The sequence below is a fragment of the Phoenix dactylifera genome, chromosome 11 (genome assembly GCF_051530095.1).
Source record: "Phoenix dactylifera cultivar Ajwa chromosome 11, Ajwa_hap1_PhDact_Kaust_v1.1, whole genome shotgun sequence".
Taxonomy (NCBI): Eukaryota; Viridiplantae; Streptophyta; class Magnoliopsida; order Arecales; family Arecaceae; genus Phoenix; species Phoenix dactylifera.
Genome location: NC_143200.1, coordinates 24,904,023 through 24,974,983, shown reverse-complemented (window position 1 = coordinate 24,974,983; position 70,961 = coordinate 24,904,023). Strand labels below are relative to the sequence as shown.

At 38.9% G+C, this 70,961-nt stretch overlaps 5 protein-coding genes and 1 pseudogene across 9 annotated transcripts; 4 read left to right on the top strand and 2 right to left on the bottom strand.

Moving 5' to 3' along the window:
• Positions 1–9,806: 9,806 nt before the first annotated feature.
• Positions 9,807–22,095, top strand: LOC103707066 (putative protein phosphatase 2C 59). 2 transcript variants are annotated; one of them, XM_008791420.6, is made up of 9 exons: positions 9,807–9,926; positions 10,027–10,346; positions 10,738–10,865; positions 11,136–11,234; positions 11,643–11,801; positions 20,992–21,078; positions 21,165–21,256; positions 21,479–21,553; positions 21,646–22,095. In XM_008791420.6, exons 2-9 carry the CDS (start codon positions 10,267–10,269, stop codon positions 21,802–21,804), a joined length of 879 nt encoding a protein of 292 aa, XP_008789642.1. In that variant the 5' UTR covers positions 9,807–9,926; positions 10,027–10,266; the 3' UTR covers positions 21,805–22,095. The 2 variants fall into 2 exon arrangements, with proteins under 2 accessions (XP_008789642.1, XP_008789643.1); XM_008791421.6 differs by having other exon boundaries at positions 9,839–10,026; positions 10,237–10,346.
• Positions 22,096–25,509: 3,414 nt separating this feature from the next.
• Positions 25,510–27,149, bottom strand: LOC103707067 (putative UDP-rhamnose:rhamnosyltransferase 1 pseudogene; annotated as a pseudogene). Its single transcript, XR_015971404.2, has one exon. The product of XR_015971404.2 is annotated as a putative UDP-rhamnose:rhamnosyltransferase 1 pseudogene (transcript).
• A 4,350-nt stretch (positions 27,150–31,499) lies between these two features.
• LOC103707125 (homeobox-leucine zipper protein HAT14-like) lies at positions 31,500–33,436 on the top strand. The gene is made up of 3 exons (XM_026804621.4): positions 31,500–32,042; positions 32,144–32,223; positions 32,409–33,436. The coding sequence occupies exons 1-3, from the start codon at positions 31,698–31,700 to the stop codon at positions 32,689–32,691; spliced, it is 708 nt and encodes a 235-aa protein (XP_026660422.3). The 5' UTR covers positions 31,500–31,697; the 3' UTR covers positions 32,692–33,436.
• An 8,659-nt stretch (positions 33,437–42,095) lies between these two features.
• LOC103707068 (villin-3-like) lies at positions 42,096–56,358 on the top strand. Its single transcript, XM_088707395.2, has 23 exons — positions 42,096–42,442; positions 43,486–43,599; positions 44,718–44,817; positions 45,660–45,728; positions 45,820–46,062; positions 46,154–46,331; positions 46,414–46,546; positions 46,693–46,855; positions 47,227–47,374; positions 47,529–47,632; positions 47,821–47,976; positions 50,338–50,406; positions 50,513–50,581; positions 50,708–50,845; positions 50,970–51,098; positions 53,191–53,338; positions 53,477–53,487; positions 53,584–53,724; positions 53,862–53,987; positions 54,211–54,276; positions 55,050–55,368; positions 55,451–55,659; positions 55,750–56,358. Exons 2-23 carry the CDS (start codon positions 43,544–43,546, stop codon positions 55,861–55,863), a joined length of 2,889 nt encoding a protein of 962 aa, XP_088563521.2. The 5' UTR covers positions 42,096–42,442; positions 43,486–43,543; the 3' UTR covers positions 55,864–56,358.
• Positions 56,359–56,669: 311 nt separating this feature from the next.
• On the bottom strand, positions 56,670–61,185 carry LOC103707069 (uncharacterized). 3 transcript variants are annotated; one of them, XM_089926183.1, is made up of 5 exons: positions 60,904–61,173; positions 59,503–59,759; positions 59,355–59,405; positions 58,061–58,512; positions 56,670–57,176 (listed from the first exon to the last, which is right to left on the bottom strand). In XM_089926183.1, exons 1-5 carry the CDS (start codon positions 61,017–61,019, stop codon positions 56,910–56,912), a joined length of 1,143 nt encoding a protein of 380 aa, XP_089782309.1. In that variant the 5' UTR covers positions 61,020–61,173; the 3' UTR covers positions 56,670–56,909. The 3 variants fall into 3 exon arrangements, with proteins under 3 accessions (XP_089782309.1, XP_089782310.1, XP_008789646.3); XM_089926184.1 differs by having other exon boundaries at positions 59,355–59,402; XM_008791424.6 differs by lacking the exon at positions 59,355–59,405 and having other exon boundaries at positions 60,904–61,185.
• Positions 61,186–65,738: 4,553 nt separating this feature from the next.
• Positions 65,739–67,662, top strand: LOC103707126 (uncharacterized). Its single transcript, XM_088707393.2, has one exon. It carries the CDS (start codon positions 65,937–65,939, stop codon positions 67,353–67,355), a length of 1,419 nt encoding a protein of 472 aa, XP_088563519.2. The 5' UTR covers positions 65,739–65,936; the 3' UTR covers positions 67,356–67,662.
• Positions 67,663–70,961: the final 3,299 nt, after the last annotated feature.

Genomic DNA, 70,961 nt, shown 5'->3' with positions numbered 1-70,961 from the left:
TGTGACATGAATAACTTTCCTAAATCTAATATAACTTTCCATTTTAGAGTACACCGAAATAACATAAATTTAGCTTGGTATTTTACCTGACCGTCCCCTCTATCTATTAATTCTATCAAATCCAAACAGTTTGTGACGCCCGTATCAACCACGACTCGTTTAAAATCCTCTATACAACAACTTGAGGTGAACCCACTATATAAACATTGATGATTATATACTCGTATAAAAATGAGTAGAGCTCAACCATAATAGAACCAAAGTTTCAATTTTTGAATTTTTAATAGAAATCGAATGAGGCAGCTTACCAAGTTGGTAAAAACATTGATAGGTGTCCGTTTAAAAAAAAAAGTTAAATCAAACTTTAATGGTATATAATTATAATGAGGATCAGTAGCCTCATCAACCATTTAATAGCGGTAGCAAAGCAACAACAATCCATAGTCCGATCCACTAACAAGATCCAAAAGGTGGGCCCATGGATGATAAATGGCAAAGGCCAGGACTCATGATCCCGTACCTGCTTAGATATTTCCAACCGCAATAAATGCCTGCACATGCGGTTGCGGCCCAAAATGCAGGTAACGCCGCAGCGACCCTCCCCACGCCGTTCCCTCTCACCTTCCATTCCTTCCATCCGCCTCCCATCACGCTGATGGATATGCCCAAAAACTCGGAAGAAATTCCCGCTGACCGGAGAGAAAGGCGAAGGACAAAATCCTCCGGAGTCTGGAACTTCCGGACGCAAATCATGTCACATCTTGAACCTTTTCCTTTTCCTATGACTGCTCGTCCGACGCATGGAACTCTCGCTCTCTCTCTCTCTCTCTCTCTCTCTCTCTCTCTCTACTCACATGTGTCATGCATGGGACCATCAAGAGGGAGGTGGCTTGGGATTTAAAGAGATTTTGATGGATGGTTTTAACATTTCACCCTTACCCTCAAAGCATATATATTTATACATGCAAATTATAGTGTGTTGGTCGTTCAATTTGTTTTCTTTTTCTTTTTGTTTTTATTATTTTAATAATCAGGCCTGCATGCAAGTTAGACAATATTGTATAAAGCTCGAAAGAAAAAAAAGACAGATGAGAGAAGGACGGCAAAACTGACTTGCAACCGAAACTATATTTGATTTGGATTAGGAAATTATTAGTTAGTTTATATATGAGTCAAATTTTCTGATCAAAATTTAAAAATAGATACGATAGGGATCGAATCTTTGACTGGACTTGATTTAGGTAGATTTTTACTTAGGTTGAAAATATTTAAATTGAGTTGTTATGATCTCGAATAATTTTTTAGATAGTTCGTCTTTTTCTTATTGTCAGTCGTTTAAATCATTTTGAAATTTGTCGGTGAGAATTGTAAAGATTGGACTTGATAAGTGAGCAAATTAGGTCTATTAGGAATTGAATATTATTATATATATATATTAGATTAAAATAGGTTTTCTTAAAAGAAATGACCTGCGAAGAGGTATGGATCATGAGATCTTGATAGGATGCTAGTTCATATCAGATATATGTTGCTATTTTACCAAAACAATCACCAACAGTAAGGTAAGAACACCATCACTCTAGCTATGGCATAGAGTAAATTAGTATAGATCATGTGATCTTAACACGATGTTAGATCATGTCACATATGGGTCAAGATTTTGTATGTTGCTACTTTCCAAACCAATTAATAGTTTGTTTTTTTGTTGATTTTGCATTTTCAATCTTCAACATCTCTTCATCGTGCATCTGGACTCACTGTTGGGCCTATCTTTGGCCCATAACTGCTCCATTGAGTACTATAACATTCAAAACTTTCGGCTACACGTAAAGGAATTTCAATTTCATATGCCTCCCTGATTCAAGAGTATAGCAGAACTTTACGCTATGCCTGATGCACTATATTGCTCCCGATGAGGATTTATGTACATCTATTCCTCTATTTCTTTCTATAATCTTCTTACAGACATAGAATAAAAAGAGAACTTTGCACGAGAAACAAGAGTTATTGACAAACATTTGCCCAATGGCCTTCATGGCTTTCTTCAGTCATCCAGCTTAGATACAGGATCCAAATATATTTGGGATACACTCATGCACAGTATCCAAGATTCAAACGCATGACCTGCCTTGAAAATTGTGGAGCATGACAATTGAAGCAAGCCTAGTTCATTGATACTAGATTTTAAAAATGTTAAACCCATTTATCTAAAAAGAAGTCCATCATAGCAACCCTTTTACGAAGAAATGAGCTTTCTTTTTTTTTTTTCATCGTCACCTTCTTCTCTTTCTCTCTCTCTCTCTCTCTCTCTCTCGACGAGGGGAGGCTCCCATCACTCGGCCCAAATACCGACCTGCCTTGTCCCTCTTCGGTACGGGAAGCAGGCTCTTATGAAACACGGCGAGCCCAAACTTTATTCCATGACAAATAACAAGAGGCCGAATTATGGATGACCGACGCGGCTCAAAAGCCAGCCCACATGCTCTCGTGCGGCCTGGATAGCACGCGTGGAAGGATAACTAAATTAAGACAAACCATAATCGAAAGGATTTAAACTAGCGACCGCCAATTAATATGAGCTTTGATGCCAAGGGAAACTTTAATAATTGAAAAAAGCGCTTAATATATATTTGCACTACCATATCTTTTAATATATACAGATAAAAATTCCCAATTTGCAGGAATTCTATGGCAATAGAGATTATTTTTTCACAGTAGCTTCCCACAAGCTACAGCAATTCGATATTCTTTTGCAGCTGAGAGAGCCCACTTAATAAAGAGGCGAGATAATACTATCCTCGCCAGCGCTCTGATCGTTGTGGGATTGCTCATTATCCACAAAGCAGTGCATATTGAAGAATCGTCAAGCATACGAGAACTGGATCTTATTGCGACTGCACCACTGATCAAGCTATTGTCCTGGCTCCTTCTATCAAGTTCGTAAGCTAAGAGGAGAGGATTACTGCTGTTGTTGGAAATTGGACCCGAAGGTGACTGTAGACTAAGGAGGAGGAGCTTCGGCTGTTGATACGGTGGCGGACGGCTATCTCCGGCAGACCTGCAAGAAGCCTGTGGCCGAGGATTTCGGCGTAGGCCCTCCGATGCTTAAGTTAAAGAGAGACTTTTAAGGGAGAGAAGTAATGGAGAAGAATAACATAGGGATGTATTTTTTGGTCTGGGGCAGAAGAAGAAGTACCCTGCCTAGAGCTCCCCCCTTTTTATAAGAGAGGATGTAGCAGTTACCTGTGATCGGGCGTGATTGTGCGAATCAATGAATTATCGTAAACGGCCCGAGATTTCGAGCTAGTTGGCGATCCGTTGAGATCGTGTGTATTCAAATGTTGACAGCCGTTGAGGCGGAGATCGCTTTTCCCTCGATCCCGGATATGGAGGAGAAGGACTTGATTTTCGGTGGAGTGGGGAGGTCTGCTTCTCCCTTTGACTGAGTCTTTCTTGGCTTTGAGGTCGATCGGGCTTAACTTAGCCGAGATCGAGGTTGGGAGCTCTGGGGTTGTCGGTGCCGAGATAGAGCGCTCTGAGGTCGGACGCTCTGAGAGTATGTTTGCTGTCATCGCGTTCGTCATTAAGTGCCGGCAATTTAACCACGTGCTTTGAGTGATCCATTTTTCCCCCAACAGCTGCATTTAGGGCTCACAAGCTCATGTCGATGTTCAACTCCATCCACATTAGGACCAAATTATAGCTACGCGATGATCATAAATTTAGAAGAAATCATTGGTCGGGCAAGATACAACAGCTTCGTTAGTAAACCGGTCTAATCACAAACCAATATGCGCAAAAAAAAAAGAAAAAAGAGAAGAACAAATGGATCAATGATGTGTGTTTGCGCATATTGGTCTGTGGTTGGATTGGTTCACTATCGAGCTTATAGATTTGACCCAACCAATACTTTTTCTAAATTTAGACATTGTGCACCGCAGCAAGATCAAAACATAGGCGGCGGGTTGAAGCATTGTCTCCACGCTAGCCCAAATGTCAAAATTTGGAGGTCACGTCTTCCAAATACGTCTCATCCAAACATAAACTCATCCAATCTCCATGCCGGGGACGGAGCCATTAATACGTCTCCTAATACTCCCGAATCTCACGCACCCAGAACCCGCACCCTCTCACCACTGCAAATGAGTGAGGCCCACATATATCAAAGGAAGGATCTAGATCTGGATTCTGGAGGAGCCGATGTCATGCCCAGCCAGTCAAAACTTGCACGTCCCAAGTCAGCGTGAACCTCTGCTCGTGGGGCCCATTTCTCTCAAGAAGAGATTATTGGGCAGGGCCGTAGAAGCTTATCTGAGACCAAACGGCAGATCCGAAACCCGATGAGATACACGTGGGCCCCGCGTGCCAGTCCCCCGATTCGGTGCGTTTTGCCTAATTTAAACGAGCAGATCTCCCGACCCTCGTTTCTCTGTTTCATTCTGACGCGATCCGCGACACCAAGCTTGTACGTCTCTGTTCCAGGTTCAAAACTGGTGCGAAAACGACGACAGAAGAAAACGAGAAAAAGTGAAGGCGCCGCTTGTTCAGCTTCTTCCTTCTCGGTTCTCGTCTTCTCTCGAAGCACTCGGCCACCTCCCATGGCGTATGCAGAAAATATAAAATTTCCAAAGATGAGATATTGATGTGATGTACTATCAGTCATTACGCTTGTTTTCAGCAATAACAATATATATATATATATATATATATATATATATATATATCAAAAGGAAGATCACAAAAATTATGCAATTAGTTTAAATACCTATTTAGTGTGTTGCGATGGGATTGTGGCTACAAACTGATTACTTTGAGTTGGGCATTTGTTTGATCTGACAGGGTGTGCATTTAGTGGGTGGGAGTAAGGTTTTAGCCAGATTATCAGCTAACAGCCCCTGCATGCAAAGTTTGGAGTTTACCGGATTCATCAGGACTGGTGTAACAATTACTAGTTTACGAATTGCTAAAAAACAAATGCAGAATCTCCTAGGTTAGAGTCCTCAATGGTTCTCGACGCAGAGGGAAAATTGAATTATACCTTTTGATTGATTTTTTTTTTTGCAAACATTAGATCATGCTTTATACAGATCTCAAAGCATTTCAAACTTTCTTTCATCTGCCTGCACAAATCTTGTGGTGACTACTGTGCAATCCAGCGGTGCATGTTGTATGAAAAAGGCAAATCATTCTTTCACGAAAAATACAACCAGAACCCAAGACCGATGGCCCCATGATTTTTACTTCTTCATGCTAATGGTTCAGTTAGATTGCATTTTCACTGCTGGAGTTTATGCTTCCTTTGAGGTCTATCTGGACCAAAGTGATAGATGGTGTCAGCTAGAGTTTCTGCCATTCTACATCGTTCGCCGATAGGTGTTAATATTGCTGTTGGTTCCCCTGTTATTCGGTCATGGAAGGTGCTTTCTGGGATGTGAAATATGTAATTCTGATCTGTTTATATCTGCAGTTCTTTGGATTAGAATGAATTAATAGTCACAGTTATAAACTTGTTCGGCAATTCCTGTATCGAAGTTTTTTCTTGGGCTGGTAGCTTGCGCTGGTATTATTTTCACCATATCATATAAACATGTTGAACTAACAAAATTTCACTTCCATAAGAAGAACAACTTGCTCTTTGCTTTCTTGAGTGAAAAAAAGAATTTCTGCTTCTCAATGCTTGGTCCAGGGCCATTCTTCTTCCATCACCTACTGAAATTTGCTGCCAAGCATGTTAATCCTAAGAGAGCATCAGTGCACATAGAGATCGGCATGTACTAGGGCGGACTGTGTTCAAGATGGCCCATGAATGGGATGGGCCTGGATTCTGTAGAGGGGTCTGGAGATTGATGTGGATGGTGGTGATGATGATAGACATAGGGTTTGGTGGTGGTGGAGGTGCAGTTGGAGATGCTGATCGGAGAAACGAGGGTGGCGGAGATGGAGATGGGATCGGCGAAACCATCTCGAAGAATGGGTTGAGAGGGGCTTGATGAAGCTCCATCACCACCTGATGCCAGCCGCGCCGGTAGAAGAGAAGCTACATATAAGCATGAATTCGCAAAGTCCTCCCTAAAAGTGTGCACACCAAGTTCTCTAACATTCCTTCATCACCATTAAATGCTTATAGAATGCAATGTTGGATTTAACACATTTGTCATATGGCTGTCAAACAACGAACTACCTTTCTTTGCACATATCCACCGTTGGATCACCCGCTGCATGCTCTCAAAGCGCTCGAAACTTTATCATCTATCTTTCTGCACATATCTCAAAAGCGAAAGCGACCCATGGGTAATCCAATGGCAGAAACATAATGACACGGGGAATTACCATACTTTGTCTTAGTTTCAATTCCATATGTTAACAATCAAATATGATTAAGAAACAAGTAATGGTCAATTCTCATGTTAATCAGTGAATTATAACCCATGAAGTGGCAATGTGGCATGCGATGTTATATGGCAGATTTAGGACTCGATGCATCACACCCATGTTGAAAAAAAAAATAAAAATCAATCATTTCTTTATGCTTATTGACAGCAGTGATGATGGGGAGAGAAAGATCATGGTTGATGTTTGCCGTCATGTGAAAAGTCGATTTTACACTATGGGCCTGCTCACGGTACTCAGCGGCAATGAAATTTTGTTCAAGTCTATTAAAATGAAGAAACTTTAGCTTTTATCTCAAACTCATTTGATGTGGACTTTGCGATCCACATCCCAATTAATTTGCCATTTTTCATGTATTTCAATGGATCAAGTGGAAATTTAGGACGTCTTTGTTGTTATTTAAAAATATCAAAAAGGTAAAAATCTATAATTCATTTGAACAATGATTTACAAAAAGTTGGAAGCTAAAAAATGGGCTCTGAGAAGCAGCTACAAAATACTCTTTTCTATTTGCGGCTGTTTATTTGCATGTCTTTCATATATAGAAATTTTATTCCTAACAAATAGTCATAGATGTATAATTAAGGTGGCAACATTTGGCCCAAACCCATATAAAATAGATGGATTTAGATGAGAGTTTTCATGATTTGGGTGGGTATAGCCATATAGGCCGAAACCAACCCAAATAGGTTGGGTATGGGTTGACCCCTTCCAACCCGATGAATCACCAGGCACAGAACGCACCTTTATACTAGTCCATCCTAAATCCCTTGGATCACAAAATTTCAACCCCAGCAAGTCTTCTTTTTTTTTTATAAATACCCGAAACATTTTGGCTTTGTCCATTGAAACTTCTTCACTGGTTGGAGAAGCCAGATGGATTGCAATATCCATGAATTAGTAAATCCTATAAATATTCATTTTTTTTTTTTTTACGGGACATGGTGGAAGAAAATGATAATGATAACCGCACCGGAAGTTCCAGAAGAAAAACAAATTCTGTATGGATTTCCTCAAGTAAAAAGGGAATGCGTCGGCATACTTGTAGAGATGTTGAGCAGGGAGGAGCTATATATCTTTGCTTGTTCTGCAGATGAATTATTAACTATCAGTGGATGATTTTGCATGAATGCAATCTACGCGTGTTTGTTGATTAATTGGATCAGTAGCTCGGACAGTATCATCACAAAGTTTGATGGTTTTTTTCCCAGTAATACATGGCTGCGCTCATCCTGCACTTGATTGGAAGTACTGCTTTCATCTTAAATCATTAATCAAGAAAGTGGTATTTTGGCAAGTGTGCGCTTACTAGAAAAATACTGCTTACTATGAACCTTAGATATTGATGTAGTTCGACTGCTAGTTGAGACACAAATCAAGACATCTAGTGGGTGCAAGACAGGAGCGGCCCAATACATTTGGGGGCCTAAAGCGAACTCATTAATAGGAGTTTTTTTTTCTTTGTATTTTGTTTTTGAGATTTTTCCTGCAGTGGGCCGGCCTAAGGTGAACTCACTAAAGATGGTCTTTTTTTCTTTTTATTTTGTTTTTGAGGTCTTTTCTGCGGTAGGCCTTCTTTGGGTCGGAGCCTTAGGTGATCGTCTCAGTTGCTTAAGGATTGGGCCAGCTCAGGGTGCAACTTGCTCGGCAAATAATGCTTTTATGGCTGGGTTTGGCCACGCATGAAGGGCACGAACAGCTTAAGAAAGAAGTTGGCGAGTGGAGTCTTCAGCAGTACCGCTCGTGGGCAAACGATCCAAGAAAGGTTGGCTCAACTGCTGAATGGCAGCGTGTCAGCATTCCAATATCCTGCAACCTCTTGAACACTTCTGCTGGGGGCCACCACTTGTTGAGGCCCATGCAGTCTGGTACTCTGGTGCATGCACGTAACTGCGGAGGCATGGAACTCTGTACCAATTTGCAGCCTGAAAGCTGGTCGACCATTACATAGAAGAGTCGATAAATCTCAAGCCAGGCATGGTAAAATCTGGGTTCGATCGGCACTTTTGACTTGTTAGCTAATTGGGCTCATTTTCTGGATCTAACCATGCGAACTTGTTATATTTCAGATCCGGTTTGGGTCATTCCCCTTCATTGATAGCCCTACTTGCAAGGAAAGGACGTAGCTTGCTGTAGACATTCCTAACCCTCTGAATCCCGGCAAAGGTAGGTTTTGAACTCAAATCTCTTGAGCGCTGCATCTAGAAGTGGAATAAAATAAAAAAAAATCTAATCTAGCTATTCTACTCTTTTTCAGCCTAGTATTTGTTAAAGTGCTTAATCAAATTATATTTTTAGAAGGGCATGATGGATATTCTAAAAGGTAATATGCAACTTTTTACCTTCGAAATTTATTTACTTCGTCTAGTCCAGGAATAAATTACTCTATAATATATGGGGGAGTAATATATCCTAGTTAACTTCCTCCAAATGGAGTTTTGATGCAACTAATATGAAAAAAAATAATGCAAAATTTTAATTTTTTGAAAAAAAATAAAGTATTCTTGGATGCAAAGGAGAGTGTCATAATGGTTTGGAAAAGTTTTTGATGGGCTAGAAAACACTTTTTGACTCTCCAAAAATACTTTTGAATGGAATAAAGGTATTTGATAAAAAAATTTGGAAAGTTACAAAACTAAAACAACTTCTAAGGAGAAGCTCCAAAATAGAACATTTTCGAAAAAACACTTTTAGCATGCGCTGCAAAGTTGTTTTGATTTATATTTTTTTTCTTTTTAGACCAAAATACCTATGATAAAATATTATAATTACAGAAAATATTTCTTTATATTCTGCAGTAGTCCCAACAAAAAAAAACAAGGACCTAAAAATTAGTTCCTAAAAATATTATATTAATAAAATGTTAATATATAATGACAATAATTATAATATTTTATATTTTTACTATTGTATTATACTATAAATATAATATAATATAATATCATATCATAATATATTTATATGTTATATTATATAATATTAAATTATGTTATATTATTATGTCATAGAATACAATATTATATTACTATAATATTATACTATAATATATATTTATGTATTAATACATATTATATTTTATTGTATAATATTATGCAATATTTTTTATAGTCATTTTGTTATACCAAAAGCACTATATCATCTTTTTTATCAAATACATATATTAAAGTTTCATAGCACTTTAGGAATGTAATTACCAAACAACAAATATTTTTTTATAAAAAATTTATTTCAAAAAATTTTATTTCTGAAAGTTCTGCTACCAACCGCAGCTTTTTTTTTTTTTAAGTAAAATAGTTTTTATTTGCAAATATATGGTAGGTGCATGATGAGCCAAATTCACAAAATAACTACAGCTACCCCACCCCCACAAATAAAAAATATATATATAAAAATAAAAATTTCTTTTTGCAAAAATTGCCTTAAAATATCCTAATCATTATTTTGTTTCAAGAAGCAAGGGCAGAAATAGTTAAACGTCGAGATCTCTTGCTTGCCCTCTCGTTTCGCAGCCACAAACCAAACCCTTGAAACCCGGTGTTCGTTTACCCTTTCTCGCCCCCCTCCTCTCTGCTCCTCCTACTTTTTTTCTCCCCTCCTTTTCTCCTAACTTCTTGTTGTTGCGGATTGCATTTTCAGGTTTTCTTGCTCTCAGAATAAAATTTGTAATTGTTGTTGACCGGGAATCAGTACCTGGGTCTTCTTCTTCGTCGTCGTCGTGGTCCTTGTCATGTGTCGTTGTTGGATTAGATGCAGAGATTACCAGAATTCTTAAGCTTTATTCATCGTTAATCTGTGAAGGGTTTCGGATCCCTCATTTACCCTAATTTTTTTCCCTATTTTAATAAGGATTCGAGAAAGTTCGGGCTCGCACAGAAAATGGGATACTTGAACTCTGTTCATCCGAGTACCAGCGGAGCTCAGGCCGGTGGCTCTCTTGTCAGCGGTGGAGGCATCAGGTTCTTCTTCTTTTTCCTTCTCTTCTTCTCCTTTTTTAGAAAAAGAGGAACGTCTGTAATCTTGCTTTTTATGTGATCAACTCGTTCTTATAAATTATCTTTTTCTCTTGTTTAGTTCTGAAATAAAAAATTCAGGATAACAATTTGTTATTTTTTTTAATTTCCACGTATCCTTGAAATTATGTATATATTTTTGTACTAGTATTCCATTCTTTTTCAGATTTTTTTTTGGGGGGAGAATATTTAAAGGAAAAATCAAATATTCCTCCGCCCATGCGATTTGCTGGATGGTTTGAAGTTGAGTCAGATTGACGTTGAGATGCATCTTTATCAAATTCTCATACTCATTTAGGGCTCTCTTACTTGACGTTTACTGTGTTATTAATTGCAGCCAGAATGGGCAGTTCAGCTATGGATATGCAAGCTCTCCAGGGAAAAGATCATCAATGGAGGATTTCTACGAAACCAGAATTGATGGTGTCGATGGAGAGACTGTTGGTTTATTCGGAGTTTTTGATGGTACGAAGTTGTTTTGCCTAATTAACAGGACGCTCTGTGCTCCAATTTGGTCACTTTGTTTTTAAACCCCGTGAACTTTGGCCAAATTTTTCCATTGATTGACATGATATGCACTGCTTTCCCCTGTTCTTTAACAAATAAATTTCCATGCAATAAAGTTTGTAATTTTTCTGTTGCTTGTTTAACTATACCTTCTCTTGAATGTTGTGAACATATTTTTGTTGTGCTTATCCTTTTCATAGCCTCACATGTTTGTGATTGTAATTTTAGGTCATGGTGGGGCTCGAGCAGCTGAGTATGTTAAACAGCACCTCTTCAGCAATTTGATCAATCACCCCAAGTTCATAAGCGATACAAAGTCAGCAATAGGTGCTCATCTTTTCCACATTTTTTTCAAAATAAATAAATAAATAAATAGGGCAGTTCTCTATAAATATTTCAACACCATTTATTGCAAGGTTGGAATTTTGGTTCGGACCATGCTTAGGTTGAAGTATTTCAATATTTTATTTCTAACATTTACAATCAAAATATACCAAAATTGAATTCTAAAATTGCTCGTGTAAAAACAGTAAGAATGTATACTGTAATCAATATTGCTGGTAAACTCATCATTGTAATTATCCATACTTGGAGTCTGTCTTTGTATGTTTGGGACAATATGTGAGCAGTTTCTTTAGAGTCTACACCTTTTATAAGCTAAAACTATTTGTATGAAGCATTATTCTTTTTTATTTTTCCTCTGACAAAGTTACTGATACCTTTCTATTTTTGCAGCTGATGCATACAACCATACAGACTCAGAGTTGTTGAAATCTGAGAAAAATGAGAATCGTGATGCTGGGTCAACTGCTTCAACTGCTATTCTTGTTGGTGATCGTTTGCTAGTTGCCAATGTTGGCGACTCTAGGGCTGTTATTTGTCGGGGCGGAAATGGTGAGTACTGATTACACTCCAATTTCAACCATTTGAGAGGATTCCGTAATTAATTTGCATGAAATAACTAATGAATGATTATAGTATGTTATGGAAAAACCCACATGCACAAAGTGGTTGTTCCAGAACTCGAACCTGCAAAAGTGTGCTTGTCAGCCTTACACAATGCTACCAATGTTCAAAAATTGCTTCAATCTTTTGACAATGTGCTTTCTGAATTATATATCTGCATCTGCAAGCGGGTGCCCGTGTGCGTGCGTTTCTGCATGGATGTCTCTGTGCATGTGCATGGGTGTGCACACGTATGCATATGCCGGGGTGCATATTGTTAGCAATATATCTCCTAACTAAATAAATAAATCTATAAATTCAATTAAAAAAAAATCTTAAAGAAAATAATATACATGCATATCATTCGGCATTCAAATAATTCTATTTTAATACAAAATAAATCTATTCTAGCACAAAGTAAATCTATGCATTTAATAAGTTTATATCATAGAATTTCAAATCCTACCAATCTACTAATATTAAATTAAAAATAAAGGTAGAAGAAAGTAGCCTGATTGAAAGCAGGTCGAAGCGCGTAGACGCTGTCCCAAAGAAGTATTTGCCCCCACGTACGGGTCACCCGGCAATCCTTCTCGGAGATACGACGACCCTACAACCTCTTCTTCTGCACGTCTCGGAAGAAGTCAAAGCGAACCCGATCGGACTTGCAGATCCAGCAAAGAACGGAATGAAAAGAACTAAATAAACTGAATAAAAAATGTAAAATAAAATTTGGAAGTGGCTAAGAGGGAGAAGAATTTTTCCAGAATTTTTCCACTATTTTTCTGAAATTTTTCGTGTATCAAAAGAGATGAAATAGGGGGTATATATAGGGGTTTTACGCAGGGGCAAAATGGTCTTTTTGGCGGACGCGTCCGCGCTCTTCACGCGAACGTGGGCAACGTGCGCCTGTCCGCTGGCATGTTCCCATTTAAACCAAAAACGCCCGTTGGGCGTTTCCAATTCAAACGGGCATGCCCGTTTTATTTCTCAAACGCGCACGCGGCCCGACACCGGCCACGTGCGCATTTAATTCCTTCTTTGAAAATCCCCGGTTGTTTCCGAAACCAAACGCGTAACGCCCGCTGGGCGTTACCTTTTTGTTTTCCCTCTTAAACGCGCACGCGGCCAAATTTCGGGCCGCGTGCGCATTTAAATTTTTCCTAACAATCCCCCACAAAAATTTTAAATAATTTTAAAATCAAAATAAATTGCTGGATATCTTATATTATGTAATAGGTGTAGATACCTTTTGGTTTGAACCTTCACTTAGTGACAATTGATTACATCTGTGGAGCCAAGGTGGTCTTAACCTTGAACCTCGGTCCATGGCTCAGATTAAATCAACAGCACACATAATATAGCCCGATCTGGGTTCTAAGCGGGTTGCGCTATTATGGCCATGCGCAGGTATCTATCATGTGCTTTTTAGGGAATCGCCCATTTTCCATAATCGCGGCCTCACGATTGCACATATAGGTGAGTCCTAATAAGGAAGCTAGCAAGGAAGCTCCTGCCTCTTGGGTCTCGGACTCATTAAGAGTTATACAAACGAACTCATCCTACCGCTTGCTTTTATGAGCACTAGCGCCATAGGGATGAGGAAAACATGAAATAGTGCTCCTCTTAGTCACACTCCGGTTTGTTTCTACCCATTGAACCTTTTAAGGTTGGGTTCCCACCGTGGTGATCTATCTTTATGGGCTAAGCCCCATCCCCCTCGACGACTCTAGAACCACTGTTCTAGATAAACCTTTTGTAAGCTGATCAGCCAAATTATTTTCTGATTTTACAAAATTCAAGGCAATAACATTATTTTTCAATTTATATCTCAATGATTTATGACGTACTTTTAAGTGCCTGTTCATTTTTACATTGGCATTTTCTTGGTTGCACTTATCTATTGCAGATTTACAGTCACAATGTAAGGAGACAGGTGGTAAAGGTGACTCATCTACAGGAAGGTCTATAAGTAGATCTCTGAGCCACTCAGCCTCAGTGCTAGTAGTGTCTAAAGCTATCAGTTCAGACTCCATGGTACTCCTAGATATTAAGGTTTGTTTGGTGGATTTCCAAGACACAGCAGCACCTCCTAGGAGAAAGACGTATCCTGTGGTGGATTTAACATCTAAGGTATCGCTGATCCAGTTGGCATCACTATAGCCTTCTAGAACAGCAGGAAACCCACTAAAGTGCAAACTATAGGACTTGGTACCCTTAAGATACCTAAGAATTCTCTCTAATGCTGTCCAATGATCTCTATTTGGATTAACAGTATATCTACTAAGTCTATTTACAGCATATGCTATGTCTGGCCTAGTGTAGTTTGTTAGGAATCCTAGTGAGCCTATGATTTGAGAATATAGGCTTTGAAGGACAGGAGTTCCTAAGTTCTTCTTAAGATGAGTAGAGGGATCAAATGGAGTAGAGACAGGCTGACAATCCGAATAATTAAATTTATTGAGTATCTTGTCAACATAATGACTTTGGGATAACTCAATTCCATTTGCACTTCTAATTATTTTGGTATTTAAAATTAAGTCAGCTTGTCCCAAGTCTTTCATATCAAACTTATGACTTAAAAATTGTTTTACTTCATCAATTATCTGAAGATCTGTCCCAAAGATCAGTATATCTACATAAAGGCACAAGATCACAAATTTGTGTCCAACTCTCTTATGATATACACATTCGTCTGTGCTATTGATTTCAAATCCAAATGTCATTATGGTTTCATCAAATTTCAAGTGCCATTGCTTGGGTGCTTGTTTAAGACCATAAAGAGATCTGACTAGTCTGCAAACTTTATTTTCTTGGCCTGGGGTTTTAAATTCCTCTGGTTGGTCCATATAAATTTCTTCATTTAAGTCTCCATTTAGAAAAGCTGTCTTAACATCCATCTGATGAATCACTAATCTATGAATGGAGGCTAATGCTATAAGGACCCTAATAGTAGTTATCCTAGCTACAGGTGCATAAACATCAAAGAAATCTACCCCAGGTCTCTGAGTAAAGCCCTTGGCAACTAATCTAGCCTTAAATTTATCTACAGAGCCATCAGGCCTAAGTTTCTTCTTAAAGATCCATTTGCATCCTATTGTTTTACAACCAGGAGGAAGATCAGTCAATTCCCAAGTATGGTTTTGGATAATTGATTGCATCTCATTGTCCACAGCTTCTCTCCAAAAAGGTGAATCCAAAGATTTCATTGCGTCCTCAAAGGTAGTTGGAGAGTCTTCTATTAGGAAGGTATAAAAATCATCTCCAAATGTTTTCTCTACCCTGGATCTTTTACTCCTCCTAGGTTCTGCTTCTACTTCTATTGTTCTTGTCCTTATTCTACTAGAGCTACTAGCTATACCGCTATCTACTCTAGTCTTAAGTGGAAAGGTGTCTTCAAAATATGTTGCATCTCTGGCTTCTATGATAGTGTTGTTACTAATATCATTTATTTCTGAACTTATTACCAGAAATCTATTGGCATTACTATTGGCTGCATAACCTATGAATATGGCATCCACTGTTTTAGGGCCTATTTTCTTTCTCTTAAAATCAGGTATTTTTACTTTTGCCAAACACCCCCACACTTTTAAATAGCTAAGATTAGGTTTTCTATGTTTCCAAACTTCATATGGGGTTAGATCATTATTTTTAGAGGGAATCCTATTAAGGATATAACAGGCTGAAACAAGAGCTTCCCCCCACAAATTTTCTGGCACTCCTGAGCTTATAAGCATGGAGTTCACCATATCCATTAAAGTCCTATTCTTCCTTTCTGCTACTCCATTTGATTGGGGAGAATAGGGTGCAGTCACTTCATGAATGATTCCATGATCTTCACAGAATTGAGTTATGTCATTTGATGTATATTCACCTCCCCGATCTGATCTAAGAATTTTAATTTTCTTTTCCTGTTGGTTCTCAGCTTCAATCTTAAAAATTTTAAATTTGCTGAGCACCTCATCCTTGGTTTTAATTAGGTAGATGTAACAGAACTTCGATAGATCATCTATAAATGTTACAAAGTATCTGTTACCTCCCCTAGAAGTTCTACCAGAGTCACAAACATCACTATGAATCAACTCTAATAGATCAGAATCCCTATTAACAGATTTAAAAGGCTTCCTAGGGAGTTTGGCTTCTACACAAGTTTGACATTTCTCATGGTTCTTGAGATCACTTTTTGGTATTAGATTTAGGTTCATAAGTTGCTTAATTGAATTATAATTTACATGACCTAATCTACCATGCCAAATAGAAGGAGGCTCTATATTCATAATCAAAGGATTTTCATTTATTGAAGGAGCTATTACATTCAATTTGAACAATCCTTCACTAAGGAATCCTTTTCCAATAAACATAACACCATGAGAAATTACAACCTTATTGGACTCAAAAACAAGACGAAAGCCTTGCTGGACAAGCAAAGAACCACTAATGAGGTTTCTCCTAACAACTGGAACATGTTGGACGCCGTGCAGTGACAGGACTTTTCCAGAGGTAAGCTTTAAGTCCACACGTCCTACTCCTAACACACGTGCCTCCGAGCTGTTTGCCATGATCACAGCTCCTCCACTTGAGATCTGGTAAGAAGAAAACCAGGAACGATCCGAACAAATATGAATACCAGCTCCGGTATCAATCCACCAATCTAGTGCTTGTAAAGTCATGTTAACTTCAGGAGTGAAGGAAACAGACCTAAAAGCTGTCTCAGAGGAGCCAGCGCCGGAAGTCACCATGTTGACTTGAGCACTGGATGTGTGTGGACCCTTCTTCTTAGATTGAAGAGGTACAGTCTTCTTATAGAAGCACTGTGGAGACAAATGGTTGGTCCGACCACACACATAACAGAAACGAGCACCACCTTCCTCTTTCTTCTTCTTCTGCTTCTGGGATTGAATAGGCTTCCCATTGTAGTGGTGGTTAGGGTTTCTAGGGTTGTAGGGTTTCTTCTTGAAATTCTTACGGAAGGGTCGGTTCTGATTTTTCTTAGGAGGAGCTTCTACATTATATGCATTATTTTTAGATCCAGTAGAGGTATTATTTCTGAGCCTATGCTGCTCTTCAATCCTAATGGAGTTTAAGACTTGGGTTAGGGTGAGAATTCCTTGGGTATGGCTCAGGGTCTTAGCAAAATCAGACCAGGAAGTAGGTAGTTTATCTATCAAACAGGCTACCTGGAATGATTCATCCAAATTGGTTCCATTAGCCCTAAGCTGGTGGATCAGGGTTTCAAATTCATGAATTTGGTCATTCATAGGCTTTGAGTCCACCATCCTAAACTTATTGAAATCGGAGGCCTTGAACCTCTTTACCCCAGCATCATCAAGACCATATTTGCTATCTAGGGTGTCCCAGAGTTCTTTGGCACTCTTGGCTGTGTAATAGATATCATACAGCCTCTCAGAAAGAGCACCTAGAATTCTATGGATACAATGATAATCTATCTCATCAGGTGTCCTAGAGGGTGTGCTAGTGGAGGCAGAATGTTCAGTGTTGGAAGAGGTAGTTGGGTTGGACCCGTTATCAACTTCGATCGTACTTTCACCTATGGCTGAGATTAACCCTAATGTGGTGAGCCAGAACCGCATTTGGTTCTGCCACCTCCTAAAGTTATGGCCATCAAATTTTTCAGGTTTGGCACTAAGATGGTCACTAGTGTTTGAGGCCATAGGATCAGGGTTACAGAATAGTGACAGAAACCTGATTGAAATCAAAAAAATCTATGTCAAAAGATTGCAGTAATATTTATATTGAACTTTGGATGTCTAATTGATATATCCAAAAAACTAATAGCCAGATCAGTTCCAGATCGGTGGTGGAGCACTAGGCTCACTTAAGTACCAGCCTTTCTTAGGCACGTATGCCTTTTTGACAAGCTTTTCTTAGACACTATTAGTTAGTGGATATAATCACTAGAAATCACACAAATTCAATATTTAAAATAACCTAAATGCAAATTTAAATTAGATATTGTGGATTAACTAATTTCAAAATTTTTCGTTTGAATTTTCCGAATTAGCAATGATTGATTACTAATTTAGTAGTAGCAAATCAATTATTTTAATTGAGATCTAAAATATCAATTTAATGAATTATATGTTAGATTTGAATTATTGCCTTATTGAAATAATTGATTACTAATTTTATGGCAAATCAATTATTGTAATTAAGATCTAAAATGTCAATTCAGCGAATTAAAATATTTATTCCTTTATTAGAATAATTTATTGAGATCTAATAAGTCAATTCAATAGATTAACTATTATGTATCAACCAATTTCCGAATTTCCCGTTTGAATGGGATCTGGAAATTACTCCTTGAGAAGTCCAAATGGAGGTATAATAAACCTCTTGGAGGTTAACCAAATTATTAACTCTTTAGAATAATTTATTATTGATGATGTGCTAGCAAAAACAATTATTGCAATTAAAATCTAATATGCCACAATTGTAATAAAGAATTTAATTAATTATATATTACTAACAAAAATAAATACTTCTTTGGATTGTTAGCAATATATCTCCTAACTAAATAAATAAATCTATAAATTCAATTAAAAAAAAAATCTTAAAGGAAATAATATACATGCATATCATTCGGCATTCAAATAATTCTATTTTAATACAAAATAAATCTATTCTAGCACAAAGTAAATCTATGCATTTAATAAGTTTATATCATAGAATTTCAAATCCTACCAATCTACTAATATTAAATTAAAAATAAAGGTAGAAGAAAGTAGCCTGATTGAAAGCAGGTCGAAGCGCGTAGACGCTGTCCCAAAGAAGTATTTGCCCCCACGTACGGGTCACCCGGCAATCCTTCTCGGAGATACGACGACCCTACAACCTCTTCTTCGGCACGTCTCGGAAGAAGTCAAAGCGAACCCGATCGGACTTGCAGATCCAGCAAAGAACGGAATGAAAAGAACTAAATAAACTGAATAAAAAATGTAAAATAAAATTTGGAAGTGGCTAAGAGGGAGAAGAATTTTTTCAGAATTTTTCCACTATTTTTCTGAAATTTTTCGTGTATCAAAAGAGATGAAATAGGGGGTATATATAGGGGTTTTACGCAGGGGCAAAATGGTCTTTTTGGCGGACGCGTCCGCGCCTTCCGCGGACGCGTCCGCGCTCTTCACGCGAACGTGGGCAACGTGCGCCTGTCCGCTGGCATGTTCCCATTTAAACCAAAAACGCCCGTTGGGCGTTTCCAATTCAAACGGGCATGCCCGTTTTATTTCTCAAACGCGCACGCGGCCCGACACCGGCCGCGTGCGCATTTAATTCCTTCTTTGAAAATCCCCGGTTGTTTCCGAAACCAAACGCGTAACGCCCGCTGGGCGTTACCTTTTTGTTTTCCCTCTTAAACGCGCATGCGGCCAAATTTCGGGCCGCGTGCGCATTTAAATTTTTCCTAACACATATTTGTTCTTGCACATGTATCTATGTCTATTTATCTATGAAAGGGAGAGATTGTTCCTGATGCATGCCTTGGGGTTTGGGCCCATGATTTTGTTTTTGAAGAAGATATCTGCGATTTCGAAGTTGTGGATTCAAATCTGCAGATGTTCATGCCTATGTTTCCAAATAGAAAGTTTAGAAATTATGAAAATGAAAATTGTGATTAATGATACTACAGTATGTTTGTAGCATATGAGTAACTGACTGTTGTTTATAATCAAAGTCTCTGTTTCATGAATTATTAATTCTTAAATGCATACCAGTAGTTATTTAGAGACATCAAGGGCTGAAATCAGTGAGTATATAATCAATTACTGTTTATTCTTGTTCATCTCTTCTCTGTGACATACGTTGCTAGTTGGGAGAAGTAATATGACATGTCGCTGTTCTCAGATGTTGCTTATGGCCTAGCTTTGCTGTTGATGTTGACAGTAAAATATCTGGAAATGTTTTATATAGTTCTATTAATTATTACTTGGTGAATTATTTCTACCTTACCTCATCAGAATAAGTGAAATGAATATATTGCCTCAGGTAATCTTATATTTTGTTCTAGAATAGTTTAATGAGCATTAATGGCTAAAAGCTGAACATGGGCATTGAATGGAAAATCTGTTGTTTTATAACACTTATGAGAACAGTTCTTGCCTGCGACCCTTTTCACAGCTAGAGAATATTCTAAATATCTTGTTACACCAATGCCTCTAGAAAATGTGTTCATATTTTGTTTTATTGATGGTGAGTGAATATTCATTAAATTATGTAGCATATCATGTTATGATTTATGTACCCAAAGGCTGCAAATTACTCAATTGTGAATCCTCGAATTTTTCCTTGCCCTTGCTATCTTTCTGAATTGGACAAGGCCTGGGTCCACCTTGTGGAAATCTATATTGAGGGCCTGGGTCCGCGATGATTGATATTAATGAATGCAAGTAGCAGTACCATTTGGTGCCATGTCAGGAATATTGATACCTAACATTGTTCATGGGGCCTAATGTATGTTGCTAGGAAACTTATGTTTGTCCGTTTAAAGCTCAAAACTACTGAATTTACAATGCTGTACCAAGGCTGTCACATGATTAAATGTCAGCCATTGTAGAGCATGAGCTATTTGTGCTCATCTAGTTAGTATTTCAACTAGTATCCATGTCATGCGCATCTGAAGCTGTGAATATCATAAATGAATTACTGCTTGAAGCTGCTGATTGGCTTTAATGACATTGCTATTTGAATGCTTCTGTGCGAAGTGACCCTGGTGTTGGTTTCATGGGAAAGCAATACATAATAGAAAATGAATCACCACTTCAGGATTGCATTTGTGTCTATGGCAAGTAAGCTTCATCACTGCATTTGAGCTTGCTTTTTATTTACTAATGGAAGTAGCTGCTGCATTATATAATACACAGATTGTGTTGCTCAACCTTATGCTCAACTACTTCCATCTTGCTATAGAATGTAATTGTCTGTTGTATGATTACCATTTGTTCACATAGAAATGTCTTATCAACTTATTTGATTGGATAGATGGTTTATGAGATCCTCATAACATGTAGATAATTCTTGTTCACACAGATTATTTCATCATCGAAGTTTCTTAGCGGACTTATTAGAAGTTTGCACTTTTGTTGTCAGACCTTCCTTATTGTGATGACCTACTTGATATTTGCAGCCATAGCTGTTTCACGAGATCACAAGCCTGACCAGACGGATGAACGGCAACGAATTGAGGATGCTGGAGGATTCGTGATGTGGGCTGGTAATTTGCTGGCATCTTTAATGGGCACTTTTCCCCTGGATTGAGCTGTTTTATATGTGAGTTATTAACATGTTATTAATCTGCAGGAACATGGCGGGTTGGTGGTGTTCTCGCTGTTTCTCGTGCATTTGGTGATAGACTTTTAAAACAGTTTGTTGTCGCTGATCCAGAAATTCAGGTACCTTTTTGACACTGTAGTCGGTGAGAAGATCTTCTATTCCGGTTTCTCAAGAGCGAGACAGCTTACTCTTTTAAGAGCATTCTGCATGCATATTTTTCTCAAGATGATTTTTACTCTTTTAAGTGCATTGGTGGAGTTGATTTGTGTAGAGTTTTAAGAGCTATCTTAAATTTGGGAACTCTGATGTTGGCTGATAACCCAAGTACTGTGGAAATGCAGGAAGAGGTGGTTGATGGCTCTCTAGAATTCCTTATCCTTGCAAGTGATGGGCTGTGGGATGTCGTCTCAAACGAGGTATTCTGATATATTCTGATCTTGGTTGATGTTGCCCATGAACTTGTCGCTTTCTTAAGGCTTAATTGACCGTTGATGCATAATCATTTTAGGAGGCTGTCGAGATGATTAAACCCATTGAAGACCCAGAACAGGCAGCAAGGGGACTGATGCAGGAAGCTTATCGAAGAGGAAGTGCAGACAATATTACATGCGTTGTAGTACGTTTCCTAGCCAGCCAGAGCGGCAATACCCAGGAAGAAAAGCAATAGAAAGGTCACTTTTTGCTTTCTTCTGTAGAACCCTGCTGCCTGCAACTAATATGAGATTGAAGTGCAATTAAATCACTGCTCAAACAACCTGCAGAGAATCCAATTTGAAGACAGAAATCAGCTCGTTGGCAAATGTGTAGTATCGTTTTTTCAGAAGTTTGTATTTGTTTATTCTATTGCTTTATCATGTCTAGCCTACTCAGTTATGCGGAAAACATGATTCTGTTCCATGTATTTGTAAGAATAAGGTCAGTTATTTATCGAAGCTAAAAATTGATGTTTGGATACTCATTTGCAGTGAATCCATTGAGTCATTTTCAGAAAGGTTCCAGTCATGAGTTATGACCAGTAATAATTTCATGCCTTATTATCAATCCCTGTTGAAAATAATTGTCCTTGGTCCAGAAAGGGGAAAGAAAATAAAAACCGTCCGTAGGCTTGTCTGCCTAAACAATTTCTTCTGTCTTTCGTCAGGAAACTAGTAAGAAAATAAAGAAGTCTCGGACAGCCCTGAAAGAAAGCTCTAACTCCTGTTTACGGGCGAAGTTCCAGGTAAAAGGCAAGGTAGGTAGCTGGGAGGCCGCCCTGATGCCCCTCCTATATATTGGAGAGCTGGCGAATTGGGTCTCAGTGCAAAGCAGAACAAGGGTATCGCAGAATGGTGACTGCCACGTGAAAGATAATTGAAATTTCTAACAACTTTTTTTGGTAGATAAATTTCTAACATCTTTAATTCCCCACATCGGTATTTTTGTACTATATTGAGGTATACGAAATCAATAGCCGAGGAAGCCTGAATACTAGGTAGAGCTACTTGCATTTGTTAAACAACAATTTATTTTTTCAATTGCTATTTCCTAACAATTTTCTGAGGTGGCTCAAAATATCAACTTCCTTTGGTTTTTTATATGCAACAGAGCTTTACTTGATTACCAAGTTAATTAGTAAAACATTTGGTAGTTGTACCATATAACAGAGGATCAAAATCCACTTTTACTAGGATCTGGTGGATAGATATATCTGGAGCAGATAATGATAAGGGTCCATGACCCAGTCAGATAAGGATGCTGCTGCATTCAGCAAGCATTAGACCAAGTCGTATGAGATTCTTTTGTTGTATATAAGCTGTAATGCCTGTCTGTTGTAAAGATATATTTTAAATATCAATGCACACCAAGGCCTTTCTGTATGCGTCGGCTTCTTCTTTCTACAGGATATATCATTATGGCGTGCGACTTGATGGCCCCAATTATCTGGTCTGAAAGATGTGTTTCTTGTTGATGGTTCATATACGACGCCACCTTCGACCGTGCTTATTTCAGAGGGGAAGGATTCCCCCTGCCAAACCCGCTCCTAACCCGAGCATCGCCATTGGGTGATCAGCTGACTTAAGCTTCGTTGGGTCCTTATCACTTTTGCCAGTTATGTCGTTGGACGAACAGTGGGAATCCAGTCCGCACATAAGGCATGGGTCCTCAAAGCTCCAACCACTTTGTCGTGGCACTCCATCGGCCTCGGTTACTTGCAAGAAGCAAAATCTATAATTGATGCACTTGCTGCCGCCAGCAGACAAACCAGCATCCGAGGTGACTAATATTAGTTTGTCATCACAGGACTTCGACCTTGATTTTGATCAACTCATCACCGCAAACGGCCCATAACTATTTATTTATTTATTTATTTTTTGTTTTTGGTAGATCAGCAGTTTACACTAGTCTTGCATAATCACTGCCATTTGAGTCAAAAGACAAAGTACTACACAAAGATGGAGGAACAGAAACAGCGTTAATCCATAAAATATCTCCAGAATGATGAGCAACAAAAAAGGCGACCTAATCAGCAGCTCTATTTGCCTCTCTGCGGAGGGACTTGGATAAACATTAACTGGGAAAGCCTCTTCCTTACACTCCAAATAGAACACGTGCACAACCTGGGAGACATCACACTCCCTTAGTAGCCGTCGAATGTTCTCAAGAAGAGGGTGGTCGAGCATCCTCGGTCCCTCGTGTAGAATCCACTCAATCACCTTCGTAAAATCCTCCTCCAGAATAATGCTTCGGGCCTCCAGTACTCGTCTTGCATAGGAGACCCCTTCTCAGGCAGCCTTGAGCTCCACTCTGGGAATTGATTGACTCAAAGGTACGACGCCCTCCTGACGCAATCAGATTGGACTCATGATCTTTGATCACAAAGGCAACATTCGTACATCTACCGCCATCTGACAGACTACCATCAAAGTTTACTTTAAGGTGGTTGGGGAGTGGGGGCTTCCAGGATGTGAGGACATATTCAGATTTTATAGCAGCAGAGAGGCGACTCAAATATCCTCAGCCAACCCAGATAAAATAGTCATAGTTGCATTTCAATCAGTTATTGCATGCATATTTTAGTACTTCCCGACTCGATGCGGATCCGACTCAACCTGAACCCGAATTTTTTTAGATCAAGTTTGAATTGTACATGGACCCGACCCGATCCGATCCGATCCGTATGATCCATTGGGTCAAAAATTGTAGGTCTGAATCCGATCTGATCTGATCTGGATTGAATTTGGGTCCAAAATTAGAATCCGAACAAAGAATTGGATCAAATAGTGGTTACTCAGAATCCGATCCGACCCATTTGCATCCGTACATAAAACAATAATGAAAATCATGTCAGTTGACGCTAGTGGCCATTCTGCGCCAGCTGCCATTTCAATCGACCTAAGGTAATGAGCTCGTCTCTCAAGGTCCAAAAAAGCCAGCTTGCTTCCTTCAAATAATTGCCGGAGGAAGCGTCTAGTTGCCACCAAGGTGATAGCTTGGTGGTAAGGGGGTGATAATTCCATCCAAATTGTCCAGGTTCGAAACGCGCAGGCTTCGATTAAATTCAGGGACCGAATACCCCACGCTCGGATGGCTTGTTGACGGTTATGCTTTCGTCTACCTGCATTGAACATTCTTCTGATGTGTACCCAAAAAAAAAAAAAAAAAAAAGCATACAGTTCGCGCCCGGCCGCTCCATTTGCATCACCCATCATATGACGGCCAACATGACAAATCTTCTCTCCAATTCACATATGGTGTACCTAATCAGGTGACAATTGGTGATCGCACAGGTCTGTCCATTTTCCGTATCGTTTTCCCGCTCTCTTTCCTTTTTCGAATCGGATCTTTTATTGACATGACATTTTGTGTGCCGTCTACTTCAAAAAAAAAAAAAAAAAAAAATCTAATTTTTATCTCTAAATTTACCCATGACGATAATTGTTTCTTTGGGTTCCATCCTACTCATTTTCTTATAAAGGGCCTCTCCTCCAGCCAGACTCGACTCTACCGCGCACTTGGAAGCCTCCTCCATCGCACCGGCAGCTCTCACCGCCTCCTCCTCCTTTTCGCTGGGGCACCAATCATGCAATGATGTCTCAAAATTACGACATCATTGCATATATAATTGGTATCTCAAAAATATCTCTGTGGCACCAATTAGTATCTCAAAATATCAACCTCCTTTTTTTCATATACAGCAGAATATTAGTTAATTACCAAGTTAATTAGTAAAAATCTTTGCTAGTTGTACCATACAATAGGATTTGGAAGGATAGGAATATCTGGGAGAAAAAGAAGGGACTACCTCTTACCATGTAGCTCGTCTCCGTTTACATATTAGTCCACTGTGTAATAAATCAAAAACCAAACTCAACAGAACAAGTGCTCCTGAAAATTCTCAAGTAACAGGCCTTTTTTTATTTATTTTATTTTTAGTACAACGGCGGTTTACACTCTGCGAGTGTGTATGAGCTGATAAAATCAGAAAATAAGATAGCAGATAAAGAACTCGATGCTTTATCACGCTCGGAGACGGGTCGATGGACTGCACCACCTGTGGGGACAATGGCAATTAATTCTTTTCTTTGTGATCTCTAAGGTACCGAACAAATTCATCGATGCACCTTTCTTGTAACTCCTTATTACCGAAAATCAGCTTCATCTTATTAGCTTCGTTTCTAATCTTCTTTCCCTCTTCTTCCACCATGACCAACCTCAGCGCCTGAGCCACTGCATCTCTCTTAAAGGAACCATCCTCCTCGTCGCTCCGCACTTCCACGCCAATTTCCTTCTCCACCATCACCCGCGCATTGATCGGCTGATCGCCGAACACCGGCAGGAAGACGAGAGGGTGCCCGAATCCCAGTCCTTCGACGAGCGAGCCCCAGCCGCCGTGCGTCAAGAAGCCCCCCACCGACTCGTGTGCGAGAATCTCAGTTTGAGGAGCCCAATCCATGGTAACCATCCCATTGCCGGCGATCCGGTCCTCGAACCCCTCCGGCAGAAGCTCCACCTCTTTCGGCATCCCGGCCGGCCTCCGGAGAGCCCAGAGGAAGGGCTGGCCAGAGAGCTCGAGCCCGAAGGCCAGCTCGTGCACAAGCTCGGAGCTCAGCGTCGCCTCACTCCCCAGAGAAACATAAACAACAGACCGGGGAGTCTGTTTGTCCAGCCACCGGAAAATGTTCATGCTGCTAGTGCTAGCAATCTTCTCTCCTCCCTCGTCGACTGAAGGAGGAAGCAGGCCGACCGGGACGACCGGCATGTTGAAAAGCTCCGACATGGTGCTTAACACCTGTCGATCCAATTCCATGCAGCTTCGTAGAGCCATGAGCTTGCACCGCCGGACGACCATCTCGAAACGGTCGGCGGCCGACACCCCCGAAGCATCAACTTGCAGCATGTAATCGAACTGCCGGGCCTCGAACAGGCGGAGAACAGCTGTCGTCGGGAAGGGGATCCACTCGGGCACCACGGTGAGCCGCTCGGGCGGCCCCCGCATCCGCGCGCCGTCCTCTCCCCACACGAAGGCGCTGAAGTAAGCCGGGAACGTGTTGAACATGGCGCATGGGATGTGCAGCTTGGCGGCGATCGGCGGCAACCAGTATGGAGTGAAGTCTTGGATGATCCAATCGGGTTTTGGAGACGCTTGCTCGAGAAACTTGGCTATCGGTTGGTCGAGGCCATCGAAGGCCTTCTTGAGGTATTGGACATCATCGGGCAGGAGGTCGGTGGTGGCCTCGGCGTTGTTGGGTAGGTGGTCGGATGGTGGCAGGCGGATGGGAATGAACTCTATGAGTGGAGCTAGAGAGGGAGGGAGTTTCGGGAGCCTGAGGATGTTTCTTGGGGTGGAGAGGAAGGAGATGTGGTGACCCCTCTTGGCTAAAGATTTGGAGAGGCCGAGGAATGGCAGCAAGTGGCCAAAGGCCAACCATGGGAACACAACGATGTGGAGAGAGCCTTCTTCCATGGGATCTGCCAGCTGTAACGAATACCAGAGGAGATGAATTGGTGCAATTTATAGTTTGGGAGACGGTGGGGTGGGAGATCAGGAAACGAAGGATAAGAACAAAGTTCCAGAACGGGTCCCATGGGCGGAATTGTTTCGGGTCCAACTCCCATGTATGCACCTAGCTCCAATGGACACATAAAATTGATAATGCGCTCCACTGACGTGTTTGTGTCTCCTACGTACTCTATTCTTTTGTAAATCTCTTACTTCTGAATCCTCGATTTTTAAAGTACTTTTGATCAATAAACTGAGAGAAGTATCTCACCTCCTCCATTATTTCTCAAACATATATATATATATATATATATATATATATATATATATATATATATATATATATATATATATATATATATATATATGTAATTTGTATTTTTTAATAAAGTATCTTTCTTTGGCTAGAGAATTAGTGATAAAATATTTTTTAGCAATACAAGTAAGGTAGATTTCTTCTTGGATGTGACCTATTAGTTATTATAGGTGACGAATCCTTGATCAATTCAAAGTCTATTAGAACCAAATAGAAAAGAATGTTGCCGCCTTTGACTAGTTCCCCTCCTTGGCCAATAGACGTAGTATTGCTCTATTTTACTGTAGTATCGGCACTACGTTTTGCAGAAGTTTCAACTGCGTCCTAAACGGTGGGTTCTTCTTTCCTTTTTCTATATCTATATAATTTTGTCGGCATGCTTTTTAAAGGGCACGTTGCATCCACCTCTGATGCAGGCGATGATGCATGCAATCTTGTTTCTAACTTGCCCTTCGAGTCTTGTTTGAATTTGCAATCTTGTCCTTATAAAATAATAGCAAAAATGTCATGCGCCCACCTATTACTAACAATATGAATTATAAAAACTGATGCACTATCTTGAATATTGAAGAAATAATTTGGCGTCTTATTATATATACGCACACATGTGCGCACATGTGGGCACATGCATACATGTGTATATACGCACATGTGCGCACGTGCCCACATACACCCACACACATACACACATACATATATATGTGCCAGAGCTGATCAAAATTCGGGCTGGATTCTACAACAGAAATTAGGCCCGATGGCTATGCCTAGGCCCTGCCCGGCCCGACTGTTGGGCTTAAATTTTTATCCAGGCCCGATCCGACTTTATTTTTCTGGTTCTATGCCGACCCGACAGATCCGATTTTTTCTTTGTTTGGAACCTGAAAATGGGCCAGAATGGCCCAACAGTTTAATGGGCTCTCTAAAACTGGATATATTTTTTTTACTTTTATTTGGTTTCTCCAATAATTAATTGGGTTCAACACATGACTTGTGATGCAAATATACACGGGCCGGGCCATTTTTAAAATTTCTGCCCAGGCCCGACCCATGGGCCTTTTTTTTAATGCCCAAACCCGAAAAATTCCAGGCCAAGCTGGGTGGGCCAGAAGGCCTGTGATCAGCTCTAATATGTGCTCATGCATGTATGCACATGCACATGCACGCACACACATGCGTATGCACATGCGCATACATATAGGGGCGTTTGGTATGGGGTGATCGTCCCAAGATCAAGGATGATATGGATGGAGGTGATGAGATCACTACGTTTGGTTGCACCACGGTGATGCTACATGGCGGTGTTTCTAAATCACCTCCACTCCTCAAATTATCGCCCAACCCGGTGATGGGATACCCGTCCTTGAGGTCAGAAATCCAAGATCACCCTAGGGCAGTGATCCTGGATTGAAAATTAAAGACAAAAATATTCCTTAATTTAGCAGAAAAATTGATATATCAATATACCATCAATATATTATATCAATGTTATATATATATAATATTATGTTGATATTATATATTATATTAATGATATATATTATATTATAATATATTACTAATCATATTATTATTGAAGGATAATATATTATTATATTTTATATTTATATAATGAAATATTTAATATATTACTCCTATTTACCTTATTTTTCTAATCAAAATAATTATTAATATTAAAAAATCTATTATAAGTATAAATAAAAATATTAATTCTATAATGAAAAATAACATATTTTTATAAGATTAATAATTTACAGGAGTAATAAATATATTTTTATAGAATATATTAATAATTAATATATCGATAAATATATTAATATTTTATTATAATATATTTTATATGATTAATAAATATATGATAAGGGCTACTAAAAGTAGAATATATGGCAAAATTATGGGGCTATTATAGGAATTAGCATATTGACTTATATTTTTGATTCATGAGAATAAAAAATACATAAAAAGTCCATCTAAGATATATCAGGGGTATTTGTGATATTATGTGGTCGGTGATCTTGGATTTTCGTACCATACCAAATAAGTTACTCATGGATACCCGGAAATTTTTAATTACTGGACCATGGCCTACCAAACACATTGATCTTAGATTACTGTGGATCAAATCATCCCAGCATTTGAATCATCAAAGATCTTAGATCACCGTGGTGATCCTGTTGGGGTTACCAAACGCCCCCATAGGGTTCTTAATGTAGATTTGATGTAATAAGGTGCGGTTTTAATGTTGTGACCATGAAAACCTAATATGATGGGATACCGGGTCAACAGGGTTTTTAATTAAGAGGCCCTCTCCCCGATGCATTGAAAAGAATAGAAGAGCAATGGAATCCTTGATACCATAGATGGAAGCTATGGGAGAAAAGAAAGTTCTAGCTAATTAAGAGGTTGGAACTTCCCGATGCTTCCATAGTTCTTCTTACAAGGTCTTTTAAGATGGGGTCCTCGATCGAACATGAACAAAATGATTTCCATCCAGTCTTTGAGATCATTTATACGCGATATCATGATCACTGTACTGAACGGGATAGCATAAATGGCTCATCCTTGAAGAAAGTTGAGGACATGATGGGATCATCCACCTGAATCCTTCCTTTCTAAGAGTCAACAAGCTCGCTGACTAAGATTAGGTGTTGAAAACCTTAGTCAACTTTCAACGGTCAGACCTGCGTCAGCTCTCATTTTCCAAAACCTCATTCTCTTTTATTCCACATTCCACGCAGCATTAGCTACCTGCTGGATCGATTTTTTCCTCCGATTATATCAAGTAATAACACAAGCATTAAAATAAGAAAGAAGTTCTTAATTAAGAGGATACTTAGGAGCCAATTATTCTCGACTAGGCCATTTGAATGGGAACTTTTGTATTCTAGCTAGGAGAAATGTCACCTCGGCGTGGATGGGGCTTACTAATGGCGGCACGTGCATTGACCACTGGGCAGTTCACACGTGTGGTGGTGCATGAGTGGCCTTGCTTGTGGGTTGGGCTTGCATGAGGTGGCCCCAATTAGGATGCCCTTGTCAACGGCTGGGGTGCACGCATTGGCCTGCGTTTCCACCATCAAGACCGGGCTTTAGTAGCTGGTAATCATGAGATCACAAGTGCACAGGAGTCGCTCGAATGCTTCCAATTTTTCCTTTGGATCAGAAGGTGGAGGCGAGAAACTTGAATGTAGATGAATGCCATGCAAATGGTGCACAGGGTTAAGTTAGGTCAGATTCGGCTTGGATCATTATGGAAGTTAAACACCTGTTAAACCTATTCTTGCCTCGGTTCAAAAATCAGGTCGAATTTAGGTTGCTTGTATCTAGAAATTGCAGTTAATATTTTTAATCTTTCAAATTAGACCTAGTTTGGGCTGGACGTATTTTCCCCTAGATTGCACCGGGCATGAGTTGAGTTTTTTTTGTGAAATCTACAGTACAAATGATGCAACCCAAGAATCCGATTAGTGCATCTCTAATATGCATAAATTAGGTCAGGTCCATGTTAGAATTGCCATTGGTGTATATAGTGCTACGAATGGGCTGGATTGAGTTTCGGATTTGCTTGGCTTGGATCCAAGAGTAAAAGAACCAAACTGAATAGGTAAAATGGATCGATCAGCCGGGTTCAAATTTTCAAAACTTGCAGGTGCGCTAAGATTTTGAAGATTTTAAGACAATCGGCAAAGCTTTACGAACCGACGATATCGATCTAATTGAATTACGTTTTGGATCTACATATGAATGCCATTTGATTTGATTCATTAATTAGAAATAGACTCGAGTCATCAAGTTAGAATTTTGGATGTGACGTGGAGAGACCCAGTCCACCGGACGCAATCATTCAAAGGTTAGGTGTTTGTTATCGTTCCTTATCATCCCCCCAAAAAAAAAGCAAAATAAAAGGGTTGGATGTGAAAGGGCCGACACCCTACTTATTCTCATCTTGCGGATAGTAATTGTGTGGCAAAGGTGTGTCCCGAAAGGTCCCTGGAAACTGCCACGAAGAATTATATGGTGGCTTAAATGAGGTATAGACGGTTGTTTCCATGTCCAACAAATGTTGCAAATGAGCTCCTCTTTCCCTGCGTTACGACACATTCCAACGCACGCCCCTGCTCCCTCTATTAAATCACTAGAGAAACTCCCATCCTCTTCATTTCCTTCCCTCTATATAAAGCTCTCTCCTCCTCTTTCCGTCTCCCTATCACACCCTCTTTACCCACAAAAGTCCTCTGCGCCTTCAACTTTTCCTTCATAGCTTGGCATGGAAGAAGATGAATGCAATATCGGCCTTGGCCTTGCAATAGGTGCTGGTCGACATTTCACCTCTAACCAAAGTGGCAACGGGGAACGGAAGCCTCCCGTTCAGTTCCACATCCTATTTCCGCCTCGACCGAAGGAAGGAGAGGAGGAGGAAGAAGAAGAGCCGACAAGAGATAAAGAGCGACACAAGTCGAAGCACATCAATGAAGAGGAGGATAGCAGTACCAAGGACATCATCAGTGATGGCGGTAGCAACCGAGTTGGCATGAGGAAGAAGCTCCGGCTGACTAGAGAACAGCTAACGTTTCTCGAAAACAGCTTTCGAGAGCACAACACCCTCAATCAGGTAGCTGAGTTCGGTATCGGCCGGCCATCTTTATTCTTGCATGCAAAATTTTTCAGAACCCTAGCTTAGTTTTTGTGCTGACCGATAGATCCCTTTGGCAGACCCAGAAACAACAACTGGCTTACCAATTAAACCTCCGGCCTCGTCAAGTCGAAGTCTGGTTCCAAAATAGAAGAGCTAGGTACTCATATATCCATCATTACTTTTATGTTTTCCTTTTTTTACCAATCTTAACATCCCTCTTACATGGCCAAGAATGTAACGTTCATACTTGCACATGAAATACATGCAAGCTATAACGTTTTTTGATTAAATTTATGATTTTTAAAGGGAAGATATCGATGGATTTGGATTGCATGCATGCAGGACTAAATTGAAGCAGACTGAGGTGGACTGTGCGTTCCTTAAGAAGTACTGCGAAAACCTAAGAAACGAGAATCGGAGGCTAAAGAGAGAGCTGGAGGAGCTGAGGGCAATGGAGCCTGGGTACCCCTTCCATACCAGGGTCCCAAAGGCCGCGACACCGACCATGTGCCCATCCTGCAAGCGGATCATGGCGTCCGGCAGTGAAAAAGGAAATGGTGTCTTGGACGGCAGGAAGGGCCGCGACCAACTGAAACCTGTAAACAATGGACTGGTAAGCCTTTAGATCTAAGAAATAATGGAAGGTTGAAGGCATACTGTTAGCAGATAGGAATGGATGATAGAACGACGAAGGAAATAGAGATTGAGAAGGGTCTATTTGGTGTAACTTTTGTATTGTAACAGAGGGTTTCCGTAATTTAATACAGGTACAAGCTTCCCAAGCAGGAACCCTCTCATTTAGCATCTCGATCATTGTAAATAATTAGCCTCCCTTTTCATTAAAAAAAAATCTTAAATACTTGCTAATACCATCTGCCATGTATATGCTGAACCTCGTCGTATAACTTTTTTTCAGAAAGCTTAACGTGCATTCATTTTTCTGACAGCCATTAGATGACTAGTTCTGAGGCAATTGGTTATTTCACAGGGTAATTTGCATATCACTAGGTTTCTTTTTTTAGAGAGGGGCTGGTTTTGTGCATAAAATGAATGCATGGAAAGTATGGGCAATGAAAAAATAAAGAAATACTTAATGTTTGTTTGGAGTTTTCAAAACATAAAGATGAAAAAGTAGCTTTCGGGAATAAGATTGCTACATTTCATGGGAAAGAAAAATCCATTTAGAACATAAAAAAGTGTAATTTTCACTAGCTAAAAATTAAGATAATTTTTTTTTCTTAAGTTTTCTTAACTTTTAGATAGAATTGGGTAACGTGTTTTCTTTTATTAAAGGTATAGCAGATATTTCACATAATTTTTCTTAAAAAAAAAATATTCAACCAAACATAAATCACTCTGAAATATGTCACTTTTTCATGGTTGGCTAAATATACAGAAACCACTTTCCCAAACATTATATACCGAGACATAAGCTTTCTAGAAAATGACAATCAATTCAAAGATGAACACGAATTCTCCTTCGATTTTTTCCACAATCATTTTAGGCAAACATATACTTGATCCTATGGTGTTGAAAATACTTGTCATGGCACTTTCTTGTTGTTTGGTGCATTGTCATGGCATGTTTTAGTATGTTGGTTGGGGCAAAATCAAATCGATTTCATGCTTGGGGCAAATCATACTGCTGAGTTGTGGATAGTGATATTTTCTAGAGCAAATTTTGAGGCAATATCAAGATCAATTATACTCACTATGAACATTAGTCGTTCTCAAAGATGCAACTAAAATGCCATAATGGAACCCCCCAACCCCCACAAAAAAAAAAAAGAAAAAAAAAAACAAAACCCATGTACCAAAGCCTCTAGAAAACTTGGATGTGATCACATATCTTTAGCTGTTAAATGTGTGCGCAAAATTTTCAATAATGCTCTTTGGCGTAGGCATGCGGGCCAGGATATTAGCTGATCTAATGGAAATAATTGCCCAATTAATACTTCTTAAAAACCTTAAAACATGATAAACTTATATTGGAGAGAGAAAATGGAGGAGTTTGCAAAGTATGACTAATAATTACAAGAACAATTTAGGGATGATGCACAGGATGACATGAAGCATATGTAATTTCTTTTAGAATAGCAATATATGATTGCTGAATTCTTCCTATAGCTACCTTAAGCTCAAGCAACAATGACAAGAGAACCCATAAAAGCTCATGGAAGATTAGTTGGGGTCGAAGTATATCTTGATATTAATTGCATAACTTAAGCAGGTGTTTTCTCAGGACAATTATAGAAGCACACCAATCTTATCACAGAAATGCCGAAAAATTTACCACCATCAATTACTGGGCCTGAACAACGTAAGTTCTACTACACTCTCCTATAGTGAAGATAGTAGAGATCAAGAACGGGGTTATGTTAATAATATCGATAAATACAATTCATCTCTAAAGCATAAAGCATTCAGACTTTAAAGGCTATCTACTAAATTATGGGGTGGACGAAATCCACCAATTACCAATCATGTGAGTTTACCTAGGATCATTGGTCTCCTTGGTGGTCCCTTGCGTCGTTTTCTTTGAGGCGGCTAAGAGGCCTGGCCCCCAAGCACTCGCAGAAGGCGAGGCGAGAAGAACTTGTCGTACTTCCGAGGATTTCGAAGAATTCCTCATAATTATAGAGAGCGCTTTTCTTTCTTCTCAAGTTTCATCGCAGCAGCATTTTTCATAGCAGCAATATCAAAGTCTGATTTAGCTTGTCGTTTTTGTATCCAATTTAGATTGCTTGCTAAAAGGAAGTGGTCCACGTCGTCAGCCTTGACCACAGCAACCCTCCCATGGATTGACAGCCCTGGGGTGGATATTTGATCCAACATCCGAAACAGTGTGATAAAAGGGAAGGGAAAATGTTTTAGCCGCCGGAGTAGTGGTAGGTTGCAGGTCTCTTCCGTGGTAATAAGAAAATAAAAAGTTCGATTTTCATAGCTAATAGCGTGACAGGCTTTGATACCACAATGTTGAATCATATTGGATAATATAATTATTTACATTAAGATGAAGTCATTGATTTCTCGATCTCCGATGCTAGTCCTACTACAACATGGGAAGAAGATTTGAATGTGCACCTCACCATCCATGATTAATTCGATAGGAAATATCTTACAAACACTTTCGGGTAAGTTGAGAATCAAGTCCTTGACGTATACTTTCATAACATGCCTTACCTAATTAAGATGGGTGTTATCTTCAATAAGGTCACATAAAAATAATTTCTATTGTAACCATCACAAAATATATTCCGTAACCGCATCAAACCAGATAATTAGATTAAATGAATAAAACAAATTTTGGTATGCGTTAGTGTAAGCAATGTACGGATGAGAGTGCAACAGAAATATCAAAATTATGAGTTACAAGGGTTTATTATTATTATTATTATTTTGTACCTTTAAGCTAAGTTGCTATCCAGAAAAGGAAGGAACAAAAGTTTTGGGAAGGAAAACACCCTCGCCTGCAAACACCCTCTTCACGCCCATGAGGATTTCTTTCTGCATATCCATACGAGATCCGAGCAGACGGTTCAAGGGACAATATTCCGCTCTTTGTTCCCTTGTCTTGTCCGTCTCGCGATTCTCGGTAGAATCAAATGGTAAAATCATCTGGTTCGAATCCATATCTGTACGTTTATGTGAAGTACTGAATAATGATGGAGAAAGAAGGACTAATGGTGAGAATTGTTCGTCTTCAAAAATTTTCAGTTTGTCGAGCTACGTCAATTCCAAGATTTGGTGTGGAAAAAGGTTTTTACGCAAGCGACGTGCCTCGAAGCCAGCACACGTACGCTTACGAGACAGTTGATGGGACATTGAGAATAACCTAGTAAACCCAATGATGTCAGGCCGTGTGTGAAAAGAAACCAAAACAAAGAACACTGGAATGAAACAACAGGGACAGACGGGACCAGGGAACTCGAGACGATCCAAAAATGGGTTCATATATAAGCGTCAGAATCCTTGTTAAGAGGATTTTCTTTGTCTTGATCGCACCAAAATTTTTTAGGAGTGTTTTAAGAGGATTTCAGCTTTAGCTTTATATATTTTAAATTTATTTAAAACTTTATTTTGAAACTTGATTAGATATATGTAACAATACCGAAAGAAATCATCAATAAATGCTATAAATTAATAATTTTTTTCAACTTGGAATTTTGGTAGGATCACACACAACACTATAAATTAAGTCAAGAAGGCTAAAACTTCTATTAATATATTTGAATAGTTTTTGGGTACCTTTAACTAGAACACAAATTTCACATTTGATCTTTTTATCTAGATAGATGTTTTGGATTACATTCAAATTAGTTATATGATGGATTCGATCAAAATTCATATGACCCAGCCTACCATGCCAAGCATTAAAGGATTCAAGATTTAGAACAAAAAAATAATGTTTATTAGAATCTTTAGGAATTACACTCAATTTGAATAGGTTTTTAGATACAAAGCTTTTCAAACAACCTCGTTATTACGGATGATTAGCAGCTTATTAGATTTTAATACAGTCTTATAACCTCTAGATACAAGGAGAGATCCCCTCATGAGAATTCTCCTAACATTGGGGATGATTAGCACTTCATGAAGGATTAAAGTTTTCCTAGATGTCATCTTCAGGTCCACTAATCCTTTTTCTAACACTTTTGCTGAGGAGTCGTTCCCAAGCGTTACACCTCCTCCACTTGATTTCTAAAAGGTGAAGAACCAAGAGCGATTAAAACAAATATGTACATTAGTTCTGGAATCAAGTCACCAATCACAAGAAGAATGGACTAGAAATACCAAAGGTTTTTGATATTTTGACAGAAGAAAAATCCAAAACCATCTTCAACCATATTCACTTGAGCTTTAGGTAATCCTTTCTTCCAGGTTCTAGACTTCCTATGGTAGCAATCCTTCGCCATATGAATTGACAGCCCACGCACGAAGTAGAAGGTCTCCTTCCTTTTTGGCTTCTGAAATGGATGGTTATGGCTTATAGGATGTTTGGAGGAAGCGATAAGGTTTGAAGAATTCTAAGATTTTTTCTTTTTAAGGAATTTTTCATGGCATTTGAAATAGGTTGGACTTGATTTGGTCAAATTGATCTTAGGTCCAAATTCAGGTTTAAGCTTATATTTTAGTTGATGCTCTTCTTCGATCCTGATAGAGTTTATAATCTCTGAAAGGCTTAAGTCACCTTGCTTATAACTTAACTCATGAGAAAAACTCGACCTAGATGGAAGGAGAAAATCGACCAAGGCTTGGAATTTATAATTTTTAGAGAATTTGCAATCTGTTAGTTCGGCCTTTCTAAGAAGATCTTAAAATTCATGAATTTGGACAATGATAGATTTGGAATCCATCATAACATATTTACGGAATTCGGATACGGTGAACCGATCGAGACCGGCATCATCCAATCCATATTCCACTTCAAGGGCATCCCAAAGCTCTTTAGGCGATTTGGTGGAAAGGTATATATCATATAAAGAATCAACAAGGGTACTAAGGATCCTATGGCGGCAACATAAATCAGTTTCTTTGGGGATTTTAGAGTGAGGCCAGAGAATCCAAAATTTTGAGGACTAGAAGAGGGTTGAGAGGTTGATCTAGAAGATGGTGTAAGATCACGATATTTTATGATAGAGATCAATCCTAATATGGTAAGCTAATATCTTACTGGGCTTTGCCACTCTCTAAAAAAGGAACTACTAAATTTTTCGGGCTTGATTGATCTATGATGATCAAAAGAAGTCATTTAAGAAGTTTTGGTTGCTTAATTAGTTCTGCAAATACAAGTTCCAAGTGGTTTAGCCCTATATGTCTGAATAGTTAATTAATATCTTTTCAAATATATAATTCTAGATTTTGAAATAAATGCAATAGGAAACTATAATAAAAATTAAATAACAAAAATAAAAAGTATAACAAGTAAAGTAATTTTATAATCTTTGCACGATTTTCCAAGCATAAGTAATGGGTTTTTTAAAAATAACTAATAAAAGACTTTTGTCAACATAGAAGGCAGCCTTTTGATGAGGATTTTCGCCATAGCGAAGTGTAGATTTGAGTGACAGTGGCACTATAAAGCTGGGAGGAAATTTATTCCCTGACAAAAAAATGCAATAGCAGGTAATTACATGCAGAGCTTTCAAAAAAATGTACTAAGTACACTTTTTATATGCATTCATATACCTCCTTTTGATTGCTTCCATAACGACTCAGAAATATTCAAATTTCTAAAGATGCAAGAGTTTTCTACACATATTTTAAAGATGCAGAAAAATATGCACAGAAATTAAGGATTGCAGCAAATAGTTTGCACAGAATTGAAAGCCATAGAAAATCTACATAGATTTTAGGGCTGCGGTAATTTTCTACATAGATTTGTAATCTGCAGAAAATTTTTCCACTATTTTTAAAGATGTAGAAAATTCGACAAATATTTTAAATATGCAAAAAAAAAAATTGTACAGTTTTTAAAGTTGCAAAAATCTATTTATACAATTTTCAGAGCAATATGACTTTCTTAAAAGACTGATTTTTGTGAAAAAACAACCTTCTGAATGAAGTTAAAGATTTCAAATTTCTATACAATTAGACTAAATCTATCTATGCTATCAAATTAAATTTTAATAAATTAATACATGTATATATATATATAGCAATTTCTAGTACAAGATCACATTCTTAGATTGTTGAAAATATTTTGCCTAAAAATTACTATATCTTTATTTTATAAAAGTATTATAAATAAATAGTCTATTAGAATAAAATTAGAAGAGTAAAAAGAGCTTGTCTAAATCAAGGCGTGTGATATATACTGCTCTAAAAATGTGATTCATCTCCTACGTGTAGGTCTGCGGCGATATCATCTTTAAGGTACAACAATCTAGCTCAGCCCGATCTTCCTCTAACAAGCACGATAGTTAGGAAAGATTGACCAGACTAACTCCTTCAAATGCCTAAAAAAAAATATAAAATAAAGAATAGAGAAAAATCGAAAGAAAAAAAAGTATTGTATTCTCTGTCTCTCTTGGAAAGTAGGGAATCAGATGTGTGAGTAGAATGGATTGAGTGATCCGATACACTGGACCCAGAGCTTATTTATAAACTCTGCCTGGTGATCGATACGGTGCGGTGTTGTTGAGGTACATGATGTTTCGGAAACCCTTTTTAGGAAAAGGATTAAATTCGGTTTTAGGTTTTTCATAATCTTAGATTGTATGAAAATCCTCCATGAGAGAGAAAAATCGGTTGATAAAAGTGTGATTCTTGCATAGAGTAGGGATGTGCCTGTCATACATGAATCTAAATGTTGACACTAGGGGTAACAATGAACTGTGTTGAGTTCAGCCACACTTCAGGCAATTAGGATCATTAGTAATCTTCGTTACAATCACATGCTTCTTTGTATTGATACAAGAGATGATACAAGAGACCTAGATTTCATCTAGTGTTCCCTCTAATTTTTAGCCCAGCTTCCACTTATCTTGTTTTTTTTCCTCTTTCCTTTGCTTTTTCAAGAAAACAACATGTTAGCCTCGTTTGGGGCTGGGCTAGGTCAAGTTAACTAGGCCCAGTCGCATCACCAGTCTCTCACTGATTTGTATGTTAAGATGGACTGTGCACATGGAGGCATAGCTGGTGTTGTATATCTACTGGCATTCATGATTGCTGACTTATTGTTACGAGTTCAAATTGTGCCTTTTACGTAAAAGAATGATTTACTCTTTTTTTAATAATATTGTAAGAGAATGATTCACTTTCTTTCATGACATCAACTATTGCGTTGCACAATGGTTGCTTTGAAATTTATGCAGAGGGAAGCAAGCAAAAATTGAAAAGCATGCGATCCAACAGCTTCGTCAAAAGTTTACAATCCGAAACCGGTGAAATTGGGCATCCCTAACCAGAAAAGCAGCCCATGCCATCATGCCACTGAAAAAAAAAAAAAAAAGAAGATAAAAGAAGCCCGGCATGTTTCACCCCTCCGGCACCCTTTCCTCGCACAAGCCTTTCTTTCGTCCCTGCTACAAAGAAGGGTGGCAAAACGGCGTGGTCTTATTTTGCGCGTCAGCGTATTACCATCGCTCCGAATAAATTCCTGTCCTTGCACGAATTCCGGCGCGACCCACTGCCGAGGCTTTCCGGACCCGGTCGTGGTCCCCACGCCCTTCGTGGCTTTCGGTGCACCGCACCCGACCGCCGCCTGTCGGGCTCCTCGTCAAACAGAATGACGCAAATACAGGGCAAATCGTGCCCGAGAGAGACAGAAGAAGGCCGCCAGATACCGTACATTTATAATACTATTACGACCCGGAACACGAGCCTCCAAAACGGGCTCACGGAGAACAAGGTGCGGGTCCCAGAAGTGGCGTCCAGATTCACACTGGGACAGGCGCTCGCTGCGACTCGGGCCCTTTTACGTTCCTTACCAAAACCGCTAGATCCTTCGCTGGCCACGTGCGCCTGCCCCGCGGTGCCTTCGCCGTCGTATCCCACAACAGGAGATGACGTGTCACGCATTACCGCCTTCTTTCTCTTCTGGGCCCCATGTTCTTTTCCGGCTGGGGTCATCCACGTTATCAGACAGCGCCGATGATGCATGAGAGGAAACAGCGGAGGCGCCCCGCAAAGATTCCAAAGGATCTCCCGCCTCGATTACCAAAATAAAATAATGGTTAATCGGAAAATAAGTCTTAATTAGTCTTAATTATCCAATTTATTTCACTTTACTCTTGAGAAAAGTCCAACCCATTCCCACGACCTACCCGTTTCATCTTTCCAAACCGGCAGTTGCTCACCGTCAATTGATCCACTCTACACCATCGAACTCCAAACTCCATTGCAACAAACCGAGATACCAGCTACATGGACACGCGTCGAGGAACAGTTTCTATTTTAGTGTCTTTCACGTCTCGGGGCCGCCATCGTGCCATCGGTTACCGCAGCTTTTGCCTCCAGCGCCAAGAGAGCAGTCTTCGGATCCTCGGAAAGCGCGCAACATCAAACAGCAATTTCGCAGTTCCAGCACCCGAACACGCCTAAATTTCGCGGTTACAGCTCCAGCGGAATCCAGCCATCCTACGATCCTTGTGCCCCTTTTTGCCATCATGGCAGCCGCTGCGGCTGGCCTCCACACCCCTCTGAAAGCTAAAGCTGGGCTAGTTTTTCTTTTTATTATTATTTTATTATTTTTAATAAATATTTTTTAAAATATCAAATTTTATATAAAATTTTTAAAATTAATATATATATCTTTGTAAAATATTTATTTTATTATTCTATTTTGTTATTCTTATTTTTACATATATATATATATATATATATATATACCTATGCCGTTACAAAATTAACGATTTCAAAGCAAAATGATTAAAATATTTTTAATAGATAGGTGTGCAAAAAAAAAAAATATTTATAAGCCGATCATGATAGAAAATACAAAATAATTTAAAAATTTTATTTTATTTTTAATTAAAATAAATATAATTTTTATTAATAGTATTAAAAAAAATGTTATATTAAAAAAAATATTTTATGAGAATAAAAAATAAATATAAATTTGAAAAAGGTGCTTACGTAAATTTAAATTTTTAAAAGAATATTCCAGCAAAATAAACTTTTTCTTTTTATACCTCTGCTTAGTTAATCCATTAAGATTCGCTAAAGAAATTATTTTAGATATGTTATTTGTTCTGTTTTAATTTAATCATCAATATATCCTTTAATCTTTACAGACCATCTCCGGGTCCTTTGCTTCCAACGGCGACAAGCACGCCCTGCACTTATCATTCGCCACTCTCTCCCTCTCTCTCTCTCTCTCTCTCTCTCTCTCTTTATTATTTTCTTTTTTTGGGATATTTTTCCTTCTTCCTTTGGCTTCGAGATCGATCATGATCTAGGGTTTGCGCCCTGGTTCTTGCGCCATCATCGCCCCCTTCGCTGCAAGGTTGGAACTTTGAACGCCGAGGTGAGGTCCAACTCCGGGATTTTCCTTCGTTTTTCTCTCGATTTCTTTTTTAATGGCATTGGCAATTGTAGTTTTCGGTTCTTCAATTCTCGACAAAACGACCGAATTCTAGTTTTTAAGTGCGTCGTAAATTTGCTGCGGTTCCCGGGGTCCGATCTGGTTTCTGAGGTGGTGTCCTGTTCTTGGTTTCGTTCTGATCGCCGTTTCTTTGCTGAATCGGGATGGAGAGGGCGGCGCCCCTCGTTAAGATACGGTGGTCGATCTGAGACTTGAATCTTTGTTGTTGGTTTTGGTATTTTCCCTTCTCGTGGAGTTTGGATGGTCGGCATGCCCTGGCCCTCTTGGAGACTGGGTTTGAGCTTTCTGGAGTAGGAATTTGATCGGTTCTCGGGATTAAAGCTGTCTGGTTAGTAAAATAACTAATCTTTATACATCGTTACTTGGTAGTAGACGGTTTTTGCTTGTGATTGTCTATTGTCAGAAGTTTTCGGATTTAATCAAGGATTCATACTCATGTTTTGGTCCCTGGATGATTGGTATTCTCCATAGAGTCGCTCCTGTAGTCATCGAATCTGGGTCATTTCCATATCTGAGTCATTTGATTGAGTAAAAATCTCGTCTTTCTGCATCAGCTATATAAGATTTAAACTCGTTGCATGATCTGGAAATCTTCTAGGTTGAGTTAAAAATGGTTTTCATTTCTGTCAAGACATCTATTTGGATCAGTATTTGGCACCTACATATATGGTGTATATGGTATCTTTTCCCTTATTACCTTGGTCGAGATAAATGAAATATCCTCAGATATGAGACTGTTATGGTATTATATCAGCCAATTTTTTCCAATAATATTTTCTATTAAATGGATTATCAAATTAATAAATCAATGCCTTCACAGCAGTTCATCTTGGTATAATGCCGGCCAAGATTTCCATATCTTGGTTCTTTTCGTAGTTTCTCAAGCTTCCATCTTGGCCAAGATAAACTGAGATCTTGATTCATCCAAATACTGATCACCCACTTTGATGACTCATATCTATTTTTTTTTTCTCATTTTTTTTTAAAAAAAATTGCCTCCAAACTTTCTGAGTCAAGTGTTATTGTTTCCGATTTCATTTAATTTGTTCTCAGCCATCACACGTAGGATTCCTTTATATAAGGCTGTCCTCGTCACTTACTGCATTCTTTTCTGAATTAACCTATTGCACTGTTCCATATTTTTTGTTTTTAAAAAATGTGAAGCCTTAACATACATTAGTCTTTCATAAACGGCTGGAACTGGCAATCATCTGCCTATTAGAAATTTAAATTCCAAGGATTTAATATAAATTTATAGAAAACTTGCAGTTATCTTTCTGTTCTATTGTCTTCTTTGTGAAATTAGTAATGTAATTCTGATTGTGGTTGCTTTGGCTAATCATCTCGTCACCTATGAATATCCATTTGCAGAAATTTTCTGTATCCAGTTTGAAGCTAGAGTCAAGATTCCAGAAGGCCTAAGGACAATATGGCAGTTTCTATGAGGGATTTGGATTCTGCTTTCCAGGGGGCTGGACAAAAGGAGTATCCTTATTATAATTTTTTTAATCTGAGGCTGTTGGAATATATTTTGCACAGAAGCTATGCAATTGCTGACAGCACCTATGAGCTTTTCGTTAGAGCATCTAGTATATACAATGGGAAAGCTATTGTGTCCAGCATGCCTGTTAGACTCTGAGGCTTCTCAAAACTTTTTTAACTCCCATAATAAGAGTTGACAGGACCCGCGAGAACCATGTGTCATAAGAATTAGAAAAAGGAAAAGTTACATGGGTGAGTGGCCTCGCTCAAAGCTGTGATTTCACCCCTTCATGGCTCTTCTTTTTCTTTTTTTTCCTATGGGGAGCACGTCTTGGTTTCTAGTTGTTTATGATGACAATTGGTGGTGATCAGTTCTTTGAAAACAGACATAAGTAATTAATAAATTCAAAATTGTGCTGCATCTTGTAATGGTAAAACTACTAAGAATATTGAATGTATAATAAAGCTCAAGCTATCAGAGGTGGTTCATGTTACATTCCTTACAAATAACGTAAACCATCACATTTGTTTGATTCAACATTCATGTTGTGAAGAGGATGCCTTTCCAAAACTGATTAGTGGCATCATTAGGATCCTGAAAAGTTGTATTAGATTCTTAGAGTCAGATTAAATTGTCTTAACTGGTTTGACATGACACTCGTAGATACATATGTTAACTCAAAATCCAAATGACTTAGTTTTCAAATCTAGGTTTTTAGGGGATGGAGAAATAGCTTGTAGTGGCCTTCAGAAGATGGATAACATAATTGCTTGGTTCAAAGGATTCTTAAAGAATGAATTGTTTACCATCTTATTGGGTAAGCAGTTATTTCATATGGGTAGAAGAGAGTATAAATTGTGCAAAAACCAAACTATGAGCTAGAAAGAGTCCTACTATTCTCATAAGAGGATGATTATGTGGAAAAGAATTTATAAAGCCAACTGCTTGTGAGTTTGATAAGGCATGTTGGTCATAATAACTGTGGGCAAGATGATCATAATAACTGTTGATAAATTAGTGAGTACTGTTGCCTCGCTGTTTTAATTATTATTTTTTATCTTCTTTGGAAGCAGTTCTTATTCTGATATATACAGATTTTGTATTCCTTAATGACAATCAGTGGATTGGAGATATGGCGAATTGAAAACTTTGTCCCAATCCCTGTGCCAAAGTCATCCTATGGAAAATTTTTTACAGGAGATGCTTATGTGATTTTGAAGGTACTTTGTTATGCTTTACAACATACGTATGTGCCATATCTACCTATGTATGCTACTAGTCTGGCCTTACTAAATTATTTGGTGATTTAGGAGGATCATCTGACCTATCATGGACCAATCTGGCTATTTAAGTAGGTCTGGACAAGCTTCAAGAGAACAATCCACCACATCTAGGACTTAGTCGAGTATCCACACTTTGGAAAGCCATAATTTGTAATCTAAGCAGAATTTGGTGATGTGGCTAAAGATGAAGTTGATAGAGGAGTCAAGATCTAGATTTTATCCAAATTTGAAAATTTTTAAATATTTTTATTATTTTGTATTTTGTTTCTTTTTAAATTATGAGAGGACTCTGGCCCAATTTGGGTTGGATTTCACTAGCATAAAAAGAGGAAAGTTTTCATCTTCTTCTAACTAAAGAGGAATTCAACACAAACAAAGAGTCAACCTCTATAGAATATTAGGAAATTTGCAACTTCTCCTTATTTAGCTAGAAGAAGAATCTAACTCAAATAAAGGGAATCTCACTAGTATAAACAAAGGGCATATACCATGGTTTTGGAGAATGGACATAGAGGGAGTGAAAGCAAAGAGCATAGACTCTTTCGCACTTTTAATGTTCGGACTTGGAAGAGTGAATGCTACACATGCTTCACATCAATTTGTCTTGTTCTTTATTTTTGCTGTAATATTAGCTATAAACATATGTAGATCAAATGTTGTCTACCATGCTGTTTTTCTCTGGACTTGGGATTTTCTTCATGATATTATGTGTATTCCATGCATTCCATCAATTCAAATTTCCTTATATACTAACAAACAAAATCTTGATTTTTGAACAGACAACTGCCTTAAAAAATGGTTCTCTTCATCATGATATCCATTATTGGCTTGGTAAAGATACTAGTCAGGTCAGACCCTTTCCACTTGACTTTATCTTTGGAGACTATTTGTGCCAGGTCTTTTAGCTTGATGATAATTCTTAATCATTAATTGATATAGGATGAAGCTGGGACTGCTGCAATCAAAACTGTTGAACTGGATGCAGCCCTTGGAGGACGAGCTGTTCAATACCGAGAGGTACAGGCTCATGAGACCGAGAAATTCCTCTCCTATTTCAAACCATGTATCATACCACAAGAAGGTGGGGTGGCATCTGGTTTCAGACATACTGAAGTTAATGAACGTGAGCATATCATACGCTTATTTGTCTGCAGAGGAAAGCATGTTGTCCATGTAAAAGAGGCAAGTCATATATATCACTGTGTATCAGATAAAGAGATCACATTTTTCTTCTATCTTGAGTTTCTTGGATGAGCCTTTTCTTTCCTATCAGGTTCCTTTTGCTAGAGCGTCTCTCAACCATGATGACATATTCATTCTGGATACCAAGTCCAAGATTTTTCAGTTTAATGGAGCGAACTCATCTATTCAAGAAAGGGCTAAAGCTCTTGAAGTTGTGCAATATATTAAAGATACTTATCATGACGGAAAGTGTGAGGTGGCAGTTGTTGGTAAGTTGATTTTGTTCAGGAGATCTTATTAGTGGTTGGCTTGACAGTGATTAGATCTGATTGTTTGAAATGTTGTCAATAGAGGATGGGAAGTTGATGGCTGATGCTGAGGCTGGAGAATTTTGGGGTTCTTTTGGTGGCTTTGCTCCTCTTCCTAGAAAGGTGACCTCTGAAGATGATAGAAATGGGGAGGCCTTTTCTACAAAGCTATTATGGTAATTGTTCTCATGATGCCATTTCTGGAATTTTTTCATTATGTGAAGCATCACCCCTCATGTTTTCTCCATATTAGAATCTAGTCATCAGAGCAAAGATTATTCTGATGTATGTCATTTCTGATAGAAACTGTTTACCTTTGTAGTGTTGCTAAAGGACAAACAGTGCCTATTGAAGCAGATTCTTTGGTACGAGAATTATTAGATACAAATAAGTGCTACTTGTTAGATTGCGGTGCTGAAATTTACATGTGGATGGGCAGAAATACATCACTAGGAGAGAGGAAAAGTGCAAGTGCTGCTGCTGAAGTAATTCCCTGCTTTCTTGTCTAGGGTCTCTTTGAATGTCCTTCTAGATTATCCATGTGAGAAGGGTTGAGGAAAGAAGGCAGGAAGATGGAGAGGTGAGAGGGAGAGGGGAAGGCTTTTGAACTTTCAAGCCCAAGATTTTTGGGATTTCTGAAATCCCTCTGTTAGCTAGATTATGGTATCCTGAAAACCTTATAGCTGTGAAAGCAATGGCCTCCCTCAGTTGTGTTATATACTTGGTCAACTACTGCATGAGAAAATATCACATGGCTACTATGGTTGGGCATCCAACAGACCCTTAATATTTTTTAAAGCCTGGTTCATTCAATTCTGTTTTCCTATGATATGTTTATGTGTATATTGTCATACAGGAATTACTTCTTGACTCTAGCCGACGAAAAGCTTATGTTATTCGCATTATTGAAGGATTTGAGACCGTAAAGTTCCGTTCAAAATTTGATAAATGGCCACAAATGACCGAAGTGGCTGTATCTGAGGATGGTAGGAGCAAAGTTGCAGGTAAGTGAGAATATCAAACCCCCCAACCCCTCTTTCTTACATCCACATCCGTATCATTAATCTCTTTTTTATCCATATCAGTAATTTCTTTTCTTGCAAAGTAAGGTTGTGCAGTTAATAAGGTTGTTCATGACTTTTTTCCCTTCCCATGTAGCACTTCTTAGACGCCAAGGATTAAATGTTAAAGGTCTTATGAAAGCTGCTCCTGTGAAAGAAGAAGAACCTCAACCATATATTGACTGCACAGGCAATTTACAGGTGCTATTGTAACCCCTTTTCCTTCTACATTTTGCTCTGATGTCATAACTGTGGCTACCATTACAACTAAAACCATGCAGGTTTATATGCATTTATGTTCATGATGACGAGGCTGCTAGCCTGACCGCACGTTGCACTTCAAATTAGAGGCTCAAATGATAAATGTAATGTTGGATTTCAATGCACAGGTTTGGCATGTAAATGGCAAGGAAAAGATTCTTATTCCATCCTACGACCAGTCTAAGTTTTATAGTGGGGATTGCTACATATTTCAATATACGTATGCCGGTGAAGATAAAGAGGAATATCTTATTGGCAGTTGGTTTGGGGAAAAAAGCATTGAGGTAAATGTTTTTAGTAACTTAATGAGCATGTTTTCTTGCAAATATGACCTAGAAACATTCGTTTTAATATGCTATGTGGTTCCTAAGATTCAATTTTAGAAAAATTTCTACTAACAAAGTTATGGATTCCTCAAGTGTAAGTTGTATTTAAATATGTTATGTACATTCATCGAGCAGACAATCATTTATTTATTTTTGGTCTCATTTTCTTATCACATTCATGTATAATTTTTGTTTTATAAATGAAGTATGGCTGGGTTCATGGTCATGATCACGTTATTCTTTTCATATGAGCCTGTACGCAGCTTGAAAGTCGTTTGACTTTTTTCTTTCATTTTTTTTCTCTTTCTATAATGTGCATTTACATGAACAGTTTGAAAGCAAATTGTACATTGCAGAAATTCATTTTATTACACATCCCCCATGTTCGCAAGGCATTCGTAATTCCTTTTCGATTTAATTTTTTGCTAAATAAATTATGGTGAATTCTCATATTGGCAATCTGTGTTGATTTCCATCAAAACAAGACAAGCTGTTTTGATAAATCACTATCAAGAAATAACAAAGTATTCTCTCTCATATTGGTCCACATATATTTAAAGATTATTGTACAATGCTAGATTTTTACAAATGTACTTTGAAAAATATCATTAAAATGAAGTTCACATATCATCATCCTAGAACTAATAGGCGGAGGCATGGGCTATAGTATCACATGATTTAGGAGGATCACCAGACTTGATGTCAACCACTTTGACCACTACGAAAAGGATTGAACAGAATTCATGAGTAAGATCCACCATATCAGGAAGTCAATCGCATGCTAATTTTTTGGAGGCGATAACTTGCCTATATAATGTCCGATTGAGGTGTTTCTTTTTTTTTAAATCGGATAATTTTCAAGCTCTATGACATGGCACCACCTCTTAAGGTTGTGGCACGCCAAGCGATCGGGGTCAAGTTCCATCATTTAGACTCCAAAATATGTTGATTAAAGCCAAAAAAGTTTTTGGAGAAAGATTTTGACCGAGCATATCTTCTAAGGTAGGAAAAATTAGGTAGAATAGCTGAAGTCAAAGTTGATGTTAAAGTTGAGACCTATTTCCTAAAGGATTTTAGCTTTTTTATGATTATTTTTACTAATTATGTATATTTTGGGAAAGTCGTGTCCTCAAACTGTGCGAGGATGAACCTCACTAATTTAAATAGAGGGCTATGCAACCTAGCTTATTATCATGGATGAAAGAAAAGAACATCTAAATCCTACTTTCGCAAATTTTTCTACTTTTTCTAAATTTTCTTAAGAGAGCTGATGGAATTACTTCCTTCTCCCTGGTCCAATTAGGTTGGCATTAAAGCTTCGGTCCTCTACATTTGTGGGGGCCTTAGTTTATGATCTAGATGCAAAAGCAGTATAAGTAGATGGGAGAAGGGCCGTCAATGCTTGAAGTACATCGAAGGATAAGGGTGAGTGTGGCTACTACTTCTATATTAGTAGATGTTGAAATGAAAGGATATTTCATACAATTGGAGGATGAAATTGTCCGACTCACCAAAATCGTATCTTGACTAACAATGCTTTTAAAGTGGATGTTGAAATGAAAGGATATTTCATACAACTGCAGCAAAGCTATCTCCCACGTATGGAGATGAGGATCTACGATCAAGGAGGATGAGCAACCTGAGGGCACTCAGGATCCTCTCTGCAACATCTCAAAGTCACAGCTCAAATTGAGATTCCCGTATATATGATGAAACTATTGATGTAGAGAAGCTGGATAATTGGTCTGATTAGTTAGAGACTTATGTCACTATCTATGGATATGCTAGTCTCTAAAAGGTAGCTTTTACATGCCTTAAGCAAAGTCGAAAGGTTTGATCGTGAGATGGGGAATCGGGCATTTCGCCATCTCCAATTCTAATTTAGCAGGAGCTAAATCCCCTAAACATGATTTTCTTGTTCAATTATTGAGTGTTTGAACATATGTGAACATTCACGGTTACAAGTTGATGCTTTAGTCAGAAGGCACTTGTTTGGATGAGAATGTATGACCTATTAATGCTTGTATTAAATGGTTCATGGCTTGTTTATCTTGGCTTGCTTAATATTCTATGTATGTTTGTGAATTTTATGACATTTCATACATTTTGAGCACCTATTCAGCTTTATAAGTAGCATGCTTATAGAGGGGCTGAATTTGTGTGAGAGGTGTGGCTCATGTGGAGCTATTAAGTGTAGTTCTTATAGAACTATAAGTCAAACATGTTTTGACGATGGAATTTATATTCACTGATCATGGATATTGAAGATTGCAGTATTGTGAATTCATTATATTCTGACTCATCTACAATTAATTATAGGAGGAGAGGACTGCAGCCATTTCACTAGCTAGCAAGATGGTCGAATCTTTAAAGTTGCAGGCTGTTCAGGTAATTTATCAGTTGCATCACTTTGTTTTTTGAATGGAGTAAATTAATATTACACCAATTTATTATAGTCGTAAATCTTAATGATTTTCTGACTATGCATGTACAGACTCGCTTTTATGAAGGGAAGGAACCTGTTCTGTTCTTCTCTATCTTCCAGAGCTTCATTGTGTATAAGGTTTGTTTCTATTTATCAAAATCTATGCTGTGTATAGGACTCCTTTTTATTTCCATGTAGTTCCATTCAGCTCTAATTATAGCATCAAGAACTATGTTGAAACATGCTGTATTTGTAACTTCACAGGGTGGTCGTAGCTCTGGATATAAGAAATATGTTACTGAAAATGCCGTCACTGATGAGACATATTCAGAAGATGGCATTGCACTTTTTCGAGTTCAAGGATCTGGACCAGACAATATGCAAGCAATTCAAGTTGATCCAGTATGTTCTTCCTAAGTTTACCATCTTTATTCTACTTCACAACAAATTAGGGTTGTGGCTCACAGTGGATCATTTTATTAAGGTACATAGGGTATTATGCTGATTTCTTTTTCATTTTGGTCAGGTGGCATCATCTCTGAATTCATCTTACTGTTACATATTACATAGTGGCAATACTGTTTTTACATGGTCTGGAAGCCTTACAACCACAGTTGACCAAGAACTACTTGAGAGACAGCTAGATCTGATTAAGGTATGACAAAAATTTTTACTAATATGATCAGATCAATCTTGTCAAAGTTCTATAATGGACTGTGTGAATGTTTTTACTCTACTTTGTCATGCAGGAATATCTTTACATAACCATTTCTAGTCTGATTTTATCAATATTTTTTTAAAAAAAACATGAAACTTATACTCCTATATAAATTGAGGAGGAATATACTCCTATGTTTAACGGACATAAAATTGCTATACAGGCAATATCTGGCATGTCTCACTTTTATTAAGTAGGATCGCATATCCAATTAAATGACTAAGAGCTTAATTCTTTGTACTTTTTAAAATTTTAGTGCTTTTAAAATTCAGTTGTGACATATGGTCTTCATCAAACACTTTGGAAAGAAGCTCAAAACAGCAATAATTTCCAATGACTAAAACGTCACTGCAATGGCTTGAACTTTTTGACCATATATCTTACTTGTATAGTCTTTTACTGGACATACTAATCCCAAGGATTCAAGTATCATGCTGTACCATACTGACCAGTATTTTATATGCCTCTTGGTACTGATACTGTACTTACACATGGTAGGTGGTATCACCTTTGCTGTGCCAGCACCAACTACCATGCTGTGCATTGGTATGGTAAGGCAGTGTAGCGGTATGGTATGATACCTGCCAGGCTGCTCCCAAAACCTTGACCGATCCCAGCATCAAACATGGTGGCCTGGATTTACGTATTTAGTTTGGTATGAGGCATTTTTTGTACAGTCCTTTTGAAGTTGCTACATCTCGCATATTGTAATGAAGCAAAAATCTCCAGACAGGTTTCATTATGGGATAAAACGTGATCTGGATACCCATTTTTTTTTCCTCCTCTGAGTTCTTTAACACAATAGGGGCTTTACTTTTGCATAATTTTCTCCCCTTTCTGTTTTTTTTCCCACTGTAAACTCTCATAAATCCTATAATAGAAGCTCAGCAAAACTATCCTTAATAATTCTTCCCTGCATCTGAAAACACATAATTGGATTACTTGTTAGAAAAGGAAGTTGATATTTCATAGCTTCAGTATAGCTGCAAAAGGACACAACTTCAAAATGTTACCATATTATGTTTCAAAATCTGATTGGGGCCACTTACTTTAATTGTTTCTACATGTTTCATGATCTGATTCCGATATTGACTTCCTTGGACGCTCTCGATATATCAAACAACTACAATCAATTCGTGTGGCATGCTTAATTTATATGTTAATCTTGAGAGAATTAGATGGAAGTTTTGAACATTACATCATGTTATAGAGAAGCATCATCTATGATACTGGAAGTTCTCCACTTGGATCAAGGTCTATAAAAATGTCCTAGTTACAATGTGTAAAAGATCTTCTTAAACTTGATCATGTCTTTATCATCAACTGACACTTGAACCTTCTTGATATTATTGTATTCCTGCATGACTACCTTCTTCCTGCAGTCCTGCATGAGTCGTAAAATTTATCTGGACTCTCTTTTCATACTTGCAAACTAGAGGTCTATATGTCTGATTTTTGTCAGAGTGTATTTAGGACCTATAAGATATTATCTTATTGATTTTAATAAATGGAAATTAGGTTAAGGCAAAGTTTCAAGTATGGGCATTGGTCAGTGTGCCGGTAACCCACTAGCATGGTACTTGCCATGTGGTGCTGGCACACATGCCCCACTATGCTAAGAAAAAGAAGGATTTTAAATCTTTTTTAATTAAAAATACTTTTATAAAGAGCTTAATAAGTGTCATGATGACCAATGCTGCGTGTTGGTACTGACCCGCACATAGTGGCACAGTGGATGCTTGAAACCATGGATTAATTTCTTTTCTGTAATGAATAAAAATGTTACTGTAATATAATTTAATTTAGTTTAGCCTATGAAAAGAAAAAAAATTTGACTTATGACACTTTGGTGCATATTAATCATAATTATGGTTCTTCTAATATAATTTTTGTAGCTAACTTTCTTTTGTGACTTGCTTTGATGTGTAAGTCTGACTATGGTATCAGAATCCATGCAGCATCGGCTTAAATATAAATTTAGCTATTTCCCCCCTCTATTGGCTAGGTAATTTTCTTTTGGATTTTTCAGCCAAACATGCAGTCCAAACCACAAAAGGAGGGAACTGAAGCTGAACAGTTTTGGAATTTGTTAGGAGGCAAATGTGAATACCCCAGTCAGAAGATTGCGAAAGAACAAGAAAGTGATCCTCACCTATTCTCGTGTACTTATTCAAAAGGTAGGAAGATGAAGAATCTGCTATTGGTCTTCATTGCCTCTTTTTTCCTTTGATTTGTTGTCCATTATTATGGCTGAGCTGTTACATTTTCTGTTTCACTGTATCAATATGTGCTGTGATGTGCATGGGAACTTGCAGGCAATTTGAAGGTGTGTCTTGGAATCCTCTACATCAGTCTTGTAGGAAACTGGTATTGGTTGCCCTCTATCACCTAAATGTTAAATGTGGCTGTGCTGTGATTGCAGTTAACAGAAATTTTCAACTTTACCCAAGATGATTTGATGACGGAAGATATATTCATCCTTGACTGCCACTCAGACATCTTTGTTTGGGTTGGGCGGCAGGTTGATTCAAAAAGCAGATCACAAGCTTTAAGCATTGGAGAGGTATGAATTATTATGCCTTTGTTAGAAGTAGGTGTCTTTCATCTGTCATATTTACTTTGCAAGCAGACATTTGCCATTTTGATTTTAGTTAACATCATTTTTCTTGGTTGTTTATACGTTTTGCTATTTTCTCCCAGCAATTTCTTGAACATGATTTTCTTCTGGAAAATCTATCTCAAGAAACTCCAGTATATGTTGTTGCAGAAGGAAGTGAGCCACCCTTCTTCACTCGCTTCTTCAACTGGGACTCTGCAAAATCAGTGGTTAAGTATTAAATAATATTGTTGAAATTCCATGTATCTTTATCTGATGCTTTTTCTGGCAGTGTTGCCACAGTTGCCTAAGGGAACTTCTGAGTGGTATTAGTTTAGAAACCATGTTAGTCATACTAATATGCAGCTACTCTGACCCTGAATAGTTGGGACATTGCTTGATAAATTTTATTATGGTTATGGTATGGCCCGGGAAATCTCTTTTTGGTTGCAGATGCATGGTAATTCATTCCAGAGGAAGCTAGCAGTAGTGAAGAATGGAGTAACTCCAACATTAGATGTAAGAAACTATCCTTCCCTTATCTCATATAGCTAGCATAGTTCTCAATTACATCATAAGCTTTAGTTAAAAACCTTTTTTTTCAAAAATCAATATTAGTATGTAGACTGATTTGGAAAAGGTGCAGTTCATAGGCATGAAAGTTTCTAATGTTTATGTAATGGTAGAGTAAGGCCAAAGTGAGTTCGTAATTTAGTCCTTGTGTCATAACAGAAAGGCCTCTTTATGCGACGTTGTCTTATGTTTGGCGTCTCCTTTTTTCATCCCTTGCCGTTGATTAGTCTTACAAAGAAAAGTCATGTAGATATGCTAGTTGCTCTCTCTATATTTTTCTCTGCGGAACCTGCTTAATTATGTCGGTAAAGGAGAACTTATCAGTTGGTTCCTTTTTCCAACGTGCACAAGCTCTTGTTGAGTTAAATTCATCTCCAAATGACAATCAAGTCTGAATGTATAGAGGACCATCTGTGGCAGCATGCCGTAGTCTTCTCTAGCCAAATATTCTTTGTAAGAGTAGAATATTTGAAAGCATTAATACTTGAATTCTTTGACATGCTGCAACTATAAATTTAACAATGGCATGCAAGGAATTATAGTTAAATTGTAACTGAGACCACTCCTTATGATGTTTCTTGAAAACTCCACCACCACATGATTGATTTCTGTAGCGCTGTGTTTTTTTATTTATTCTTGCTCATTTATGATTCTTGAAGAATTCTTTCTGCAAGGGAATTTGGGTGGAAATTTCTTGCTGATTAGATATTTGCTCTCAGAAAACCAAGCGACGATCACCAACATCATATGGGGGTAGGTCTACTGTGGCAGACAAATCTCAGCGCTCTAGAAGCATGTCGTTCAGCCCTGACCGTGTTCGAGTTAGAGGAAGATCTCCTGCCTTCAATGCACTAGCTGCTAACTTTGAGAATCCAAATGCCAGGAATCTCTCAACCCCTCCTCCAGCAGTTGGGAAAGTTTACCCAAAATCTGCGACACCTGATTCTGCAAAGTTGGCTCCCAAGTCAGCAGCGATTGTGGCACTCTCTGCTTCTTTTGAACGGCCGAGGGAAACTATTATACCAAAGTCATTAAAATGTATGCTCAGCAATCTTTTGATAGCACAAAGGATCTATTTTATACCAAAAGCTAATACCTTTTTGCATTTCTTTGGCTGAAGTGAGCCCTAGGATCTACAAACCAAAACCAGAGGTGAACGCAAAGGACAGCATCACTGCAATAAGTAGTAGAACTGAAGCTCTCACCATAAAGGAAGATGTGAAGGTGGGTGAAACTGAAGATGAAAAAGGGCTGCCAATATTCCCCTATGAACGCTTGAAGACATCATCTACTGACCCTGTTACAGAAATTGATGTAACCAAGCGTGAGGTAAAACATCAGACCATTTGATCCTATATTGAAATCTCTATCCCAATCAAATATTTTTATCCTTGTAATTATTTTTTCTTCCAATGGCAGACTTATTTATCTGCAGCAGAATTTAAGGAGAAATTTGGCATGACAAAGGAAGCTTTCTACAAGCTACCAAAATGGAGGCAAAGCAGGCATAAAATGGTTCTGGAGTTATTCTAAGTCCCTTAGCCCTGCTGTCACGGGGATGGATAAGACCTGCCTTGCACATCTATCTGAGTACCTTCCAACTCTCTCGCAGTCAAATTTGTGATTGGTCCTATCAAGTGTGGTTAACCTGCATTCGGGGGACCCATGATTAGGATTGAAGGGACAGCGTCAGTGCTTTTTTAGCGGCTTCTGCTCCCAAATAGTTTTGTCATCATCAACATAGGTTCTCCATCCGTTTTTCCATGTTTGATATCCAGCTTTTCTTAACTTTTCCATCTGGTATTCTTTATGAGATCACAGTCTTGGTTGTGAGCTTGCATTTTTTTTGTTTTATTTATTTAATGGTTATTTTTTAAAGGTCAAAAGGGGTTGTCTCAGAAAATGAATGGTTGTGTGATGTAGTTGAGGGAATGGAAGGTGCGTACACTAGTGTAAGACATTTTTACGGGAAACCAGCTTGCACCTTTGTTTTGTCTCCTCAATAAAGCCTGATTCTGCGTGTGTAAAGCTTTGCATTGGTGGCTTGGTCTGCTTTCATGAAACAGCACTTAAAAAGAAGCCAACTAGTTTGCCTCTGTTTTTCCCACTTGCATCATATTAGCATATCAAGTGTAGGTAAAGTAAATTTTTGACCATTTCGCCAGGTCCGCTTTTTCTTGGAAGCTACGGCCTGTCTGATGTTTGCGAATACTTGATATTTATTCTCTTTCGAGCAATTAGCAATGCCATCTTTCCACGGAGATATTGTTTGGACATCATAATTCCATAAATTCCAACTCCAAGTAAGACTTCTGATGAGAAGGCTAGGCTCGCAAATGTAAATTATCAACATGCAGGTTTGGACCCCTTTTACTCATACAGTTATGGTCATCCAATATCATAAACTTAATTAGTATACATCACTATTGTAGTATTGTCCAGGGCCAGGAAAGAAGAAGAGCAAAATGAGGATCATTCACACAAACATTACAGGAAATCAATACACAATCACAACCATGACAGTATTACAGCAGACATGCACACTGCAAGATCTCTCGATTCCACAAGCAGAATTATTTTTAGACCACACGAGGGCCTACTCCCATCATCTTCCTGGTCCTTCCGACGAACAAGTCCTTGGATTTGAACATGCCAGGTAGCCTCCCGCTGATCGCCGTAAATGGAAGCTGAGCCACTCCCCGCTTCCTTCCCAGGGAAACTACCGCCATGGCTGGAGCAGGCTTGTAGGTGGCCAGTTTGCTTTCCCTACCTCCCTTCAATAACAGCTTCAGGTTCTTGGCCACCACTGCTGCCTGGTCCTGTGCTAGGTAACCTAGTTTGATTTCCTGCCCGCATGATAAAATTTGCCTCGTAAGGATGAATATCTGATTAGCACAAGTACTTGCTCAAATATCGAGTTGGAAGCATGCTCAAAGTAAGGGACACAGATGCATGACAATCTCCATCTATAATCCATGACATGTCTAAGATTAATAGTTTGCTATAAAGAAATATATCTGCCGAACTACAGAATAACTTGAAAAGTATTGAGATGTGGTTTCAGTGAACAAAAGCTAATGGATGTGCTATTTTCCTCCCGTAGAAAAAAGCAATAAAAAAATAAACTTTAAGCAGGACTCGACCAACAAAATTCCAAGGAAAAAAATCAAGGTGAGATTTCAGGGATGGCATCACCTGAAGACTCTGGATCCTTGTTTATAAATATAAGGATGACCACTGAGATTGGACTATCTACCATTGACCATACCTAGCATTTGGCAACGCTGCCTTTTAACTCAAACAGCATTTTCTAATGAAATCACCTCTTCCATTCAATTGTTGCTCTCTTGGAATAAAATAGAGTAAGGGGCCCCAACCAAAAGTGGTTTTTCATTTATCAACCACCCATGACTTCTCATGTGCATGTAGCCATCATTTCAAACCAAGGCTTTAGATCCCGCAAGATGAAGCCATCCCGATTTTTCTGTGGAATGGGATGAATGGTCATTCTATCCTATCGCAATACTTGGGATGGAGAATGTCTCAAGACATGCCAATCGGGATGCTAGAATGATGGCAGGATAGTTCGAGCCTAATGCTTAGAATGATGCCCATCCTGTCCGAGAGACATTCTTCTGGGATTTGAAACCTTATCTCAAACAGCACTTATTCGGATGAAAGCTGCCCAACCATAAGAGATGGTCAAGACCAATAACGATTTACTACTTACATGGATATCGGTGATGTCTCCAATGGCAAAGATATTCCTTCGTCCTTTGACTCTCAAGTTCTTATCCACCATCAATCTTTTAGACTTGTCCAAGCTTTCTTTCAGGAAAGTCTCCTGGAGCCATGTCGAACCCAATGGTCTACCCACACAAACAAAGTGGCAATCAGCGGAGACAGATTTTCCTGCAGATGTTGTAAACACTCTTTCTCCTTCTGTTATGGAGTCTAGATCGACTGACTGCTCCAAAAGCACATCGACTCCCTTCAGTTTCAACCATTTTAGTGCCTTGTTTGAAGCTTTTGCTCCTATAAATTCCAGCAACCTTGGCCCTTTGTGGATCAGAGTCACCTTCTTCTCAGGGTAATCAACTGAAATCTCTCCAGCAAGTTCAACGCCCATTCGTCCACCTCCAATGATTAGGACAGAGCTGGATGATTTTATCGTAGCGTTATCTGCGATTGGAAATGATAAGAGTTACCAATAAGAGAAGAAATAGCTTTCAAGAGGTGACTTTTCTTTTATACACATATTGTGAGCATAAAAATGAGCGATCAGAATGTTGCTCGTGGTTGAGGAACTCGAAAGGCTTTCTATTTTCTAAAGCCATCTTACAGAGATTCATCATCTTTTGTGAACTTTAGAAATACGTTCATCATGAGATAAAAATGAAATAAAAATAAATAAAATTTTGATGACTAAGTGCTACATGGAAAATATCAAAAAAGAAGTTTCTGTGCACAAGTCTTAAATTTCTTTAAGCAAAATATATTAGATTTAACTATAAACAACCACTGGTCCTCTTAAACATGGAAGACAGTAGTCATCTATAGCTGTTGATGGGGAAATCATCTTATATAAAAGTGCTATCTAATCTTTTAAGCGACCAAGACCAGCAGTTTTAATGATAAGAACTGTAATAGCAATAATCAATGAAGCTGCACAAGGGAATTTCACTTGATATAATTATGCTGCTATGAAGCTATATGTGGACTAACACTGGTCACAAGCAATTCTCTAATTGTGTGAACCAAAGACAAATTATAGCAAACAACATCAGAAAAAGGATATGAAGATAATAAACCATGAAACATGACAGAAATTTGAACAATTCAGTGAGAAGCAAGTAAAAAAATCAGCAGTAATGTATGGCTAAATGCGAAAAGAACCGAAGATTTAAAAAAAGAAAAAGAAAAAGAAAAGAAATAGAGAACATGCATTATGTGAGATGAAATTTTTAGTAGAGGATGACATATGTATATAGCATCTTAAAGAAGATAATGGTCATTTAACATGCCTTGCTGAAATTGCTCTAGCCTGTCCTTCCTGCTTCTTGGTGTGGGATCTGCTGAAATAGAGAACATGCATTATGTGAGATGAAATTTTTAGTAGAGGATGACATATGTATATAGCATCTTAAAGAAGATAATGGTCATTTAACATGCCTTGCTGAAATTGCTCTAGCCTGTCCTTCCTGCTTCTTGGTGTGGGATCTGCGTGGCCAGTAGCTAAGACAAGATAGTCATATAAGATTGTCTGGCCATCTTCAGTAAACACCTCTGATTCAGTGATACCGGTAGCACGGGATGTAATAATTCTACCATTAGACAGGTAGTCAGTGTGGTTGATCAGTATCCTTTCAGCAAACGACGGTTCCACCATTGATCTTAGGCATGCCCAAGGGATCTCAAAATATTCCTTCCTAATATCAGAGAAAAAAGAATAACATTGGACAAATGGATATGACCCCTCAAAACATGGCATACTAGTTGTCAAAATCTTTGGGAACTCAAACACAAAACATGGCATAATTTGCATATATCGAGGAGAAGCTGCCATCAATAAGGACTGGCACAGAGCCACTCCTAACTATAAGGATTGCTCAACTTTTATGAGTCTCTGGTAATTTAAATCTATGCTTTAAAATACAAAAAACAAAGATCTGTTTTCTGAAAAAGATCAAAATGAAGGTAGTGGATAAATGCTTGACCATAGCATTTCCAAATGGAAGTGTCATAAACTTTCTTTAGCATTGCCAACAGAATTATAACGAGAACATACAGAAGTATAGGAGAATTTCTGTATAAAGTATATGGAAATACTTCAGCGAATATAAAAAAGAAGAGAATAAATATGACAAGTAATTTCTGACGAGAACTTACCACATAAGATGATTATATAGAAGAAAGATGAGGTTCTGCTATAAGCTAGGCATGCACTATTCAAGCCCCACAAAGATGAGGTTCTGCCCAAAGGGTATTGTCATTTAACAAACTTAGGCATGGAAAAATACTAAAGAAACCATAAAGTGCAATCCCAACTGAGTCTGAACAAAGTTTCTCCCATAATAAGGTATTTTATTAGAGTACGAGTTTTATAAAAATTCTCCAGTGCCTCATATACTTTAATGAAAAAAAGTTCTGTAACAGAGAGGTTTTCGGTTACATCCCTCCATCCATTTTTCCGAATAATATAGTTGTCAAACCAAGCCACCAAAAAAGTTTACAAATAAATATCGCATGCATTTCCATTTATTTTTTTTCATACAATGATCTCTCTCAATAGAAAAAAAAAAAGAGGACAATTTTCATGTAAAATCAAAGTTGATATATTTATAACCAAACTCCCGGCTAAACCAACATTATAAGATCCTAAATCCACGTAGCACTGCTCCAAATTTAGATATATCTCAAAGAAAATTAAAGTAATACAGAGGAAATGGCGATCCTATAACTAAATCATAAAACTGCGGTATACATTACTCAAGGAGAAAGAAACATCCCAATTCATGGCAAACTAGTCCAAGCCAATACGATGAGGACAAGAAAAGAGGAGGAGGCTCTTACGGATCGATAAGGACTACATCGGCGTCGAACTGCATGTTCTTAGCGAGAAGGGCGCCAGCCACCCCTCCTCCCACCACCACCACCACCTTCCTCTTCTCGCTCTCCCCACCTACCATGGCGCAGAGCACTCGGTCACAGGGAGAACCAAGCGGGCGAGACCCAAAAGGCCACGAGCTCTTCGGTCGCCGAAGGGTGAGTAGATCTCAGTTCCCACGCCCAATGCCTCTTCCTTCCTTCCGAGTTCTTTCATACAGAGGGAAGCTGCCGACAGGTGGATCTGGCGTCTTAGCGTGGAGCTTCGAGTATTCCCTACAAATTTGGACCGTTCGATCGATGCCAACTCAGATTGTCGAGTTGGCAGCGGGCCCGCACTGAACTGGCGCAGAATAAAAGGCTTTGCCTTCTACAAGTTTGAATTATCTTTATGTTTTTTTAAAAAAATAATCTTGTTTGGGTCCTCTTCATTGGGTGGTTCTATATACACCCCTCCTATTGCTCAGGACACCCCCCAAAAATTAAAAAAAATTAAATACTCTCTACACCCCCCCATTTGCTAAGGACACCCCTAAAAAATTAAAAATTCCTAAATTACCCCCCACCCTCCCTACCCCCTCACCTAAATTGCTCTCTACACCCCCCAAACCCCCCCACCCCGCTCTTCCCCTCCAAAACACCCGCCGGCTTCTCCCTTCCGCCCAAAAAACCTCGCCTCAAGCACCTCCCCGGCCATCTCCCGAGCAACGAGCACCTCGCCGGCGGAGGAGGAGGGGGGAGGCGGAGGAGGAGGACGGGGAGGCGGGGGGAGGCGGAGGGGGAGGTGGGGGATGGGGAGGAGGAGGAAGGAGGACGGGGAGGTGGGGGAAGAGGAGTGAGAGGAGGTGGCGGAGGAGGAGGACGGGGAGGTGGAGGGGAGGTGGAGGGGGAGGTGGAGGGGGAGGACGGGGAGGTGGAGGGGAGGAGGGGGGGGAGGTGGGGGATGGGGAGGAGGAGGAAGGAGGACGGGGAGGTGGGGGATGGGGAGGAGGAGGAAGCGGGCGCAGGGGGGAGGGGGGGAGGAAGACGAGGCGGAGGGGTGATGGAGGAGGCGGAGGAGGAGGAGGAGGAGGCGGAGGAGGAGGACGGGGAGGTGGGGGATGGGGAGGAGGAGGAGGAGGGGGAGGGGTGATGGGGGAGGCGGGGAATCAGGAGGGGTAGGAGGGGGGAGGCGGAGGAGGAGGACGGGGAGGTGGGGGATGGGGAGGAGGAGGAAGTGGGCGCAGGGGGGAGGGGGGAGGAAGAGGAGGAGGAGGGGTGATGGGGGAGGCGGAGGGGGAGGAGGAGGAGGCGGCAGTGAGGAGGAGGGGGAGGGGAGGAGGCGGCAGTGAGGAGGAAGGGGGGTGTACTGAGAAAATTTCAAGGGCAATATGGTAATTACACTAAAGGTTAGTTTGGGTATTTTTTTTTTGGTTTTTGGGGGGTGTCCTTAGCAATAGGGGGGGTGTATATAGAACCACCCCTCTTCATTGCTTAGCCATAAGGCTATGCAATTCCAGGTCTACCCTCCTGCTATCTTCCAGGGAGTTCGTCCACGTTATTAACTTATTATCTATCCTGAAGTCCACCATGTCATCCACTTTGATGCATATATGGTTTTAAAATTATGTTTTGGATATAATATAGAGGAGAAGTGAAAAGAAAATAGGTTTTTTTCTCTTACAGAAAAGGGAAAAAATGATTTTTGAATTATCTCATTTTGAGACAAAAAAAAATTATTGTAAATGTCTAGTTTCTTTTTTGCTCAAATCCCTTATATTTGAAAAAAAAAAAACCTATGAATTTGGAGAGAAGTTATTTCTCTCAATTTCTTTCCTTTTGTTTTCACTTTTTTTTCATTATTTTTCTAATCAAAGAAGAGAAACTCTTATTTTTTTCTCTCTCATCTCCTTACTTCTTCTGTCGATCCAAACAGGATGTAAATTATAGCTACATTTTTTTTCCAGCACTATAGCTATATTTGTTGTAATAAATGAATATTATTTATTCTGTCTATGTGATTCATTTCAGAGCTTTTATCTGCAAAAATAATTGATGTTATTTAATTTAATAAAACTAAGGATACACGTTTAAAATAGTTTGTAGACATTTCTTGGTCACCTTTTTTATATAGCCATTATGTTGTACGACTGGTTGGGTGTGAATATTATGTTGATTATTGGCTCAGCCAAAAAAAAGTACAACCCTTACCGGGAAACATGGATGTGAATGTTAGGTCAAGTGGGGGAGACGAGCATCTTCTAGGTAAGGGGTTGGTATCAAATGGACGTGAAAATAAGAATTTTTTTTATTAAAGGAACAGTAATCTTGGGCCGTCTCCTTGGGACCCTACACCGGAAAGTCTGATAGCTAACCTAAAGAAGTTAAAATGGAAAGTCTAAATGAGCCAAATGCACCGCCACCAATTTTGCTACTTGAGTTTCTTTTTTTTCTCTCAGGATAAAATTTTACTAATCTACTTTGATAATTGTAATTAATCACTTGAATATCCTCTTATCTTATTTTCTTATGTATCTGGCTATCTATTTATCTATTTTCTTTAACATTAATGATGGAACGGTCATCAAATAAAATATTTGTGTTAAATGCAAAAAAAAAAAAAAACACATTCCAAGCACTGAAAATAACATCAAGATATTTAGAGAAGAGTACAATCATAGGGTTATAGCCCCAGTGGCAACTTATATATATCGTAACAAATTTATAGGGCAACTCAATCAATAAAATAAGTCAAGTTGGATCCTAAGTTACGGTTATGCAACATCCTCAATTTTGCCTATCGAGTCAATTAGCCGCCTAAATTACTATGAGTTAATCGATCAACCACTTATAATAGATAATAGCATGGTAGTAAGTTTTAAGAAGCATTGCAAGCAAATCAGGGTAGTTCGAGCCAATGTTGACTAATGTGCACGAACCAATCCGTTTCAACCATGATTTAATGAAATGGCAGATATAATTAAAAAACGACCATCTTAATGGTCCAAATTTCGTTACCACCTAAAATAACAATATCTTCCAATAGTGCTGGCATTTACTGTTATCCGTTACCTCCTGCGATAATTACTGACAATGGCCGTTATTTACCCGAACCCCTGTTTTTAACCCAAAAAAAACGGAATCCAGGTTTGGGTCGGCAAATAACGGCCACTATTTGCTTCTGTATGGTGGTAAGTAACGGTTTGGATAGGACCACCCCGATGGAATCTCCCCATCTCTCTCTCTCTCGCCTTCGCTCCAATGGATACAGATAGAACCAGAGGGTGCATTCATCAGAAACCTTAGGTATCCTTAACAATTTCTTCACAGAATTGGCCATGCAACGGCCATGCCCGGCTGTACATTGACCCGGTCCACCCACCTATTATTACCGACCAACCAACTCCTCCCATTTCAAATAAACGACCCCCTCCCCTATGCTTCCTTCCTTCATTCAAACCGATCTCCGAGCAAGGAAGGAAAGCCTCGACGTTCAAATCAAGTTCCATCTCAAAGAGAAGTTCATAACGGCAGAATTTTGACCATTCCAAGGACAAGGTAACTTTTACTTTTATTTGCAGCAATTTCTCAGGAACTTTGGACTTTCTTGTTCACCCACATAAAGAAAATTATACAAAATGTCGATTGAGAGGCGTCATGTTGAATTCGTCTTTAGTACATGTATATAAAAAAAATAATCTTCTTAAAAAAAATAATCTTCTTAAAAAAAATAATCGTCTTTAGTACATGTTGATGGCAAATTTGGTTCAACCATAAGATTCTTTTGTTATTTGGTTTGAAGCCACCCTTCTCTGCAATGTATACGCCATGAGTGACGCATACCATGCGGAAAGGATGGCATCAGGATGACAGCTGATCATACAAAATTTTGAGTTACTCTTCCGTAGAGCTTTCTGGCATGGGCTTGTGATGTACATCTCATCCTATTTTTTAGGGGAAAGGACATGTTTTGGTGGTTGTTTCAGTTCATGTGATTTTGATCTGTATCTGTTCAGCAAGAAAGAGAGAGAGATTTTGATCTACATCTGAGTCAGACTCAATTATTTAAACTTTTTGGATTGATAAATTTTGCTTCTAAAATGATCATTCTTCAAGATCTTAACGCAACTTGACATCAAGAGTAGACTGAGCCACAACTGAACTTTGGCTCGAGATGAAATCCAACTTTGATCTGCTGCCCACCTTAAAATATAGCTGCTGCCGTTCATGGATGCAGGCCCATCCTCTTGGATTTATGACTTATGACCTAACGCCCTTGTTTGTATGGTTAAAATATCGTTTCAAAAACACTTTTAGCAATGAAACAAATTAAGCTAAACTAGAAAACCTTACATTTGCAAGCAAATATGCCCCCTGGGTTGTGTTCAGTATGTGAAGCTTAGATGAATTTTAACATTTTTTCCCCCATTCTTGTCATCAAGCATCTCTGTAAATGTATACAAAGTTCAAAACAATCTATATAGATCCATCAGTTATAAATTTAGTAAAATGGTTCTCACAGACCCATATCGATACACTTACGGCTCAAACTGGTCAGCGTACGCTCAATTATTGTCCAAATTCTAAGACAAACCTATGGATACATCATTAGGTTAAATCGTCCAAATTCCAAGACGGAGCTACGGGTATATCATTACATATAATACCATTGTGATATTATATCAATGGTGATCAGAGGTCGGTTAACTTCTCCTCTGTGCTCTCTTGAGTTTTGTTAAGCTTGGTGTTGGTACGAGCATGTCTAATGGAAATCTGAGGTCTTCTGAGGTAGCTTGGATTTAATATTATGCTGTAAGATAACAAAAGGGAAGTCAATGAATCATGATAGTTATAAAATCCAATATATAGTAATTAACGTGAAAAGATTTACATTAAACATCAAGGAAATGCATCCCAAATACATGTAATAATGAATCTTTGCTGTAGCTGCTTTTTCTTACCAACCTTCCATTTTTTTTGTGCTCTTGGCATACTTGTTTGCATATTTGTACTTTCAGCCCATGGCTACAAGAGTCAAGGAAGGCGTCCACCTGAAGGAGAAGAGCGTCTCAGCTCCTTCAACCCCTGGAAGGACTTTTCTCTCTGATGGGGGACAAACGACTGCAGACTCCCCCAATAGAGACATCCCCGCGGCGCAAGAAAAGCGTGTGCCCAACTATCTCAAGCCAACGGTAAGTTCGTGTCATGACACCTCCCGCCGATACCGCAAGAGTCAGCAACAGCATCCTGAGGATCCCGCGACAGCCGCCAGCTCTAGGAAACGCCTTATCTCTTCAAAGTCCATGGAGAAGCCTGTCTCACCATCATCCCTCCCTCATAAAATCTCCAAAGAGAAGACACCAAGGAGCGGCTTGTCGCTGAAACCTGCCCTTTCTCCGAAGATTGTCCCAGAGAAAGCATCAAAGGTTCCTACAAGTGGGAAGACTCTCAAAAAAGCAAAAAGTTTCCCAAAGAGCATGCTAAGGAGAAGAGAAGTCAATGGCATCACTTCCACCACCACTGCGATCAAACGAGAGCAAGAAGACAAGGTTCTCCCCATGGACAATGGGGTGCAATGGCATGCTGCCCGACATGGATCACGGTCCCCAAAGAGCAACAGTGAAGGCAAGCAATGGACAACTTCAGAGGAGAATGATACTGGGAAGCCAGGAGCTCCTCGAGTGAAGGTGACAAAGAAGGTCAGCGGCAATGGAGTGCCAAGGAAGCTGAAGTTCCAACAAGGGAGGGAACTGGAAGGTGAGGGAAAGGAGGCAGTGGGTGAAAGGTTGAAGTCTAAGCGAAGTGGTGGGGGGGTGGAGGTGAAAGGAGAGGGGAAGACGGAGAAAGCGAACTTGGTGTTGAAGTGGCAGGAGGTTAAAGAGAAGGATGCGCCACCTGCCTCCAATGATGTTATGGAAGAGACAGCGACCAAGCTGGCAACGAGGAGAAGCAATGTCAAAGCGCTTGTGGGGGCATTCGAGTCCGTTATCTCACTTCAAGAGCCGGAAAGTCAACCGAGTCAACAGCAGGAGGAGGTGGTGGCGAAAGTTGGAAGAGACGGTCAACCAAGTCAACCAAAGCCAGAGAAGGCGGCCAAGAGTGGGGAGGAGGGTGCTGCAAGAGGTCAAGCAGGTCGAGTGAAGCCAGAGAAAGAGGTCGAGGGTGGGGAAGAGGGTGCTAAAGAAGGTCAACCAGATAAACAGCAACCAAAGAAGGAGGTGAAGGATGAGGAAGACGGTGGTGAAGAGGAGTCAAAGGGTGGTCATTTGGGTCAAGAGAGTCGACAGAAGGAGACGAAGGGTGAGGAAGAGAATGGTATCGAAGAGGAGTCAAAGGGTGGTCAGTCTGGTCGAGAAAGTCAGCAACCGGGGACCGAGGAAGAGGAAAGCAAGGGAGAGGAGGGTGATAGGGTGGCGGAGGAGGACGTTATAGCAATGTGAGAGAAGAGGGGATGCTGAGAGGATGAAGGAGGGGGTGCCAAGGATTATTATGACAGTATGCCCCACAACTGTGAAAGGGGAAAAAGAAATATCCATGATCCAAGCGAACAAATCAGTCATCAATTGTGCTAAAATACATCCAACATATATACTTCCATATGTGTGTAGCATTGAACGTTATCTAAAATGAGACACCAATGGATGCTCAGAGTTGATGCCAAATTATGTAAGATCATTCTCATACCATTCCATTTACTAATGGGTCATAAGATGTATGAATTGAATTGAAGTTTTCTTAGAACAAGAATTGGGTTGAAGGTACTACGGCATAATTACACAATCAATATATTGCTGAAACATGGAAAATTTCACAAAGTAGCAAGAAGAAGGTCTTGTGTACTTGATGATGTTGGCAATAAAGTGTCCAAGCATCGCATTTGAAAAACAATGAGATCTAAATTGGAAAAGGTCAGGCTTGGCTATAGGGGGAGTCAATTAGCAATGGAATTAATTGCATGTAAACTAATTAATCTAAGAACATGACTAATTTTAATTCCAGTCAAAAACAGAGGATAGAGAGCGCATGAGCTTTCATTCTGCTTCTGAAGCTTCAACTAAGAAGAAGTCAGCACACCCTACAATTTTGTAGCAGCATCTCACCCTGTTGGATCTCCCTGCAGGCGCTATGCAAAAGCTAGCCCGTCGGGTAGCTCCGTGGTAGAGCAGTTGGCTATTAACTAATTGATTGTAAGTTCGAATTCTACTTGAAGAAATTTAATTAATTCTTAATTAAAGAATACAAAATTGAATTAAAAGACTCGTTTTGACCGTTAGGAGTAGGTAACCTTTCTATCGTTGTTTCTATTACATTCTATCTCACCATAGAACAGAAGACATTCTGTTCTATAATTCTTGAAAATCGCCGGCATAGATCCGGGATATAGAGCCGCCCGCCGTCATCATCCTTTCCTTCCATAAAATCTCATTTTTGAAAAAAAATCTATCACGGATGTAATCTTAGTCAAATAAAATATAAACATGGTAATATGAATAAAATTGTAGAAGAAAAAAAAACAAATAAAAGAGGAAGAATTCAAATTATAAGAAGGCAATTAGTGTAGCCAGATATTGTAGCCAGATATTGTGGCATTGGAATAACGAGAGGATAGGATATCCAAGCAATCTTCGTCTGGCAGGTGGTGTTTGGTATGGGCTCCATGCGGCAGACAGGATATCGCCATTGAATAGGCGCCTGCTGTTTGACTCATTGTTTAGAGCCCTCTCTCTTATCACTCTTAACCTTTCCCCATCTTTTCCCTTCAAAAACCTAATAATCCAAGCATTCGAAAAATTAAGGGAAAAAAAGAAGCGAAGAAAGAAGAGGCTGACATCTGAAAGCCCTCTTCAGAGATTTGCAAAACCAAAAAAGAGGAAAAGAATTAAGAAAACAGAGAAGAAAGAAGAGTATAACATCCGAATATCATCTTCATAGATTACAGCCAAAAAGGAAAACAAAAGAATAAAAAAGGAAGGAGAAATTCGCGTCCGGAATACCAAACCCTAAACTTGAATGCAGAGGCGGCTCCAAATCCTTGAAACCTTGCCCGACGACGAGATCTTAGGGTTCTGGGCAGGGTTTTATAGATTCGTTGTGCAGCCCGTGAGACCAACAGGAAACGGACACGCGTCTGAGGCCCAGTGAGCGGGCCTGATGCGGTGGATTTCGTATGTGCCAGCTTTGTCGGTCGGTTTGGATTGGGCCGGATCAATCCAGCCCATAAAGAAGATTTCAGAAGTTTCTTTACAATAAGATGGGCCAAGGAACGATAATGACAACATTCGTTCATCCAAATATCATCAAGTCCACATCAGCCGGTTAGTCCAGATCAGCAATTTTTAGATGGCATACGATAGCATGTGACCATTTCCATCAAACAGAAGTCATGGCTTTAAAATTTTGATGATCTAATTGTACTAAATTGAAGTTCAACATAAAATTGAAAATCTCCAAAAAAAAATCGAAATTTTTGGTATGATTAAGCTTTTTTCTTTATTTAATGAGATTTTTGAGTTATCCACAAAAAAAAGCCTGTAAGCAATATGCTACGCAGGGAGGATTGCACATAAAATTTTCTACAAACTCATCAATGTTCTTATGATTTTATATATTCCGGTTACACAAGTTTCAGTTATTTTAAATTATTTTTTTTATCTTTGTCATCTAGATTTTTTTTATTTGATTTTTAATCCCATTGAGATTTTTACTGTTAGTCTAATTTGTCCGTACATACCTCCTAATCTTTGAAGTGGATATATATATTTAAAATTTTCCTTTTGCAGAGGTTATCGGATAAAAAGCTTTCCAACTAGAAAAAGCTTTCTAGATTATACACTATCAACTTTCTTAGGACAATTGCTATGCGCGCCAAGACCAATATTCTTGTCAGAATTAGAGCTGATCATTGCTGGGCGCAGGGGCAGCCCAATACATTTGGAGATCTAAGACAGATTCAGTGAATGAGGCTTTTTTTTATAATAAATTTTTTTAATAAATATAAAATATTTAGAAAAAAGATATGAAATTAGATAACTATCAAGTATATTATTTCAACAAAAATGCATGCATGCAACATATAAATTTTTTTTTAATTTAATATAATTTTTGAATGAAAGTATGGAAAAGTAATTATGTTTAAGAAAGGGTCATAAAACTAATTAAATAACCGAGATAATGCTTTGCGGTACTATTTACCATTCAAGCAAGAGCAGAGTAGGAAAAGGTTATCCCATGGCACTTCAGGTCAAGGTAAGAAAAAAATTTTCCCAGAACCTCTCTATGAGAAAGTAGGGGTATTATGGAAAATTCACTCTATCTAATTAATAAAAGTCCCATCCCACCGTCTCTCCTTCAGGCGAGTACCCAAGCAGCCACTGCAACATCACAGCACAGCAGCCATTCAACTCCCCCTCCCTCCTTTTCTTTCTCTACCTCCAAGAAGTCCATCTCCAATCCCCCTATCTTTCTTCCTTATGGCCCAGCTGGATCAGGAGTAATGTGAGAGAAGGAAAACCAAGACCAAAACCAAAAAAGAGAAGGGATGAAAGATAAGAGTGGCTTCAGACGTGCATCAAGCTAACCAAATCCCTCCCCTCTCTCTCTCTCTCTCTCTCCACCCAAAACAAAACTATTGTCCCCAACTTCCCAAATTGCCCTTTTGCAGGCCAGAAAACTCTCCACCCCCCTTCCATCAAGGGAGAAGACTCGTAGCCAGCTCCTATTCCCGTTTTATATGGGCCTTTGCTTCCTTTTGGTCAGCCTCCTGGAGGCCTTCTATTTGCTCGGGCCGGTTCTAGCCGGATGTCGGGCCTAAACTTTATTCATTTCTAATCGGTCTTCAAGCAAGGCCTACGTAAAATTTGATATTATTTATGCCCAAACCGGGCCCATGATCAGCTACAACCAGAATGTATCATTTGAATGCAGGTTCATTGTATCTTGAGAGATGACCACCACCAGCCCATGCATGTCATGGGGATGTGATCTTCTCTAAGAAAAGCATATACGGGCATCCCTCAGTGCGTAAAATCTTCCTAAATCCTTTTCAT

Coding starts and splice junctions, on each gene's coding strand:
- LOC103707068 (XM_088707395.2), top strand. CDS start 43,544: ATGGCAGTTTCTATGAGGGATTTGGATTCTGCTTTCCAGGGGGCTGGA. Junction 46,332..46,413: donor GTGTGAGGTGGCAGTTGTTG/GTAAGTTGATTT, acceptor TGTTGTCAATAG/AGGATGGGAAGTTGATGGCT. Junction 50,582..50,707: donor AGAGCTTCATTGTGTATAAG/GTTTGTTTCTAT, acceptor GTAACTTCACAG/GGTGGTCGTAGCTCTGGATA.
- LOC103707069 (XM_089926183.1), bottom strand. CDS start 61,019: ATGGTAGGTGGGGAGAGCGAGAAGAGGAAGGTGGTGGTGGTGGTGGGA. Junction 59,760..60,903: donor GATGTAGTCCTTATCGATCC/GTAAGAGCCTCC, acceptor CTCTGATATTAG/GAAGGAATATTTTGAGATCC. Junction 59,406..59,502: donor GCTAGAGCAATTTCAGCAAG/GCATGTTAAATG, acceptor TCTCTATTTCAG/CAGATCCCACACCAAGAAGC.
- LOC103707126 (XM_088707393.2), top strand. CDS start 65,937: ATGGCTACAAGAGTCAAGGAAGGCGTCCACCTGAAGGAGAAGAGCGTC.
- LOC103707066 (XM_008791420.6), top strand. CDS start 10,267: ATGGGATACTTGAACTCTGTTCATCCGAGTACCAGCGGAGCTCAGGCC. Junction 11,802..20,991: donor TATTTGTCGGGGCGGAAATG/GTGAGTACTGAT, acceptor TGATATTTGCAG/CCATAGCTGTTTCACGAGAT. Junction 21,257..21,478: donor TCGCTGATCCAGAAATTCAG/GTACCTTTTTGA, acceptor GTGGAAATGCAG/GAAGAGGTGGTTGATGGCTC.
- LOC103707125 (XM_026804621.4), top strand. CDS start 31,698: ATGGAAGAAGATGAATGCAATATCGGCCTTGGCCTTGCAATAGGTGCT. Junction 32,043..32,143: donor AGCACAACACCCTCAATCAG/GTAGCTGAGTTC, acceptor TCCCTTTGGCAG/ACCCAGAAACAACAACTGGC. Junction 32,224..32,408: donor TTCCAAAATAGAAGAGCTAG/GTACTCATATAT, acceptor GCATGCATGCAG/GACTAAATTGAAGCAGACTG.